This window comes from Euphorbia lathyris, chromosome 1 (genome assembly GCF_963576675.1).
Source record: "Euphorbia lathyris chromosome 1, ddEupLath1.1, whole genome shotgun sequence".
NCBI classification, from domain to species: Eukaryota; Viridiplantae; Streptophyta; class Magnoliopsida; order Malpighiales; family Euphorbiaceae; genus Euphorbia; species Euphorbia lathyris.
Genome location: NC_088910.1, coordinates 40,919,243 through 40,989,198, shown reverse-complemented (window position 1 = coordinate 40,989,198; position 69,956 = coordinate 40,919,243). Strand labels below are relative to the sequence as shown.

The 69,956-nt window shown below is 34.7% G+C and overlaps 7 protein-coding genes and 1 long non-coding RNA gene across 18 annotated transcripts in view; 5 read left to right on the top strand and 3 right to left on the bottom strand.

Moving 5' to 3' along the window:
* LOC136229539 (rhodanese-like domain-containing protein 11, chloroplastic) overlaps nt 1–1,226 on the top strand; it is a 4,058-nt gene extending 2,832 nt beyond the window's left edge. Inside the window, exons 7-10 of the mRNA XM_066018399.1 lie at nt 194–281; nt 416–483; nt 663–735; nt 827–1,226. Of these exons, the coding sequence (XP_065874471.1) occupies nt 194–281; nt 416–483; nt 663–735; nt 827–910 (313 nt within the window). The 3' untranslated portion in view covers nt 911–1,226. The remainder of the gene's footprint in view (nt 1–193; nt 282–415; nt 484–662; nt 736–826) is intronic.
* Nucleotides 1,227–1,623: 397 nt separating this feature from the next.
* On the bottom strand, nt 1,624–4,160 carry LOC136229528 (cytochrome P450 736A117-like). Its single transcript, XM_066018388.1, has 2 exons — nt 3,177–4,160; nt 1,624–2,297 (listed from the first exon to the last, which is right to left on the bottom strand). Exons 1-2 carry the CDS (start codon nt 4,110–4,112, stop codon nt 1,686–1,688), a joined length of 1,548 nt encoding a protein of 515 aa, XP_065874460.1. The 5' UTR covers nt 4,113–4,160; the 3' UTR covers nt 1,624–1,685.
* A 6,846-nt stretch (nt 4,161–11,006) lies between these two features.
* Nucleotides 11,007–13,854, bottom strand: LOC136229514 (uncharacterized). Of its 5 annotated transcripts, none has more exons than XR_010689155.1 (4): nt 13,536–13,854; nt 12,561–12,875; nt 11,711–12,057; nt 11,007–11,532 (listed from the first exon to the last, which is right to left on the bottom strand). It is a non-coding gene; the product is annotated as an uncharacterized lncRNA (long non-coding RNA). The 5 variants fall into 5 exon arrangements; XR_010689153.1 differs by having other exon boundaries at nt 12,561–12,845; nt 13,536–13,853; XR_010689151.1 differs by lacking the exon at nt 12,561–12,875 and having other exon boundaries at nt 11,007–11,351; nt 11,426–11,532; nt 13,536–13,843.
* A 3,697-nt stretch (nt 13,855–17,551) lies between these two features.
* On the top strand, nt 17,552–23,673 carry LOC136229500 (E3 ubiquitin-protein ligase RGLG2-like). Of its 3 annotated transcripts, XM_066018354.1 has the most exons (12): nt 17,565–17,698; nt 18,597–18,830; nt 20,083–20,167; nt 20,261–20,401; nt 20,493–20,606; nt 20,703–20,800; nt 22,380–22,459; nt 22,526–22,631; nt 22,712–22,839; nt 22,942–23,116; nt 23,229–23,285; nt 23,359–23,673. In XM_066018354.1, the coding sequence occupies exons 2-12, from the start codon at nt 18,609–18,611 to the stop codon at nt 23,437–23,439; spliced, it is 1,287 nt and encodes a 428-aa protein (XP_065874426.1). In that variant the 5' UTR covers nt 17,565–17,698; nt 18,597–18,608; the 3' UTR covers nt 23,440–23,673. The 3 variants fall into 3 exon arrangements, with proteins under 3 accessions (XP_065874418.1, XP_065874412.1, XP_065874426.1); XM_066018346.1 differs by having other exon boundaries at nt 17,552–17,698; nt 18,609–18,830; nt 20,493–20,800; XM_066018340.1 differs by having other exon boundaries at nt 17,564–17,698; nt 20,493–20,800.
* Nucleotides 23,674–29,190: 5,517 nt separating this feature from the next.
* LOC136229491 (probable galactinol--sucrose galactosyltransferase 2) lies at nt 29,191–32,897 on the top strand. The gene is made up of 14 exons (XM_066018329.1): nt 29,191–29,499; nt 29,579–29,841; nt 29,929–30,019; nt 30,112–30,160; nt 30,254–30,345; nt 30,430–30,537; nt 30,631–30,750; nt 30,859–31,269; nt 31,370–31,511; nt 31,664–31,731; nt 31,839–31,973; nt 32,069–32,292; nt 32,377–32,465; nt 32,549–32,897. The coding sequence occupies exons 1-14, from the start codon at nt 29,330–29,332 to the stop codon at nt 32,828–32,830; spliced, it is 2,244 nt and encodes a 747-aa protein (XP_065874401.1). The 5' UTR covers nt 29,191–29,329; the 3' UTR covers nt 32,831–32,897.
* Nucleotides 32,898–41,035: 8,138 nt separating this feature from the next.
* LOC136229486 (28 kDa ribonucleoprotein, chloroplastic-like) lies at nt 41,036–43,800 on the top strand. Its single transcript, XM_066018323.1, has 4 exons — nt 41,036–41,700; nt 41,801–41,902; nt 42,967–43,248; nt 43,464–43,800. The coding sequence occupies exons 1-4, from the start codon at nt 41,161–41,163 to the stop codon at nt 43,527–43,529; spliced, it is 990 nt and encodes a 329-aa protein (XP_065874395.1). The 5' UTR covers nt 41,036–41,160; the 3' UTR covers nt 43,530–43,800.
* Nucleotides 43,801–44,240: 440 nt separating this feature from the next.
* On the bottom strand, nt 44,241–46,716 carry LOC136229472 (protein-L-isoaspartate O-methyltransferase 1-like). Of its 2 annotated transcripts, none has more exons than XM_066018306.1 (4): nt 46,384–46,716; nt 45,512–45,782; nt 45,187–45,351; nt 44,241–44,796 (listed from the first exon to the last, which is right to left on the bottom strand). In XM_066018306.1, exons 1-4 carry the CDS (start codon nt 46,672–46,674, stop codon nt 44,546–44,548), a joined length of 978 nt encoding a protein of 325 aa, XP_065874378.1. In that variant the 5' UTR covers nt 46,675–46,716; the 3' UTR covers nt 44,241–44,545. The 2 variants fall into 2 exon arrangements, with proteins under 2 accessions (XP_065874378.1, XP_065874386.1); XM_066018314.1 differs by having other exon boundaries at nt 46,465–46,714.
* A 7,320-nt stretch (nt 46,717–54,036) lies between these two features.
* LOC136229458 (uncharacterized) lies at nt 54,037–62,866 on the top strand. 4 transcript variants are annotated; one of them, XM_066018267.1, is made up of 10 exons: nt 54,037–54,230; nt 54,382–54,430; nt 57,484–57,944; nt 58,013–58,219; nt 58,339–58,461; nt 58,686–58,723; nt 58,821–58,971; nt 59,047–62,040; nt 62,144–62,214; nt 62,363–62,866. In XM_066018267.1, exons 3-10 carry the CDS (start codon nt 57,858–57,860, stop codon nt 62,595–62,597), a joined length of 3,906 nt encoding a protein of 1,301 aa, XP_065874339.1. In that variant the 5' UTR covers nt 54,037–54,230; nt 54,382–54,430; nt 57,484–57,857; the 3' UTR covers nt 62,598–62,866. The 4 variants fall into 4 exon arrangements, with proteins under 4 accessions (XP_065874339.1, XP_065874355.1, XP_065874350.1 ...); XM_066018283.1 differs by having other exon boundaries at nt 54,037–54,430; nt 59,047–61,710; nt 61,834–62,040; XM_066018278.1 differs by having other exon boundaries at nt 54,037–54,430; nt 59,047–59,646; nt 59,737–62,040; nt 62,363–62,865.
* The last annotated feature ends 7,090 nt before the right edge of the window (nt 62,867–69,956 follow it).

The following is a 69,956-nucleotide window of genomic DNA, read 5'->3' as shown; positions in this document are numbered from 1 at the left end:
CAGTTTCGATATTAAATTATAGATTTGTAGATACAACTTAATAAGTGTTGTAGAAATTCATCATGCGTTGTAAAAACTTGAGGAAAACCTTGAGGCAGGTAGAAAAAGGAGTTATAGGTAGGAAATAAGACATTTCTGACAGATGCAAAATTTACATATAACATTATCTGATTGACTGATTGAATTTTCACAGATCGTTAGCTGCTTGTGAAATGCTTTACAATGCTGGTTATAGAAACCTTTTCTGGGTTCAAGGAGGTCTTGAGGCTGCTGAAGAAGAGGTGTGTAGATTTCGTAATTCAAGTTCAATATTTCCTTTGGTTCTAGTCATTCTTTTGTGCCCTTTTCTTTTTCTATGTTCCTCCACTAATCAAACAAAAGAAATTTAACCTATGTGGTGACATGAATGGTGTAGGATCTTGTTGCAGAAGGTCCTCAGCCTCTTAAGTTTGCTGGAATTGGAGGGGTTTCTGAATTCCTTGGGTATGAATCTCACTTTTGCTTCTTCTTTTTTCCATAATTTTATGATCCCTGAGAAAATGGTTGATCTCTTAGAATCTGCATGTCATAGTTGGCTTATTTTGCATAACTTAATAGCTGAATGAATACCAGTTCAAACCTCTTCAACATATTAATATTTGAAAATTCTGTTATAACTTCAGTTGGACAGATCAACAAAGAGTTGTGGCTGCCAAAGAAGGTTGGGGTTACCGGTTATTATTCTCAGCACGTCTGGTAATGACATCGTTTGGCATTCTGATAGAATATCATACAATGTGAAATCTTGTTGTGGGTATAGATATTTAATGTTCTGTTTCTGATACAGTTTGGAGTTGTTATTGCTGCTGATGCTTTGTTTCTCGGCGCCCAGCAATTAAGTCACTATTTTCAGGATATAAGGCCACACTGAGAAATGAAGGTAACTTCATTTATGATCTGAGAGGACACTGTTCCCAATAGTCCATGGATTCAGAGGGAATCGCAATTTTGGAGCCAATAGTAAAGTAATGTACAATCCTAAGCTTTTTAGTTAGTTATTACATGTGTTTAATTCTGTTAGCTACATTTTTTGTTGTGAAAATCACAAGCTAATTCCAATTTTGGAATAACTGGCGTGTCAGTGAAGTTGATTTCCAACATTGGAATATATTTCAGACTTCTTATCAAACAATTTTATAGTGGATCAAGAATTCAAAAAATCTAAGGTTCCTCGTTCCATTACAAAAGGTTTTACTAGGTTTTCAATAGCTATCAAAATGTCGGTATCAATTAGTTATGGCTGTTTGAAAAATTATTTTATCCATCAGTCATGTGCCGGCACTCTAGGACAGTCAACATAGATTTGGCTTGATGAACTGTTCATGTTCTCGTCCCCATGAAGTAGGATTCCTAATTAGATTGGAAAGATTCTTTGTTATCCGAAAAACCAGATCTCTTAGGCTTGTGTGATGCTGAAAACAGTAACCAATTTGTTTGTTTTCCATTCTTTTCTCCTTGAATACCTCTTTTTTGTTTTCTTTGATCTTCTCTAATAACTTGAGGAATTTTAGTCTAGAATATGCAATTTCTCTCATTATAGTGCTACTGGATTCGATTTTCAAGGACAATAGTTTGTGAAAAATCGATACAAAAGTACTAAAGATTTTATTGTCAAACAAACAAAAACAAAACAAAAAGGGCAAAAATTAGCAAGGAGGAGGAGTTGCAACAGCAAAGAGGGGGAATTTTCTATGGGTAGTAAGACCAACAGACTCAGTCATATCCAAATCCTCCTCTCCTACTCCACTAGGCAACGACCAATCAAACTTATACACAATATTAGCCAAAGCAAGTTCTTCAATACTAATTGCAAACTGTATTCCCGGACAAGCTCTTCTTCCAGCCCCAAATGGTAGTAATTGGAAATCATGGCCTTTGATATCTATCTTGCTATTCAAAAATCTGTCTGGCCAGAACTCCTCTGCTCGTTCCCAAAACGCAGGGTCTCTTCCGATCGCCCAAGCATTGATAATCACTTGAGTTCCTCGTGCAATGTCGTACCCGTTGATGTTAACATCTTGTGTTGATACTCGCGGAACTAGCAAGGGAAGTGGTGGATGTAATCGTAGAGTTTCTTTGATTACTGCTTTTAGGTAAGGCATTTTATCTATATCATCTGCTGTGATTTCCGACTTGTTTTCGGCGGTTTTTCTTACTTCATTTTGGAGTTGTTTCATGATGTTTGGCTTCTTTAGGAGTTCTGTCATTGCCCATTCTAGAGCTGTATATGTTGAGTCCGTTCCTGCTGAAAATACATCCTACCATATACATACATATATATCATATCAATTTATTATCAATGCATACATGAAAACAAGACAATTGAAGTTTTTACATTTTAATCATTCTGTTGCTTAAGTTTCATTCTGGTGTCACTATGGCTAGATCCGACGTGAAGTCCAACCAGAAAGATGACGTGGTGAGTTAATCATAAGTCAAACTTTTCATGTGGCAAGACTATTCTGGGTCAAACGCACCCGATGCTACTAAAATTTAGCATTTGTGCTTTGTTGATCAGTAAAGTTAGTCTTGGGCTCAGCCATGTGGATGATATATGACTGCCACGTACATCATATACAATTTAACTGAGATGTTATGCAGTGCTGATGTGAAAAGTTTGACTTCTGATTGACTCGTGGTGCCAACATTAAAAAGAGTTAAAATGATCCTTGAAGTTTAGAGTCATGATCAATTTAGTCCAAATTATAAATAAAAAATAGTCCAAATTGAATTTTAAGTATCCTCCCAACTTAAAAGTCGGCAATTTTTAATAAATTGACTCAAATATAATCAGTTCTAATATCTAAAATTTGGGGTTAATTTGTCAAAATTTACTAACTTAGGGGTAAAATTCTATTTAGGCTAAATTGATCATGACTCCAAGGCCATTTTAACCTTTAATTTCCTTGGATGCATTTGATCAAAATATCTCAGAAAAATATTATATTTTTAATTAAAGTTAATAAAAACCCTATTAACTATAATTAGACTATGACTTTAACTTCATCTAATCATTTGATTTCTTACAATAGAAGGTTATGTATGTAAACCAAACTCATTATTATGCAGCCTGAAACATTTGACAAAGTGGGTTTTGTATTTTCAAGTAAACAATAGAAAGAAAGAGCAGAATTTACCAAGATGAGAGCTTTAATGCTAGTTAGATCAATAGGAAAACCAGCAGTATCTTCTTTCTGAATCCAAAGCAAAACATCCACAAAATCTCTATGATTATCACCATTTTCATTCCTCCCCATGGCCATATGTTCTTCCACCACTTTATTAAGAAACCCATCAATCTCTCTAAAAACTCTCTCAGCTTTACCATTCAATCCATTAACATAATTCACCCAACTTAGCCACGGAATATAGTTACCGATATTGAATCCCAACAGTTCCACGAACTCCCCCAATAAATCCTTAAAATTTCTCCCTCCTGCGGTCGCCATATGTTTTCTCCCTAAAGCTACTCTACACACCACATCACTCGTCAGAGTAGCTAATTCCACGCTTAAATTAACAGCCTCCGACGATGAATAATTACTCTTAATCCTCTCGATCAAACAAGCTGTTTCTTCTTCCCTGACATGTTTGAATGATTGTACTCTTTTCGAATTGAGTAGATGAAGAACACTTATCCCTTTCATCTGCCTCCAGTACTCTCCGTATGGAGCTGCAGCTATGTCTCTCCGGTTGTAGAGAAGTTTGTCTGAGATTGTTGAAGCAGGCCTGTCAGCGAAGATTAAATCGTGAGTTTTCATTATCTGATGAGCAGTGTCTGGTGATGAAATAATTAGAACAGGGATGCTTCCTAATCCTAAATTTAGAGACATGATTGGGCCATGGATTTTAGCTAAGTTTCCGAGAGATTGGTGAGGGTGTAAGCCGAGCTGGTGTAAGTTTCCGATGATCGGAAGCGTTGGTGGAGAAGGTGGGAGCTTGGATTTCTTGCTGCTCCGGTGAGACCATTTCAGGAATAAGACTATCAAGGGTAAGGTTAACAGGGCTAAGGATAAGTTTAGCCACAAGGAGGATGTGGATGTTCCATCTTGCTGTAAATGGAAATTAGACATTTTCAGATAGATTGGGTTTATTATTATGTTTGTTTGTTTAACTTGTATATATAGCAAGGTAGATGAATTTTTTGGTTATTGTTTGAAAATGATTTCTTCCAAGTAGAAGTTTCTTTAATTTATTGTTTTAATTCAATTTGACTCAATTTTTCAAAAGAAAATATCACAAAGTCATGTCAAAAAAAAAAAAAAGCAAGACTTCAGAAATGTGTAATGAACCGGCACTACAATGAATCCACTTGCAGGTTTTCCCAAATCTATCTTTGGAAAATCAAAATATATGTAGTCATAAATTATAGGGTTAATTACAAAAAAAGTACTCTGTGGTTAGGCCGATTTGCGATGTGGTACATGTGGTATTTTTTTGCAAACACAATCCTATAGTTACAAATTTTACATGTTTTTTTTACTTTGTTAAATTTGACCAATAACGAGCTCAAAATGAAAATTTTCAAGAATTAAACTTATTTGGTATCATATTTACTATGGAACTATATTTTTAATTTTTTAAAATCATCCTTTTTGGAGTTTTCTCTTTTTAAACATTATGTTTCTCTTTCATAAAAAAACACCTAAATGACCTCAAACCTAAAAAGTTGAAGAATTAAAGTTGTTTAAAATATCATTTAACTCTTGAAAATTTTCATTTCGAAGTCGTTATCGATCAAATTCTGACAAAGTGAACTCAAGTGCAAAATTTTGCAAACCACATGATTGCGTTTGTAAAAAAAAATACCACAGGTACCATATCGCAAATCGGCTAAACCACCGGGTACTTTTTTTTTGTAATTAACCCTAAATTATATTTCCCCTCAGCATGTGCGTGCTGTGCAGATTGGGATGTCGGAGTGGATAAGGTGAATACGAGGCAAGCAAGGGTAATTCGGGTTGCCTTTGAACTTACTCTCACGTTGTTACGCATTTGGTAAATGAAAATTTCCACAATCACATCGATTCTCTTGGATTATTGAAAAGCTTTGGGAGTTGCTTTACAGAGACTGAGAGACTCTTATGGAGAATGCCTACCATGAAGGTAACAGAGCAATAGATAGGATGACAAACTTTGCATGATAATTATTCTTTGGTTATCATGAGTAATGTGCCTCCTGCAATACATCCAGAGTGTCATTTTTTCTGATATTAACTATTCTAGTTTTTTCATCAGTTAATTAAAATGTAGTTTTCTTGTGTCTTTGGGTTTTTACCCCTCCAGTGTAAAAAAAAAAATATTGTATTTATACATATAATACAAAAATGATAAAAAAGAATTTATTATTTTTCTATTAATATATCCTTACAGTAAATATTATTTCAAATTTAAATCTTTCAAACAATTGTACATAGGATACTAGATTTAATTCAAAAGAAAATTTATATAATATTATAAAAGGGTTAATTTATATACTTAGAACAATACACCAGTGTTGACATTAATTAAGAGCAGCAGCCGAAGCCCTGGTCAAGATTTTAACAAATTGTTTGACGTATAGTGTTGGGTTGGATACTTGCAGTTATTTTAAAGAGAAACAAATTGGCTCTTCTAATAAGAAATTCTAAAGTTGTAATTATCAAAATCATACTAATTTTAAAAAGTTATTAAAAAATAAAATAAATTTTGTACTATTTTAATGGAAATGTGAATGTGCCAGAGAATTATAGTATTTTGAGATGTAAAAAGTGAATAAGTGTGTTTACTAGTTTCTAAATCAAATGATTGCATGGAATAAAAAAAAGATCTAAAATTCCAATGGTTCTAAAGGATACCAGTCTTAAGAAATAATTGAAATACAGAATAAAATAAAATTGTACTGAATGAAAATGACAAAAAATTACAACTAAGAAAATAACTAAGAAATCTAAAGAATTTTTGCAGGAATCTAAATTGTTTGATAAGGTTGTCTTGATTTGAGTGTGTATAGGTTTTTCATCATGATCTTTCTCTTTTTATAGATGCTAGATGTAATTTTCTAGTTTCCACTAAGTCACGTTCTCCACTTTTAGATCACATTTTAAATAATTATTCCGCCCTTTGGTTCTCATTATCTCTGTGATGGATTGATTCTGGCATATTTGACTTCCTTTCTATGAAACATGTGTTAAAATTAAATAACCTCTATAAAAATGTTCCCCCTAAGTTTACTTTAGGTATCTTCTCGGTTTCCTTCAAGTCTCCTCATGGTTTCCCCAAAGGTGGTTTCCTTGAAGATGGTTTCTCTGGTTTCCATCAATAGAATCCATGGTTTTCCTCAAGATGGTTTCCTTGGATAGAGATTCCATGGTTTCTTTGATTTCCCTCAAGATGATTTCCCTAGTTTCTGTCAAGATGGTTTCCCTAGTTTCCCTCAAAATGGTTTTCCTAGTTTCCTTAAAAAAACTTTCATTAGATATCCCCATGGTTTCCGTTAGGGAAAGTGAGGTTCACTCCAAGAAATTCTAAGTGAACGGTGTACCAGTGAAGATAAATGTGGAGTGCATCGAGAAGGAAAGGTGGTGTACCAAAAAAACATAAAAAAAAAGTTCTCTTAAAAGGAAAAGTTTTCTAAAGATTCTTGGCTAGAAAATGTTTGTTAAAACATGAATCAGAATAATCACAAGCAACAGGAACAAGAGCAAATTACATATAAGTTAAACATTAGAAAATGGGCACAGAATACAGAATTAAGGGGTAAAAAGCCGGGTTTCTAAAGGATAGAATTTTATCCTAATCAACTGACTTTATCGAGAAAGATTACTTTTTTGGTGCATCAAGAAAACTTTATTTTTGGTGCAAACAAGTGCCCCGTAAACATAAATTTTAGGGACGTAATTTCATTCTTCATTCTTCAAAAGTCATGGTGTCAAATTTTACAAGTGTCACAAGATCTTTCTTTAACTCACAAAAAATATATATAAGTCGTGAAGTCAATCTTGTGACACTTTCGTGCTAATATTCCATTTCCTCAATTGGAGGAATGCTCACCAACCTGTGAGATGGCCTGATTATTAGATGTTGGAGTTGAATTCCTTTAACTCCTAAAAATATACTAAAATCTTCCGCTTTTACTTTGATATTCTCTTTTGACTCAAGTTTCCCTCTAAATTATCCTCATACTTGTCCCTTGACATGACATCTCATGGATGCTTTTTTATCCATTGCTTCCTTTTTTGTGTTATAGTAAGAGACTTCGAAAACTTTTTATGGCGTACTATATGTCATCGAGTACTAGGTCATTCTATATGAGGGACAACAAATGGAGACCTCCTTTAATGGGATGTTAAAGAAATTTTTCCTAGACTTCTGTGAACTTCAGATGTTGGAGGCTTTTGGTCCCTCATTACCTGAACTCCAATTTCACTACTATTTCTTCCAACGTTTGTTACCTCAATTGGGATGCTTGAATTCTTTCCCTCACACCTACCATTGTTTATTATGATGATATGGTATAGGAAACTCAAATCGGCCAAATGGATGGAAGCTAGATCTATATGGTTCTTGGACACTTTCCAGAGTGCATCTATAGTGAATGGGAGAATCTGTGTTGACGGATGCCATTTTCTTGGTGAACATACGACATATGAGTAATCACATTGTTGTTCACATTTCCTCTATCCCTCTGCCTCCTTAAGATATGAAGTTGTGTGGGAGGTAGGATTAATGTTTCAAAAATATTGAGGAATATGTGACTTACTAGAATTTTCTCAGCCTCCTGAACTAATAGCCTTCTACAAGATGATTGTTTCCTTCGAGAGCTGACTACTTCTTAGACATGTCACATACATCATTAGACTCTAGTGAGCCTTGGGAAGGGTTTCTTTCAGAGTTTGCAGCTTGGTTTCCTCCTATAGTAGAAGGATTACCTTTGATCACCCTTAGATCCGATAGCTTCTTGAGGATCTTTTTCACATTTTTTAGAGGTCGCTCCTCGAGGCTTCCTGATTCTTTTCAATAGAACCGAAGCATCTCTCCAAGAATTATAAATTTTCTATTTCTACAAAGAATCATAATTGTCTTTTAGGGCTACACTTCTCCACCCCTTCAATTTGTTTCACTAGATGTCGAACTTTTCATGTTGCCATTGTTTCTTCCTCTTCAAATTCACTGACCACTCGACCTTTGTTCTTATTATTCTTCTTCTTTGGCGGTATTGTGATGTTTGTTCGATCGAGCATGTCAATTTTGTTTGGGCTCTTTTGGTGACAATGTCAGTGTGCCAGAGAATTATAATATTCTCAGACTATAAAAATGAATTAAGCACGCCTACTAACTTTTAAATTAAATGATTGCACAGAATAAAGCATACCTAAAATTCCAAAGGTTGTGATTATTAAATAGGAAAAAGGTGCCAAAACAGTCCTATGATTTTTGGTGAAGTACCAATTTAGACTCCGCGTGCAAAAAAGTAATAATATAGGCTTAATGTTTAGAAAATGTATCATTTTAGGTCTCGAGAACGGATTGGACACGTCATTCCTATTACTCTGTTAAGTTCTGATTTATCCCTCCACGTACAATTGACATAACTTAACGAAGTAATATCAATTACGTGTCTCGTTCCGTTATCGAGACCTAAATTGGTACATTTTTTAAACGATAAGCTTATATTAGTGTTATTTTGTACATGGAGCCTAAATTGACACTTCTCCAAAAACCATAGACCTAATTTGGTACTTTATCCCTATTAAGTGTCATTTGTTTCCATTTTTCAGAACTACTTTTTGTCTTTCAATATTAAACAAGAGATAGAAAGTGTTTGGTAAAATTCCGAACCAACTGCTTTTTGCAGAAAAAACAACTAATACATACTGCCTATCAGTAACAGCAAATGTGAACATCTGAAACAAACGGACCCTAAATATGTACACATATATTTGGATAACTCGAGTTATTAAATATGATAATCCAAGTTCATATATTTTTGCAACATATTTATTTTCTATACAAGGTTTGTAAATATGTACATATATTTGTCAATCAAATTAGTTTTGCTAAATTAGTCAGTCAATCCCAATATAAGATTTTTACAAAAAAAAAAAATAATAAAGTGGGATTTGAAATTAGATTTTAAATTGAGCTTTTTTTTTTTTTTTTTTTTGAAAGAATTAACTTCATTAATGATCACTTGAAAGAATATTACATGCAAATGGAGGCAGATTGCGCATACATTCCCCTCGATCAGCCAAAGAACTTACAGCCCGAGCAAAACAATGAGCAGCTAAGTTCGCTGAACGACGAACATTCCTAACAGAACAAGATGATAGGTCTTTTAAGAGGTCTCTGCAATCTTCCACAACAAGCTCCATGGTCGAACTGCCGCCAATTTCTCGCTTCAAAGCATACACTAGCACCTGTGAGTCTGATTCAAGCTCGATGTTTCCCCAATCCTTTGATTTTAACCAACTCAATGCTTCTCTACACGACAAGGCTTCGATGAGCAAGGGATCCAGTGGGCACCGTAACTCTCCATTGGCAGCTGCTAAGAACTCTCCCCTTTCATTCCAGACCACAAACCCGTAGCCTCCACGTCCAAGCTCTCGGAACACAGCTCCATCCACGTTCACCTTGACACAGCCTCCCTTGGCGGACACCAACTCGACGAACCAGACTGACCACGCGGACAGCTCGTCTGGTACCAAACTTGCACTGATTTTCACTGGTCTAGTAAAGCAGTAGCTTTACAAAATGTTATTCTTGCATGGTCACTGCACTGGTTCCATATGAAGTCGTTCCTGGCAAGCCAGATTGCCCGGTAAACACACGCAATATGTTCTACCACCTGCTGAGGGTTAGACATGTTGGAGAAGGAGATGAAGAAAAGATGAATATTGAGATGGAGCAAACAGAGGGCTCGGTTGTAGAATTCTTAGGAGAGAAATGTTGCCGACCGGGAAGGTAATTATGCAGCGGATTGGATGATGAATTTCGCAAATTCTATTACTTTTGGTCATCATGAGTGTGATATACCTTTTGCAAGCCTCCAATATATTCTGTTTGCTGATTACTGTGGCCAATCTTAGAGGAAAGTTATTTAGTTTTCTTATTTTGTTTTCTCCTTGTTATATGGGCTTCTGAGCCTTCTTAACCGATAAAAAAAGTATTACACAACATAATGCTAATCTATAATTTAGCGTATATTTGATATACAAAATATATTAATTATTTTAACATTCACTATATATATATATATATATATATATATATATATATATATATATATATATATGCTATTAATTTTAATTTTAGAGGGTGTTTCACTACAAAAAAAAGGGTCTATTACGACGCTAAAATTTAAGGTTTAACGACGCTTTTCGGTGTCCCTAAATACTTACCCACGCTTTTCAAAGCGTCGTCACAAGCGTCATTAAATCGCGTGTCGTTAATTTTAACGACGCATAAAGCATTGTGTGGGTAAATTTAGACTGACGACATTCTACATACAAACGTCGTCATGTTTCCAACGCTTACATTTTTAATGTCGTGATTTTTTTGTATTATTTATTTTTAATTTCAGAAATTACCACTGCGTTTTAATAAAACGTCGCAAAATGAACGACATAATATTTGTCATGTCGTCATTTCGCTTCAGAAAATATTGATAACGTCTTGAATACCAAGACACTTTAATTTAACAGCGTCTCCAAATTGACGACATTTGATTAAAAAAGCATCTATATTTGGCTACATAAAAATCCATTATATCTCAAATGCAATGACATTTCGGAACTAAAATATTGTCTCTAAATTGTGACGTTTGCATATTATTATGTCCTTAGAATAAGGACATTTCATAAACAAACGTCTTAAAGAGACCTCAAGACCACAAGCTCGCGATGGAAAAAATTTCTGTCAGATTTTCTAACAGTTGTAAATTATTTAAAATTAAATTAGAAAAAATGAATGAGGCTCTTTAATCAGTATAAACCAAAATTGAAATACTATTAATAATTACAAATCCAAAAATATATCAATAATTACAAAAATAACTTAATTAGTATTTATCATGTAGCTCGTTACAGAATACAAAAATAATATGTGATTATCACCTTCTTTGCTTAACTGAATTGCAAGTGTCAGCTACTTGTTTCTCGTCCTTAGGTCCTTATTGATTCAGATTCTTGTTCCGTCGGTTCTCTTTCCTTCTCTTGCAAAGCTCATACCAATTCAGAGCCTTCGAGTTTAAAGCAGTTTATCAATTTCTGCTAAGGCATCAATTTTTGCTTAAAATCTGTCTCAATCGTTTCCCTGTCAAAAGGTCTCTTATCCTGAAGCACAAACGTCAACTAGGAAATTATCAAAATGACCATTCGGTCCAAACTAGAGGTTCAAATAATTTTACCTCTTCAATTATTTTCACAAGAACCCTATTTTACGCACCGATTACCACTGATCTCACTGTTGATATCATATCAGAAGGTTTTCCTATCTCGAAACCGATCGGACGAACTGCACATATATGTACACATTTAAGCAAAAGTTGCATACAAACAAACATAAATACTGTCATATGAATTAAACGAAGAACTTTAAATTCTATAAAAGAGGTTTCTGTAGACAATCAAATATAAATACTATATGGATTTGCATAAAAATATGACAGCTTTTGAAATGGAACTTTAGTTACCTCTCATGTCATAGGTAACAAAGACAACATTTCCAGATATTGTGTACACTTCCAAGTATGTCCATCAAATTCACCTGATTGAAAGAAAATTGAAATTAAAAGAATGGCATGTATAAGAACCTAAGAACCTATCTTAATTCACATACCTTTATATAATCAAATTCCTAAACTGAGTCTTGCAAATACTATATTAAAAAGCATCCACAAATAAGGGCTTTATTCATAACACCTCCAATCATGGGATCAATCACATTTAGCAAAAGGCATAGTTTCATCTCATCCTGTCCTACAATTGCAGCAAATGGGTACACTGGCCTCTGGTTTTCCTTTGCATCAGCTTGCTGGACCTATAAATATAACTAAGACTGTCATTCCACTAATTTGAGAAATAAGAACTACTCATTATTTCTTGCTTTGCACTGCTCGGAAACAAAGTTTGCAATTCATTGAATTTCTTTCTAATCAATCTAAGTAACATTAAGCTTTCAAGTTTTAACAGACATTGAGAATGCTTCTCCTTCAGAGCATAAAAAGCTAGAACAATCAAATAAACAGTGAATCAAAATGTTCATCAATGTAGTTACTAATGCAATTATCTTACTAAGAGCTCTTCCTCAACAAGAGAACTTCTCAAGAAAAAAATGCTAAACCTACTCGCGGTACACATTCGTATATGATAGGAACTTGCCAAAAACAGAGTAAATGATATAGCAAATAGAAGCAGTAACAGAGAAGATTTGATAATGCCATTATGAGATTGGTCTTTTTAAATAATCATAATAAAGAAAAATGGTAGAAAACTATCAAGACAGCATCTGATTATGATCATACTTTGATAAGAAACATTTACCTATTTCCTTTAAGCTTAAACCATGCCTTTGCACAGTAAGCATGTGTAGTGCCAAGTTCTTCTTTTGTTCTTTACACCCGCGATCCGGTTTGATCATGCCACTGCTTAACATCTTACTTTGAGATCTCTTTGCACGTGTGTATTATAAATCTGAATTCTAGAGTTGGCTTGTTCATGAAGAATTCTACTCAAAGGAGACAATATTACTCTGATGATGAACACATCTCCCTCTGATTTCTCTCTCTCTCCCTCACTCTTTCTCTCATCATTGATCATTCTGTTTTCCTAAGAATTACAGGGGCAACTGATGGTTATCTGGAAATCATATGCACTACTTTTTTTAGTGGCATGGAAGTGTAATTTGTAACTGTATTTGTATGAAGTGTTTACTATTGCGTCTAACAACATTAGTATATGATTTAAATTAGGCATAGAATTGGTAACACATGTTGGCGGGGTCACTTTATTAAATTGATATGTTTTAAGTGATAGCTAAGATGTTCTTAATTTACTTGTCAATGTAGAGTCAGCTCTCTCCTACATAATGGTAAGAGATATAAAAAGAAACATTTAATTCACAGGACAAAGTTTAAAGAGTTGCCAGCTTAAAATGAGGTGTATTGTTAATCAGAGCATGGTAGTGACAACCAAGGCATTATTCAGCATCAACTAAAGGTGAAGAAAAAAGACCATAACTATTTCAAGATCCAGAAGTAATATGATCACAAGAATAAATCAACAAATCAAGCTGCTGCAAGTATAATGATTGTATAAATAACTAATGGAATAACAAGTTTAATCAACATCAGTTTCAATGTAAAACAATGCATTACCTTATTGAAAATATATGTTCTGACAATTCATCAATTAACCCTAAAAGGCTAATTCAACATCGAAAATCAACAAATCCTAACAGCTACGCAATAATTTAACCCTAAAAATTGCACAATTGAACAAATCCTTAGAAAAGCCCACCTCTATTGCAACGTATCGCCGGTCACTGAAGGACGGAATAGAGGACCTACTGGCGACGTCACTAGCCTCCTTCAAGTCTTCTTAGTGTCATGGTCGAAGTTTGGGAGATTAGCGAAGAACAAAATGATCTGTTGCAAGAATAGCAGCCTTCGCCAATTGAAGCAAAAGATGAAGATGGAGATGGAATGAAGAGGAGAGGAGGAATAGGAAAGAAGAAAAATAGAGAAACAAGGAACAAAAGAGAGAGGGGCGGGTCATTGTGATGGTGGCGTGGGGGAAGGAAAATTAGAAGAGAGAATCGTGGTTGAACAAACAAAAATAGAGCATACACTTTTCACTTTTTAATTTTTTTTTTGGATAATCACTTTTTAATTTTTAAATACGTGGATAAACTTAAAATAAAAAAGTGTTTTCAAATAAAAGAAAAATTCCGGACACTTTTCTCTACACAAAGTCTAAAATATTGATGTTTTTTTTTAAATGTGAAGTTAAAATTCTAAATACTGAGGACAAAAGTGATTATAAAAGATGATATAAATAAACGTTGTTGAATATTTTAATATAGAGAGAAAAAATAAAAAAATACTTTTAAATGAAAAAATCGACATAAAATCTAAACTTTCTTTAATTTTTTTAACACTTTTTCCAAATGTAGTTTTAAAAATTCCAACAAAAAATTAAAAGCGTCATTACTGGTTGCAAAAGACGACATGAATAAAAAAGCGTTGTTGAATTTATAAATATAGGGATAAAATGGAAAAAATATCCTCAAATTAAAAAATACGGACACTTTTTATCTACGCAAAATCTAAAACGTCCTTAAATTTAAAAAAATATCGACGCTTTTTTCAAAAGCATAATTGATTATTTAAAAAAGGCAACAGATAATAAAAAATGTCGTTGAGTGGAAAAAAAAACCCGACACAAATATAAAAGTGTGGCTAAATTTAAAAATATAAAGACACATATCGAAAAATGTCACTAAAAAAGTGTCGTAATAGACTACTTTTTTTGTAGTGTTTGGTTGCACTTTTTCATGTTCATGTTTGCATTTTCACTTCAAAAATAAGAATTTTAGGTGTTTGATTAGTGACCTCATGTTTGCCTTTTACACCTAAAAAGTAGTCTTTTACAAAAACAGAAAATCCCTGCTTTTTGCCAAAACAACTTTTTCCAATAGCAAACAGTAGGTAAAACAAACGAGCCCTTAGATGGATTATAATAACAAACTAGTTTTTGGCCCGTGCGATGCACGGATTCATCTTGGTATATAAATATTAAAAAAATTACAATTTAATAATTAAAATTAATGACATAAAGATGTTATCTAAATTAACTTTTATTATTTTATTTTTGTATTTACTTTAAATAAGTATTTTATAGATAAATATAATAATCTAAATTATGTAGAACTCTTAGACATGATACTAATAAAATAATATTTTTATAGATAAACATAATAATATAATTAAAATTCATTTATTATATAATAGATTATATTTTTTTATTAATAAAAAAGAAGAAAGTGACACCTCAACTCCATTGTTCTTGTTTTATATTACATATAGAATATAAATATATATAGAGAGTTAGAGAAAATTTAAAAGAAAATTCATAGATTACTCTAAATTCCGTAGAACTCTTAGATATAATACAATAAAATAATATATTTTTAAAAAAAATTTGCGCACAATGCGCTTACATTAAAGAAGAAAGAAAAATATAATATGAATAAAATAATAAATATAATAATATAGTTAAAATTAATAAATTATATATTATAATTTTTATCGGTAAAAAATAAAATAAAAAAATGACATCCTAGCTCTATAATACTGCTTTATAGTACTGCTTTATATTACGTAAAAAGTTTAACAATTTTCCATAAAAAAAATAAAAAAAAAAAGATTTTAACATTTTAGATAGGGCTGGGCGCGGATCCTGGAGATACTGGACCGGACCGAATATCCGAGTAAAAAACTCCGGAATTGGACCGGACCGTTGACTTTTTTTGGAGAACCGAACTGGATTGGACCATTGACTTTCTGTCAAAGAACTGGACCGAACTGGACCGAAATTTATCCAGGATCGGACCGATAACCGGATTGGATTGGATTGGACCGAACTGAAATAACCGAAAGTTTAGCAATAATAAATTTATATTTCATGCATTAACTTTATATAAAGAGAAATATTATATAATATATAGTTATATATTTTGTAAGGTTTAGTAAACTAATTACAATAATATAAATTTATAATTTATTAATAAGGTATAACATTATTATATAGTCATAAAAATTATCCCGATTAATTCCCGTTTATAAAATGAAATAAAAAATATTTACCTAAAATGTAGACATGGAGAATCAAACACCTAACCAAATGGAACATTGTTAATCGCCTTAACCATCTGAACCAATTCTACTTCTTGTTAACCAATTCTACTTCTTGATGGCTAAGTACACTGAATTTTATAGTAAGAACGATGCTAATGAGTTGGTGGCACAAGTCACAAAGTTAATTATTGCATTGTTAGATGAGTATATAGTGCAAATGTGCAAGAAAATGTGAATCTTAGAGCACATTCTTCTAGTTTGGATGAAGCGGATGATGACATTGATGATGAGATTGATGATTATTTTTTGAATATTGATAAAGATATGTCAATTGATAGAGAATGGGAAAGATATGTCAATGAGGCACCTGAAAAATATGTAATTGAGTTTGACATTCTATTGTGGTGGAAGGTTAATGCTATGCGATATCCTACTTTATCCAAAGTTGTAAAAGATGTTTTTGCAATTCAATGCTCAACTGTGGTTTCTGAATTTACGTTTAGCACAAGTGGTAGAACTTTGGATCAATTTAGGAGTTCTTTAACTCCTGCTACAGCTGCGGTTTTGATTTGTTGTCAAGATTGATTAAAAACTTCAACTCAAGCTTTCAAGCATGAAGAAGAAGTTGAAGATCTTGAAGTTATTGAAGAAGGTAATATTTACTTAGCAATTATATTTCATAGTTTTATTTTAATTAAATGTTTATGAATACTAACTATATAAATGTTATTTAATTTGTAGATATTAGTTCTGATCCTGAAATTGCATCATCTCTTTTATCCATATTTCAATTGAATATCTAAGGTTTTTTTAACCGAATCAAATGCACTTTGGTAAGCATATTTTTTTCCTTTTACTTTTTACTAGTGTGTTGATTAATTTTATTGAAGTGGAAGCTAATTAATTTTACATTTGTTAATTCACTAATATGGTAAATTTTATATGTTTTGGTTGATGTTTGGCTTTTACTGCCTTTGTTTTGGAAAACAATGAGTTTGTTGTGTTAAGAAGATTCAATTACAAATTGGGATGATGATTAGAGAGATCTTGCTAATGAAATGTTGTCTCTTTTGAATTAAAAATTGTTTGTTGTTATGGATTTGTTATTTTGTAACTTTGATTTTGTGGTTTTTTTTAGTCTTGTTGTCTACCGTAACTTTTAATACTTTGATTTTATGGGTTTTTTTAGCCTTGTTGTTTACTGTAACTTTTAATGAATGTTGCTTACTTCCTAAAAAAATATCATTTATTTCAAGTTATGTAAGATAATAAAATTTTATATTTTATTATCTTGTAAATTAAATTTTTAATTTATTTTTTAGGACTTAAACTATTAGATATTTATCTGAATCACCGAAAAATTATATTGGATTGGACCGGAACCGAATCTCTGAATTCCCGAATTGGACTGGACTGAAATTTTGGGGCAATTCAATTCTGGAGATTTATTCTTTCAATTCAACATTCTGGAGATTTCCTTTTATTAATCTCTAAATTTCAATCCAATATTGGAGATTCATGAATCCCCAACTTGGACCGAAGTGTGCCCAGCCCTAATTTTAGATACCTCTCTCCTACCCAAAACCAAAATATATTGTTAGGTTGCATGGTAAAATTCTTCCCAAGGTTTTTAACTTTCCACGAGAGAAACTTCCCCGGGTTTTCCTAATTGCTATCGGACAAACTCCGGTCCCACCCCTCACTTATTTCGCTCGTAGTCATGGATTCCTTCCTCTTCCTCTTCCCATTCCACAGTCCACACTCCCTTTCCTTAGTTCTTCCTATTATCAGTCTGCATCCAAGAAATTCTCTTCTTTTTAGAGGGTAAGCTCACTTTCGACTCAGTTATCTTTCTTAGATCTCCCAATCTTTTACTTTACTGTTCTTCTTATTAATTTCTCATGTGCCTTCATTTCAAACTAGAATTACAAAAGTTGGATAATGTTTCCTTTATCCAACGATTAAATGCTTAATAGACTTAAAATACTCAAAATCTGATTATGACATTGAAAATTATTAGCTCAAGTTTTCAATTTTAGGGTTGGTGAAGAGCTCTAGTTCTAGATTCAAGCCTAATATGTAAAATTAAAATTTCCTGTGAAATTATTATCAATTAGTTTGAGCTGAGCTCTTTCCTATGATAATATTAACCACAAGGCCCCCATTTCCTATGCATATGAGGAATCAGAGAAATGTAAGTTTAATTTTTGAACTAATACCTTCAATGAAATCAATCGATTTAACCTTACTAAAAAGCTCAACAATGGGGGTAAGTTTTGAGATCATTTTCTCACAGTATCTCTGCTATATTCTATGACGTTGTTCAGAAAAGACAAAATCTTGACTTAATATGATTCAACTGTATTGATTCCTTTGCATACGTATTTGATGTTGAAGTTTAGACTGTAAATTGAATGAGACTTATTTTGAATTCTGCTCCTATTAACTTTCTTAGAACTTTCATAAACCTATGGCTTCTGCTCATTTTTTCTTTTTGACACTAAATTTTGTCTTTAGGTAATAAGATTGTAACTGCAAAGAAAAAACATTCTTCAGCTACTTGAGTAAATCACAAGTTTGTTAATATCTTTACCCTTCTATCAAATTTGTTAAGAACATAATTTCTTGTGATCAACTTGGGTTATCATTTAGAGGTGTATTTACTCCTTGTGGAACATTTAAGTTGTATTTATGATCAGTGGATCTAACAGATTATCTTTAGATTGTATAATAGATGGGTGGAATATTTTCTAGACAATCGAGTCCACGCCAAGTTTCCACTTCTTATTCATGGAGCTATCCACCGGAACCATATCCTCAGCCAAGTCAAGAATTTATGCCGTACCAACACCATGCACCTCCATCTCAAAGCTATGGTAATCAAGCCCCAAATACTGGAAGGAGGTTGGAGAGAAAGTACTCAAAGATAGATGACAATTACAATAGTCTGGAGCAGGTGAGATATTGATGTTGCAAGAGCTAATTTGCGTTTTCATCAAATCGAACACTCATTTCTGGAATTTCACAGTTTATTCTGTTATAGTTAGATAGGTGAGGACTTTATTTTTGGGGAAACAATTAAAATTTGACATCTAGTAGAAAACTATGAAGCACCGATACTTCCCGGAGGTCACCGTACGCGTATCCGATACTCCGGGTGAGGGGATTCGCCGGGGATTCGCGGGGATACGTACGGGATTCGCCTGGGAAGTATCCCCTTTTTTCTTTTTCATTTTAAATGAGGGGATACGCGGGGACACGCCGGGGATACTTCGGGGACACGTCGGGGATACTTCGGGGATACTTTAGGGGTTTTTTTAAAAAAACTTTGAAAGTATAAGGGTTTTTTTAAAAAAAACTCAGTAAATAGAAGGATTAAAATGAAATAATCCAAGATTACTGGTATTTGTGGTTTTATAATGACTTGAGAGTATTATTTGTGTTTTTATAATGACTTTATGAATATGATTTGTGATTTATATATTTATGTATCTTTTGAATTTTCATTATAAATGATATATATATTATTAATTATATATAAAATTTGCCGTATCCCCGCCGTACCCGTATCTCATATTTTTTAGAAATGCCGTTTGCCGTACCCGTACGCGTACCCGCACCCGTATGCGTACCCGTATCGGTGCTTCATAGGTAGAAAATCATTATGGATAAACCTAGCTTCATGTAGGAATCCTTAGGCATCCCAAGAAAGAAAGATGCACTATTCATACACTTCAGTTTGCATTGTTTCTGTCAATTTCACTTCAAAAGTAAAAATGCAACAATGTGTCTCAAACTGCTGCAATAGAACTAACATGCTTAAGAGCCTAATGCTCCGTATGAATGTACCGCCTAAAAAGAAAACTTATCCAACTAAAATCAATCTTCTGGTAGTCAGTCATTCAACTAAACTTCTTTAACAGAAAACAAACTATCCATTTCCCTTCTTGCTTCTGCATCAGATCTCCACTGTTATTACTCTGCAGCACAGAACCAAAAGGGAGTCAATTTGTATTCAATAAATGCTTAAGGTTTGATTCAATTCAAAGAATTTTTACAAGGTCTAGGATTTAGAGTTTTTTTAATCATTTCTTATATGCATCATAGAGGGAAGGGGTAACTCCATGAAATAATCAAATATCAGGTTAGTTATGCAGAGCAGTTAAAGTTATCATTCTTTTAAGCCTTACACCTATATGCTCTCACAGGTTACTGATGCCTTGGCGAGGTCAGGTTTGGAGTCCTCAAATCTCATTGTTGGTATTGATTTCACAAAGAGCAATGAATGGACAGGTTGGCCTTATATAGTTACATAATGTAATTTGTTATATATTTATTTTATTTATCAAGATATGGTGAATCTTGTGTAACCTGCTTCAAAATTAGGTGCAAGGTCTTATAGCCGAAGAAGTCTACATCATATTGGAGATGATCCAAATCCCTATGAACAAGCAATATCTATCATTGGAAAAACACTGTCATCTTTTGATGAGGATAACTTAATTCCCTGTTTTGGATTTGGAGATGGTAATTTTCGGAAGAGGTGTTGTTGCATTGCCATTTTTAGAATCTTACTTTTTCCTAAATCATGTTCAATCTAATGTCGTGAAATTGGCAGCATCAACTCATGATCAAGAAGTTTTCAGCTTTTATCCGGATGAGAGATTTTGTAATGGTTTTGAGGAAGTCTTAAGACGATACAGAGAACTGGGTCCTCATCTACGACTTGCAGGTTACAAAAATTACTCTTCTTGGCTTTTTGGTTTACTTATTAGTCCTTTCCTTACTTGCTTATATACTTCGATTTCACTTCCGTCTTTCTTTGCAGGGCCAACATCATTTGCACCTGTCATTGAAATGGCCATTACTATTGTTGAGCAGAGTGGTGGGCAGTACCATGTTTTGGTTATAATAGCTGATGGACAGGTGCTTTGTCTCTTATTCTCTTTTTTATCATAATAAATGGAATTGTTCTGATGTACATGCAATACTTGCAACTGATACGGATACATCTTGATAGAGAATCAGATAATAGGAATGAAGGATGTTATAGACCATGAAATCCATGGGATACCATGTAGATTAAGAGCCTACATGAATATTTTATTTAGGAGCAATACACATATTTATATACAAGTCGCCCCTGATATTACTCCTACAATCAAGGAGACATACTGACCCTACCAGCACCCTTTCGGAAGCCTCAGGCATGCTATTGAGTAATTAAATTGACTTATTCTCTAACAAAGGATAATTTAGGGAATGAAGGGACATGTTGTCTGGCCTTTAAAGTCCATTACAGAAGGCATTTGGTGTGAGTTTGCGAAGTTTCTATCATTGGTTCAACCTGCCTGATCCGAAAGACGAGCAAGATGACTGTTGAACTGAGGGTGCAAGGCCGATTGGATGTTCACGATGAACAGATTAAAAAGTTGGAAGAAGTCAAGGAGTCCATTCAATCTATAAATGAAAACTAAGATCAGACACAGGCTTTGGTCCTTCAGATCCTGAAAAACTTGGCAACGGCCTGAAGACAATGATTTGCCTGGTCTTCCTGAAGTCATCCAGCTTACAACAGGTCAAATTCCAGAGGGTTACATCACTGAAACTCCTGAGGGAGGCAGGCACCAAACAGGAAGGCGCTGCTAGTTTCCTCTGCTTCCACCACATGATCAAGCCATTCCCGTATATCACTCCAGGAAAGATATCTCTTCTGGTTTTCTCAGGTGAAGACTCGGGGCTACTTAATCAGAGAAGATCCCCACAATCTCTAGAAAAGAGAGGCAAACAAAAAATGATATTCCACAACTGCCTCTCCCGGTCCATAACCTCCCCATATACAACTACTACTCCCAAAACTCATGCCAAACTCCTGCTGTAACTGAGTCCAACTAAAGCCAGGGAGTGTGTTCCTTCATTCCCGGAACTATCCTTTATTCCTATTAATCTATTCGTTTGATAGCCGTTGTTCTTCAGTACAGTCAAAATCAAAATGCTCCTGAATGATGAATGCATGATTATCTTAAAATATTCTGTAGACTTTGTTTGAATGTCACTGCATTTTGATATAGTTTTGACTGGCAGTATTTGGTTCTATCTATGCAGTGCTCAAGTTAAACGGGAACTAAATTTAGAATTATTCTCCATTGTAGCACATATTTTAAAATTCCTTTTCTGCAGTGTATAATTAATTTCATGACAGTCTCTAGGTCTTATGCATTAATCCGCCTGAAGTAAATTAATGCATGGAAATTTGAATGAAAATAGTGAAAGAATTTTTTTGTCTACTTGAGTTCTGTTTATTTGTTGGTTTGCACCTCAGTGGCTAGTGTGCATATATATATATATGACTAACAAAGTAGAAAGATAATGGGAATCTCATATAATTGCTAACCTTAGATCCCAAAAGGCTTGAACTACTATATTCATTGATGAAAATTTAAATGCAACAATAAGATTCTTTAAAATTTGAATTTAACTTTGAAATGGTTTTGGTATGTAATAGGTGACTAGAAGTGTTGATACTCAGCATGGCCAACTGAGCATACAGGAAAAGAGGACTGTTGATGCAATAGTGAAAGCAAGGTAAAAACGTCTGCTTGGATAATAATACTTTTTGATATAACATCTTATGCGGAGTTTGTTCTACAGTGAGTACCCGCTCTCAATTATATTAGTTGGGGTTGGAGATGGACCATGGGACATGATGAAGGAATTTGACGACAACATCCCAGCTCGTGCATTTGACAATTTCCAGGCAAGTAGATTTCTTCTTCACTTTACATGCAAGTATGTACTTTTTCAGGATAAATACTAAGTTGAGAATGTACTTTTCAGTTTGTGAATTTTACTGAAATAATGTCAAAGAATGTGGATCGGTCCAGAAAAGAAACAGCATTTGCACTTGCAGCCTTGATGGAAATACCGTCTCAGTATAAAGCAACAATAGAGCTCAACATATTGGGGTAATGATGATTCTCCACGATACAGATCAGCAGATTTTTCCATTGGCAGCAATTTACATTTTTTAAGTTATGGGTTCATTCTTCTTCTTATTTTTTTCCCAGTTCTAGTAGAGGGAAAGCAATAGATAGGGTGCCCCTTCCCCCGCCTCAGTATGGTGTGGCTTCATATGGCAACTCAAAACCTTCTCACTTAAGCAGTCATCATTCAAGTACACCTTCTCGTAGATACGAACCAGCTCGTGTGGAGCCTCCTGCAAGCTCTGATTCTGATAGTCATGTACTTAACTGTTCCCTTCTTGCCGTTTAATTGTATTTACTTGTTTCAGAACCTTTGGCTTTCACCATCTGACCCTAACATAATGAACTTCCCTTGGTACTTTTTCTTGCAGCTATGTGCAATTTGCATCACCAATGCCAAGGATATGGCCTTTGGTTGTGGACATCAGGTAACGCAGTCGAACCTGAACCTCTCTTCTGTACATTAGCAATTTATGTATGCTAAATGTTATTGATTTCCAGACATGCTGTGAATGTGGGCAAGATCTTCAGTTATGCCCCATTTGCCGGAGCGCCATCGATACCAGGATAAAGCTCTACTGAAGCCAATCTCTTTTGTTTATATTGGAATGAAAGAAAGAGCATTGATCAGAAGACAATGCTGCCCATTTCAATTTAAGCATTAATCTGCAATCTCTTCCTATAAAAGTTGAACCTTTATCACTGTTGCTGTTACCGACTGTTTCGTATATTCTCCCCAATTAAGTCTGTATTGTATATAAATTAGGATTAACATTGAGTTATACTTATCTATTGTCTAATGAAATTTCTTGTTAATTCTATGGAATTAAGATTAATCCGGGGAAAGCATAGCCACACCCTTGCTGAAGTAGCTGTGATATGCTTGTCATTATTGTCAAATTTAGGACCATAAAACCAAGTACACCTGTAAATTCCAGCTCTCTTAATTAGACTCAACTAATTTGTTCTGCCTTTTATTGCATTAATGAAAGAGGGGGAATGGAATTGACAAGACTACAAAAACTCCATAGAAAATGAATCTTCCCCTCATTGATCCCTTTGCAAACTGAATTGATGTATCATCATCTGTTCAGAGCCATAAGCATTTGTCTTCGGGATGGCTTCTGGGAAAAAATTTCCTTATCACAGACTGCAACATGGAGAAAGGTCTGATGAAGAAGCAAGAAGTTATGGAAGGATAATGAATTTTTCCAGGTTTAGAGGGTTCAAGATTAAGAGAAGGAGAGTGAAACTTGGTATTACAGGGTTGAAAAAGTTGTTGAGGAAAAAAGGAAGATTGTTATCTAGGATGAGAGTTTATTGGAGCAAAGCATTGAAGAAGCTGAAGAATGGAGAAGGTCATATGAATGATCTTTTTGGTGGAAATTATCTAGTTATGCAGATGAGTTCTGCTCCTAAAAGCTGACACAAACCTCCTTATCGCTTGCCTAATTATAGCTACTCTTGAGGAAGAAATGCCTCAATTTTCAGTCAAATTCAAATGTCAATTGTATATATAGCAAAAGGTTTGGTTTAATACCAAGGTTTTTCTCTATAAAGCCTTCAAATAATCTTATTTAACTTTATAAATCTTTCTCTATTTCAAATTTATTTGATAGTAGTTAGTCATTCCTTGAATGGATATACTAAATATAATTGCTTTTGGCAAATTTTATAGTTTTATAGAAGGTAAATTACATATTAAGTGTAAAATTTTTATTACTTTTTATATTTTGGTGTACAACTTTCATTTTTATATAAAAAAAAACTTTGTAATGTCACCCATTTTAAACTAATCATTATGAAAAAGCGGGGCATTGTGACTGAAATTACTTTCTTACCCTTAACCCGTTTCCCTCCAAAATAACATTGGAAACCGGTTTCTCTTTTCCCACAAACATTAGAGTTCTCATCTCTCTTTCATCATCTTTATCCCCTAGAACCCATTTACAAAGAAAATCCAAAGGGAAGTTTAAAAATGAAGTGTTGTTGCTCATGCTTATTTCCGCTATAAAGAAATTCAGTCGAATCTTCATACATGTAAGTTTTGTCTTCATTATTTGTGAAGATTTATCTTTTTTATGATTTCTTCGTCTCTCTCCCCCTCTAATTTGTATTGGATGTTTATATCTGCTTTTTCCTTCTCTTTTCTTTATATACAACCATTATTACAGATTTAAAAAAAAAAATAGTTAAAATAATCCATGATAATAGAAAAATGAACAAGTGTGACAATTTTAGGGGTGATCGGTATATATAGCCAGGGGCGGAGCCACCTCAGGATCCGGGGGCTTTGGCCACCGGCTCCACCCTTGAGTACTGGTCGTTTTGCCCCTTGTAACCCTCTTAATATTAATGTATATAAACTTTATATACTATTATTACAATGTTTAAAGGTAGATGAGATGATTAAAAATGTATGTTCCTATTCAAATATATTTAATTTCTAATTTTAATTTTAATTTATGAAAAATATAAAAAATTTAAAACCAAACATAAAAAATGTAAAAATGTTATAATTTCTTAAAAACTATCATTGAACTAGTAGAAAATTAAATATGTTTAATCTTTTTACGTTTGACACTTTTAATGTTTTAGTGAACACCAAAACGGTTTTAACGGGTTGAAGGCTACAAAAAAATTTGCCCAATAACAGGTTAGACTTTAAAAAATTACCCTTAACCGCAAAGCTAAAATTAGACCCATACAACTTAATATTATCTCACGATAAAACCATACAGTAAATTGGAAGAATTGACACAGAATCGAGTTCAGCCGATGTACATGTGAAATAGATTATTATATTAAGACAGTATCCTTGGTGATCTAGCATTATATATAACTAGAATTCATAAATATATTTCTTGAAAATTGATCTTTTAGTTAAGTATTCTTGGATTTCTTTTTAGGAAATTATTGGATATTATTCAAAACACATCATTAGGAAAATTTGATTCGAATTATGTTATTAATTTTAAATGAGAAATTACGTCACTTTGGAACCAGAATTTAATTAATATGAAAGGAGATGCAGAAAATTGATGAATCCATATACATATATAAAGGCATATTTATTTGATATATAATATATGGGGTTGTTTAATAATAAAATTCACTCATTAGAATTACAGTAAAACCTCTATATAGGAATACACTATATTAGAATAACCTCTCAATTGTTATACAAAAGTTTGGTCCCAAGTGCTGAGAGTCTTTGTTATACCAACCTCTATATAGGAATAACCTTCCAATTGTTATACAAATAGTCCGGTCCCAAGTGTATTCCTATATAGAGGTTTTACTGTACAACATAATACTAATTCAAAGAATACGATAATAACATAATTAAAAAATAATAAGAAAGATTACAAAATTAATATAATTTCGTAGAATTAACTAAATAATAACATATATCCAGTAGATCGGTATTCAACTAGTTTTATATATAAAATGGAAAAAAGGAAATATGATATTAGAATACCAAATAGAAATCCGATTAATAAAATGACACAAGATGCTATGAATATTACAACCAAATGATGATTCGATTGTAATCGGAGTTAGTATGAAAGGAAGCACACATGTTTGCGAGAGAGTGAATGATACCAGCATGCAACCTACATTGATTGTGCTTGGTACTATTCACCTTCTTGCAAACATGTGCTTGCTCTTATAATTCATTCTAAGAGACACAACTTCATCATCCAAACAAAAGAAAGAAAAAGAAAATCAGAAACTTTACATAAAGAAGGCATCAAAATGAGAAATTAAAACACTCGAAGCCAATTAATTCAAAGAAAAAGAGAAGAAGTTCGAATCAAATAAAAATCGCAACTTTGAAATGCTAAATAATAAAAAATCAAAACAAAAACAACAGTTGCGCTACTGATTTTAAGGAATGATTTTGATTTTGATCGACAGCAGAAAATCAATGAACTGGGTTTTTGCGGAATGAATGAAAAGAAAATATTTGTGGAAAAAATGAGAGAATCTTGGGTTGGGTACCTCTATAATCTTCGGCGGCTTCATTGGGTTTTGATTTTCAAGTATTAAAACTTAAACTAGTACTGTATTTTATAAGCAAAAAGCATACGTCACGTGATGTAGCACTGAACTCCTACACGTTCCATTATAAGCCACGTGACCACGTTATCCTAACTTTGATCTTAATGTGCTATTATAATCTATAAATGCTCTAAATATAAATATAGTTTCCTCTGATTTTATAATAGGCTTAATACCACATTTGCTCTGAACTTGTTTAAAAAGTTTGATTGGTTTTTTAAACTTTTAAAATGTTTTAATAGTCTTTTCAACTTACATAAAATATTTAGTTAACCTTCTGAACTTGCGTAAAATATAATCAATTAACCAATCGGTTAAAAAGAAAAAATAAGTTAAATGCGAAAAATGTATTGCACGCGTCTTAAAAAAAGTAAGACGGTCAAGATCGGAGGTATACGGTTATAATATTAGAGAAAACAAGTTTTATAGTTGAACAATTAATAACTTTCTTTTTAATCTATTTTTGAATCATGTAATAACATTCTAAGATGCGTGGAATAAATCCTCCACATTTAACTTACTTTTTTACAACGAAAAATTAATTAATTACATTTTATGAAAAGTTCAGGGGTTAACTGAATATTTTATCAAATTAAGAGGTCTATCAGAATACTTTAAAAGTTCAGGGCGCAATCAAGTTTTTTGGACAAGAGCGCAAAGATGTTGTAAGCCTTTATACTATCAATATACTTCATCATGCAGTGAAATGTTTAATACATTATTTAGCGCTGAAATTTGTCCAAAAAGTTTGATTGGTCCTTTAAATTTCTAAGTGTTTTGATAATCCATTGAACTTGCATAAAATGACCAGTTAGCTCTCCGACCTTACCTAAAATGTAATTAATTAATCGCTGCACTGTAAAAAAGTAAGTTAAATGCAGAAGATGTGTTGAACGCATCTTAAAAAAATAAAAAGACAAATTTCAGAGTATGCAAAGAAAATTTTTATAGTTAAGTAAGAATTTCCTTTTTAATATGTTTTAATCTATTTTATGAATTGTGTAATAATATTTTAAGGCACGTGCAACAGTATGCAATTTACTTTTTTTACAAATAAGTAATTAATTGATTACATTTTATGGAAGTTTAAGGGGTTAACTGAATATTTTATTCAAGTTCAGAGAGCTATTAAAACAGTTTGAAAGTTTTGAGAGTCAATCAAGCTTTTTGGACAAATTCAGAGGGCAAATGATATACTAAGCCAATAAAATTTTTGATCTACTATTACTATTGTGATAGATTTGATAATTACTTTTTATTTAATTTTTTTTCCTTTTTTGTATTTCTCTCAGTATTTTGTGATGATTGACTTTCTCCTTATATGGATGGTTGTGGTTTATCTTCCTGTATAGGTGTTATTATGTTTTCCTTCATGAAAAAACTTTGTCTATCATCACATAGATGTGACTTATCGAAAGATTATGAAATCATTCCAGAAGAAAAAGATTAAAGTCTCGATTCTGAGTGGAGTTTATTTCTCGTCATTATGTCAAAAACAGTTTCAAATAATATTTATCATTACTTTATCACGATCTGCGACATTGAAGATGCAGATTCAAATTCCTCTGATGTATTTCTGGATTCAAGTGGATCCAGTCTAGAAATCATTTCGACCGCCGGCTCCACCCTTAAATAGAATATGTGCGATATCTAATAGTGTCCCCTAAATTTATATTAACATGTATATGGTATCTAATATTTCAATATAGTTAAGTTTGCTAAGAATAAGTTCAAACCCCGTAAACCTTAAGGGCTTGATTGGATGAAGGGTAGGGAAGGGTTAATAAAGGAAGGGTAGAGAAGGGTAGGGAAAGGTAAGGAAAGGGAAGGAATGGGAATGAAGGCTAATTTCTAACCCTTCCAAACCCACCAAATTGGAGAGTTCAAAATTGGATGCAATTTGTTAAAAAGAAACCCTTCAAAACCCCCCTAAACCCTTACCCTCCTAATTTTTTTTGTGTTCCAAACATAGTTTTGTAGAAACCCTTACTAACCCTTCCTCCTCCCAAACAATGGTTTCTATCAACCCTTATTAACTCTTCCCTTACTAACCCCTCTAAACCCTCCATCCAATCAAACCCTAACTTTTTATACCTCGTCTCAAAATAATTACCTTTTTTTTTTTTTTTTCTGAAAAAACATAACGCCTTCCGCAACTGGAAGCAACTGCAAAGCAAAAGTCAAGTTGCTTCGGTTTTCCATAAAACAATGAATGTCAAATCATATGAAAAAAGAAAAAAGCAGTCCAACTCATGGCCACGTCATTTTGGTCTCACATCTTCATCTCTTCGGAACTCTCTAGTTCTTCATTTCTCTCTTCTTCAAATCCCAATTTCATCAATTTATTACATGATTTGTTTCTTCATTCTTTCTAATTCACTTTACAGAAACATCAGCTCAAATCCAAATGGCTGCCCCTACCATCGACAACGGCTGCCTCACGGTCAGAGGCAACATTGTGTTCACCGGAGTTCCCGATAACGTCGTTGTTTCTCCAGTAAACGACGACTCTGCTTTCCTCGGTGCTACTGCTACAACTCCTAGTTCCCGTCATGTATTTACCATTGGAATTCTCGAGTAACTTCAATTTCTCCGGCTTTGTCAAGTTTCAGTCTTCTTTACTATGATTATTAAAATTTGAGTCTACGTTTTGCAGGGTATACCGGTTCTTGTGCCTTTTTAGATGCAAAATCTGGTGGATGATACCTCGTGTGGGGAAATCAGGCAGCGAGATTCCTATGGAAACTCAAATGCTATTGCTAGAAGTAACTCACGACTCTACCCTGAATTGTGAGGTTTTTCCTCAGAAATCAGCTACTAACCCCGTCTATGTTCTCTTATTGCCCGTGTTGGATGGACCATTTCGCACCAGTTTGCAGGGGACTCTTGCAAATGAGCTCCAATTCTGTGTTGAAAGTGGTCAGTAGCTCAACTTTTGTCTTAAACTCTCATGAATTTGTATTGCCCGCCATGTGTTTGTTTGTTTTCTTATGTGTATTTCTATAGGAGATGTTAATGTCCAGACCTCTCGAGCGTTTCAATCAGTATTTATAAATTCAGGGGATAATCCTTTTAACCTCATCAGTGATTCTGTCAAGTATGTTTAGTCAATGTATCAGAATTATGTGCTTTTCCTGCATATTTTCTTTAAATCTTTGTTGCTCACTTGGTCCATCTTAATTGATGCAGAATATTAGAGAAGCACATGGGAACTTTTTGCCATATTAGTAACAAGAAGGTGAAATGCATCAACTTTTGAAATTTTAGACGATTGCTAAATGCCAATTTATGCTGCCAATATTCTTCTAACTATCTGTGGTCCAATCTGCAGCTTCCTGCACATTTAGACTGGTTTGGATGGTGCACTTGGGATGCTTTTTATTCTCAAGTTAATCCACAAGGGATTGAAGAGGGTCTTCAAAGGTACTATTGCATTTACTTATGCTTAATTCTTGAGGATAAAAAACAATAAAAGAAATGTGTATATCTAATAAAAATGCATCGCAGATTCTCTGAAGGTGGGTGCTCACCAAAATTTCTTATAATTGATGATGGATGGCAAGAGACTATAAATGAATTTCGCAAAGAAGGTGAACCCCCTATTGAAGGGACACAGTGAGTAGTATGCTATATTCTTTTATGATTTATGTTATTTTTCTCTCTTAAAAGATTCAGAGCTTGTTAATATAGGATTACTGCTTGATACAGGTTTGCATCAAGACTGGTTGACATCAGAGAAAATGTTAAGTTCAGGAGTTCAAGCTCAGATTATACCGGCACTAATCTGCATGAGTTTATTGATAAAATCAAAGAGAAATATGGACTAAAGTGAGTTTCCAAATATGGACAGTGAATCTGAATATCACTGTTTAAAGAAGTTTAAGTTGATAATATAGGAAAACTAACAGTGGGATTCATAAATTTCAATTAATGCAGACTTGTTTATATGTGGCATGCTTTAGCTGGATACTGGGGAGGTGTCCTCCCATCTGCTGAAAATATGAAAAAGTACAACCCAAAGCTTGTCTATCCGATTCAATCCCCTGGTAATGTAGGAAATCAGAGAGACATTGTGGCTGACAGCTTGGAGAAATTTGGAGTTGGAGTGATTGATCCTAGCAAAATTTTTGACTTCTACAATGATCTCCACAGCTATTTAGCAAGCAGCAATGTAGATGGAGTGAAGGTGGATGTTCAGAATTTGACTGAAACATTAGGTTCTGGGTATGGAGGACGTGTTACATTGACCAGACAGTATCAGCAAGCACTAGAGCAATCTGTCACAAGAAACTTCAGAGGCAACAACCTAATCTGCTGCATGAGTCACAACACAGACTCAATTTATAGGTTTGTCTGCTCATTTCATTTCTCAGAAAATTTTAGCCATTATATGTGCAGCATTGGTTGTAAATATTAAATGAACTATTGTTTTACTTTTTGCTACCAGTTCAAGGAAGAGCGCAGTCGCAAGAGCTTCTGAGGATTTCATGCCAAGCGAGCCAACGCTTCAGACTCTACATGTCGCCTCTGTAACTTTTAACAGCCTTCTTCTTGGGGAGATTGTAGTTCCGGATTGGGACATGTTTCATGTAAGAAAATTAAAAAATTATATATCATACTGCTTATCATTATTGAAAACTACATGATATCATTTTCTGATCTTTGAAATCATCCAAGTTGATCTTATGTAGATGAAGCTTAAGACTGCAGAAATTTTAAGTATTTCTTTCCTTTTTGTCAGAGCAAGCATGATACCGCTGATTTCCATGGCGCAGCAAGAGCATTGGGTGGCTGTGCAGTATATGTGAGGTTAGCTAAAGTAACTAAATTTAACATGTTTCTCTTCTTTGTTGCATCTCTTGATGAATTATGCATTCCCCCCAAGTAAAGGACCAGTCGTTTTGGTATATATACAGTGACAAGCCAGGAGATCATGATTTCGAAATCCTGAAGAAGCTTGTACTTCCTGATGGGTCTATCTTGAGAGCTAAATGTGCAGGCCGTCCTACAAGAGATTGTTTATTCGTGGATCCTGTCATGGATGGGAAAAGGTGAACATACAACCCCTTTAATTGTCCGCGAACTACAAATATAATAAACCGAAACAATATTGTTCCACTAATTGCTACATTTTGACATTTCGTAGTCTGCTGAAAATATGGAACTTGAACAAGTTAACAGGGGTGATCGGCCTTTTCAATTGCCAAGGAGCAGGAAGTTGGCCTCTGAAGCAAAAGGCAGAAGAAATCCCAAGTTCACAATCTACACCATCTCTTTCAGGGCATGTAACGGCAATTGATGTTGAATTCCTCGAAGAGGTTGCGGGTGAAAATTGGAATGGGGATTTTGCATTCTATGCTTTTAATTCAGGTGAGCTCTTTACTTCCATTTTTCTCACTTCATTGGATGATTTAGATCATAAATCTGAATTCTCTGCAATATTCCATGTTGCAGGATCTCTCTCGGTGCTACCGAAGAATGAGAGCATTGAAGTGTCCTTAGGCACCCTTCAATGTGAAATATATACCATTTCTCCAATTAGGGTCAGTAAACTGAAATACTTCTCAATATCTTTAGAATTTTCTGTATCTGATTCGAAACTCAAACTCAATGCTGTGTGTGTCAGGTTTGTGGTAAGAACATAGGTTTCGCCCCCATAGGATTGGTGGATATGTACAACTCAGGAGGAGCAGTAGAAGATGTAAATTGCAAAATGGAGTCTGAAGAATGCATAATCACAATAAAGGGAAGAGGATGTGGGCGTTTTGGAGCGTATTCAAGCAGTAAACCAAAAGGTTGTATGGTAGACAATGAGAAAAAGGAGTTCAGTTACAATGCAGTAGATGGATTATTGGTTGTTAAAGCAGAAGGCGAATGCAACTTAAGAGATATTGAATTTGTATATTGAAAAATTTGTACTTATATATCTACAAAAGAAAAATTCAATCAATTAGTAGAAGAATACTTTTTTTTTTATTATTGACTTGAAGTTCAGAGAAAATTAGCCTTAAGAAGCCAATCGTTAAGATAATCTTAAACTTTGATTTTGATTACCTTTAGAAATGGACTGCATTTCATAGTCATAGTAATATTAAAAAAGAGGAAAAAAGAAAAAACTGTATTTGGCCCCGAACTGGAAATCAAAAAATTATAATGGAAAAAGCGTCGTGAACCGGAAATCAAAAAATTGGACTTGAAAAAAGCAGTTAATCAAACTTATGGTTAAGATTTATAATACAGAAATCGAAAGCAGTTAATCAAACTAATGGTTAAGATTTATAATATAATGTGATAGTTATAATCGTACACTAATAAATGTTGATACTTTTTTTTTAGTTTAACTTGAAAGAAATAGTTTTAATTTCCTTATACTTTCATTAAGCTCTTGATTTTTATTTGGATACATTAAGCATTTGATTATTTATTTTTGGTCTCAATAAGCCTTTTATGACCAAATTAGTAAGTTATGAGCATCTAATTCTGTTAAAAATACTTTATTAACTTCAGTTGTATTTGAAATTATTAAAAAATATATTTTTTTACCGTTTGAATTAAGGTTTTTACAGTTTTTCTATAATCACATTATACATTCAAACTGCTTTAAGACAGTGGAAAATACAAATTTCGAATGCAAGTACACTGAATAATAGTATGTTAACTAAATTTTATGTTCAAAATTACTTTTTTTGGTCATCAATTACTTAATGAGACCAAAAATAAATGATCAACGACTTAATGCATCCAAATAAAAAATCAAGGGTTTAATAAACCGAAAAATGAAAAATCGGGAACCTAATGATGCTTTTTGTCATTTTGTATTGATCAAAGATCTATCTATTACAAAAAAAAAAAAACAAAGGTTTATATACTATTTAAGTCCTAAACTAGAAAAAGACTTGAAAACCCAAGACACAACTAACATAATCTAAAGCATGCATTAGGACTAAAAAGGTTACAAAGTAAATTAATGGAAAATTAATAAATAGAATAATAATAAGAAAGATAAATAAGTAGTGGCAGACTAATAATTTAGACAAAAACAGAAATGGAAAAAACTTGTTGATTAAGTCAGCCACACGGCGTGGTGTGTTCGACACGCCGTGTGGTTTGAAAAATCGATAAACCACATGACGTGTTGAAATATTTACACGTCGTGTGAATTAATTAAAAAGTAGAACCTCCCTTTTTCCAATCACATATCGTATGAGTACTTTTCTCTCTTCTCGACGACTACTCTTTGAACCACATGACATGTTGCTGTCTGACACGCAGTGTGAATCCTGTTCCATTTAATTCTTATTCTCCTTCATTGAGGTGGTACCCTCATCATTCTCTCCTTCCCGGAAAAAATTGGACCCCAAGCTTTGAGTAGGATAACCAAGAGATGCATCCTAATTGAAATGACTCAAATCTCGCACATTAAATGATGTAGATTTCTTTCCCACTAATTCGGGAGTGCTAAATGATAAACATTTGCATTGACTTTCTTGACCTTGTACGAGCGATATCTCTTAGATCGAAGCTTGCTATTCGGGACACTAGGTAGGCGCTCTTTGTTCAAATATATCATTACTTCATGCCTAACTTCAAATTGTACATCTATTCGGTGCTCATCGACATTAGCTTTCAACTTGACATTCCACTCCTCAACCTTCTTTAACTTCCTCATGCATTTGTTTAATTTCATGAGCTAGTCTCTGTACGAGAACACTAACCTTCTCTCATCTCGGGGGGCTCACGATGTAGCATATACCATCTCAAAAGGCCACTTCCCGGTTCCCGAATGAATTGTCTCATTGTAAGTGAATTCTACTTGAGCTACTATGAAGTATCGCGTCTTCGGTTTACCGTTGCACTTTCTTTTCAAAATATATCCTAAGGTTTGGTTCACAACTTCTTTTTGACCGTCGCTTTGAGGATAGGCGGTAGTACTAAACTTCAATGAGGTGTCGAACAACGCCCAACTGGTCCTCTAAAAATGACTAAGGAACTTGGTATCTCGGTCGAATATAATGCTCTTGGGTACCCTCATATAATCTCACGACCTCCCAGAAGAAGAGCTTAGCAATGGACAATGCCTCATTGGTCTTTCGATATGGAAGAAAATGTGCCATCTTTGAAAATCGGTCAACTACCACAAATATAGAATCTATTTCTCTTTGAGTCCTCGCAATCCCAACACGAAATCCATAGAGAGGTTCTCCCAAACGGTATTCGGAACTGGTAACAACATACAAAGTCTCGAGTTAATGACAATGCCCTCTGGCGGTTTAGCAAACTTAACACTACTCCACTAAGTATGTCACATCTCTCCTCATCTTCAACTAAAAGTAATATAAGGTCGCCATATCATTGATTGCTACAAATTATAATCACTCTCTTGGATTAAATATTATCAAGCTTCATGAAGATTGCTTACTGTACTACTGATTGTAGAGGATAAAAGCCATTGGCGGGAAAAACAGTTTCACCAAAAAGAAAATCTGGCACTCACACCAAAAGTGTTGTGACTCTAATTGTTTAGTCATTTTTTGTATATAAATACTGTAATCTTCTTTATCATATTCAATAAGAATCAATTAGATTTTTCCAGAATTCTCTCTTCACTTTATGGTATCAGAGCATTGGTTGTGTGAAATCCTTATTCATTTTCTCAAAAACCCTAACAGTCATGCCGAAATACAGCTATCTTCATGCAGCACTTAGTACTCATGATGATAACGGTGAAGACGGAGATGGAAATTCATCCAAAACAAAATCGCATGATGAATCTGGAATCAAACGTCCCACACTCGATCGAAACAAAAATGAAGAGGAGAATTCTGATCATTCCGATTCTCGTTCTCACAATCACAGTGAGAAAAACGATACAAATTCAAAGGTGAACAACAACAACTCAAATTCTCTCGCTGCTTTACATTCAATCGACAATCTTGGCTTGATTCTTGTAAGCAGTTTGCTCACTGGCAGTAACAACTACATTCCATGGTGTCATTCTATGACTCATGCATTACGAGCCAAATGCAAACTTAATTTCATTTTACAAGATCTGGAACCGGCGGAGACTTCACCGGAGTATGAGAGATGGTCGGAGATGGATAGTCTGGTATTTTCCTAGTTAATTAACTCCATGTCCAAAGAGATTGCAGAAGCTTTCTTATATGCCGCATCAGCACGAGCCTTATGGAAGGAGCTTCAACAACGTTTTGGAGAAAACAATGGTTTGCAACTTTTTCATCTGAAGCAAGAACTCAGTAAGGTTACACAGGGCAGTTTATCTATCTCTTCTTATTTTATGAAATTAAAGAAGCTTTGGGATGAAATGCATGTTTTACAACCTTTATTGAACTGTACTTGCGGAGAATCTCGTCGATTAATCCAGGATTTAGAAGAGAAAGACAGAGTTATGAAATTTTTATCTGGATTAAATGCTGATTATGAGCATGTGTGTAGCCAAATTTTGTTGATAGAACCAATTCCTCATATTAATAATGCATACTCTATGGTTCAGAGAGTTGAGAAACAAAGAGGTTATACCGCCGAATCCTTGATTGAATTTGCTAATGCTGTGTCTAAACCTACTGATTCTAGAACAGATCCAAAGAAAAAACGATTCACAAAAGAGAAAGATAAATCTGATAAGTATTGCACTCATTGCAAAAAAAACAGACACACTAAGGAAGAGTGCTTTCTTTTGAGAGGATATCCCGAGTGGTTCAAGGGAAAACAAACTTTGAACTCTACTCCCACAACATCTGCTTTCTGTAGCAGAGAATCCGATTCTCCTTTTGACACAGGCGATAGTGATGAGGAGAAAATGTCTCAAAATGCACGAAGTGCTAAGGTTATAGACAAGGATATTCTGAAGCTGGTCAATCAAGAAGTTCAACGATTGATGAAGGGCAAAGGCACTGCAGAGGGCAATTACAATTCTGGATCAGATTTTACTGCATTCCCAGCTTGTGGTAATCAATCTCTTCCTCATTCTTCTTCTGTTACGTTTGATTGGATAATAGACTCCGGAGCCTCTACTCATATGTGCAAAGATTTACATCTTTTTAACTGTATGATGAATGTAACTGCTCCAAGATTGGTCTATATGCCTGATGGTTCAACTCAAAGAGTTACAAAAATTGGAATTATCAGTCTTAGCCCTACATTACAACTCAAAGAAGTCCTTTATGTTCCTGAGTTTCAATTCAATCTACTCTCAGTAGGAAAGCTTTTGAAGGATAATCCACATGTTGCTATCAAATTTCAACTAACACATTGCTTATTGCAGGACCTGGTTACTGATCAACCTCTAGCTGCAAGAATTTTTCATGCAGGCCTTTATCTGCTCACTAATTCTTCTTTTCAGCCAGAGGTTCTAAAGAAACATACACATGATGGAGATCTTTCAGTCTATACCGGTTCAACTATTAATGCAGCCTATGAATCAGATTGTTCTCTTTGGCACCAACGATTGGGTCATGCATCTTATACAATTCTATCCAAGCTTTTTTCCTTTCCAAAAACTATAGCGGATGCTTGTGACATATGTCATAAAGCTAAACAGACAAGATTATCCTTTCCTATTAGTTCAATTAAAACAATTCAAGCTTTTGACTTACTTCATATTGATGTATGGGGACCGTATAAGCAAATGACTTGTAATGGTGATCGTTTTATGTTGACGATTTTACTAGAGTTTCATGGATATTTTTGTTCTCATCTAAAACTCAAGTTGGTCAATTGTTAGATAATTTTATCCGGATGGTTAAGGTTCAATTTGAGTTTTCCGTCAAGAGGATCCGAACAGATAATGGTTCAGAATTTTTGAACCATGAGACACAACATGTTTTTAACAGTCATGGGGTTCTTCATGAAAGATCTTGCGTTTACACGCCCCAACAGAACGGTGTGGTGGAGAGGAAACACCGACATCTTACACAAACAGCTAGAGCTTTGATGAAACAAGCAAATATGCCTATTCGATTTTGGGGAGACGCAATGATGTATGCTGTTGCTATTATCAATAGTTTACCTATAAGAGTTCTTAATTGGAAGAGTCCTCACTCTTTGTTATACAACAAAGATCCTACTTATACCCATTTCAAGATCTTTGGCTGTTTGTGCTACATAAGCAACACAAAACCCCACAAAACCAAATTTGCTGATCGTTCCTTTAAGGCTGCTTATCTCGGTCCTGCCACTGGATAAAAAGGGTTCCGAGTTTACAATTTTGACACTCAGTCCATTTGTGTATCCAGAGATGTCATATTTTATGAACATCAATTTCCTTTCCGCTCAAATAATACCCCTGCACAACCTTCATGTTTACCAATCCCAACTTATCAATCAGCTGATCTACTTGAACCTCATTCTCTTAAACCTACATCCCCATCTATAACAAACTCACCAATACAAAATTCTGATATTTTTCGAGTTTCAAACACACCTAATACCACCTCTAAGGTTGATACCCCAACATTTTTTGATCAAACTGATCCCAACATTAATCTCTCACCAATAATTCCCCAACACCAGTTATCTTCAACTGACCCTGCTTCAATATTTGAACCTGAGTCTGTTTCAAATTCAACTTCTCCCTCTCTCACAAATATGCCTATTCAACCTTCAAGGCAGTCCTCTAGAGTTAAGAAAACACCCACTTGGTTACAAGATTTTGTAATCAATAATGTCACTTCTTCTCTTATCAATACAGCTGATCACACAAATATTACTTTCTCCCGAAAACATCATGCTTTCCTTGCTAAAATTACTAAAGTTTCTGAACCTAAGTCTTACATTGCTGCAAGTAAAGATCCAGCTTGGATTGCTGCAATGCAAGCTGAACTTACAGCTCTTGAAGATAATCAAACTTGGTATCTAACTTCTCTGCCACCTGGAAAGAAACCAATATCAACTCGATGGGGTTTTCGAGTAAAATACAATGCTGATGGATCAGTTGAGCGATTCAAAGCGCGTTTGGTGGCCCGTGGTTACAAGCAGCAATTTGGCATTGATTACACTGAGAGTTTCTCCCCTGTAACCAAAACAACAACTGTTAGAACTTTTCTCGCCATTGCAGCTGCCCATCGATGGCCAATACACCAAGTAGATATCAACAACGCATATCTACATGGGTATGTGGATGAAGAGATTTATCTCGAACCTCCTGATGGTTATAAAAAGGCAAAGTCAGGGTAGGTTTGCAGATTGACAAAGTCGCTTTACGGACTTAAACAAGCAGGACGTCAATGGTATAAAGAGTTCACTGGGAAGCTTCTTCAACTGGGCTTTCACAAATCCTATCACGATTACTGCATGTTCACTAAACAAACCTCTACTGATTTCATTGCAATTGTTATATATGTTGATGATGCTTTGATTACAGGCACATCCGAGGAACTTATTGTTGAGGTTAAGCAGTCACTTGATGAGGCGTTTACTATCAAAGATTTGGGACATGCCAAATTTTTCTTAGGTGTTGAAATCGCACGATCTGATGCTGGATTGATTTTATCACAACATAAATACATCTCAGAGATGATTACTGATGCAGGGTTACTTCAGGCTAAACCAATTAGCAGCCCACTACCCAGCGGCATTCAATTTGATTCCCCTTCGCCTCTTTGTGATAATCCGGAGCAATATCGAAGAATTATTGGCCGTATGCTATATTTGGGATTTACTAGACCCGATATCTCATTTATCACTCAACAATTGAGTCAATTTCTCAATTCTCCTACTCAATTGCATATGGACGCTGCTATTCACGTACTTAAATATCTAAAAGGTACTGCTCAGCTTGGTTTATTTTATGCATCACAGAGTAATTTGAAACTCACCGGTTACTGTGATGCGGACTGGGGAAGGTGCAAGGAAACGCGAAGGTCAATTACAGGATATTGCGTGTTGTTGGGAAACTCTTTGATCTCTTGGAAATCAAAAAAACAGAACACTGTCAGTCGCTCTTCTGCTGAAGCGGAATATCGAGCAATGGTGACCACTGTATGTGAGTTGAAGTGGTTAAGCTACTTGCTTAAAGAATTCAAAATTACAGTGCCTCTGCCAATACCAATGCATTGTGATAATCAGGCCGCAATTTATATTGCAGCCAACCCCGTATTTCACGAGAAGACTAAACATATCGACATAGACTGTCATGTAGTTCGTGATCAATATTTGGAAGGATTTATTGAGACACCTTATATTCATACACAAGAGCAATTGGCAGATTTTTTGACTAAGGCACTGCCTGGTTCTCAGCTGCAATCTGTGATGATGCAATTGGGATTTCTCAATTTACAATCTTCAGCTTGAGGGAGGTGTCTTGGATTAAATATTATCAAGCTTCATGAAGATTGCTTACTGTACTACTGATTGTGAGGATAAAAGCCATTGGCGGGAAAAACAGTTTCACCAAAAAGCAAATCTGGCACTCACACCAAAAGTGTTGTGACTCTAATTGTTTAGTCATTTTTTGTATATAAATACTGTAATCTTCTTTATCATATTCAATAAGCAAACTTAACACTACTCCACTAAGTATGTCACATCTCTCCTCATCTTCAACTAAAAGTAATATAAAGTCACCATATCATTGATTGCTACAAATTATAATCACTCTCCTCATTTTAACTAGTGTACTTTTCTCAAATAATGCACTTTTCTCAAATAATTCTTCGGATCCTCCTTGTAATCACCCCTCACGTGCTCAAACAAACCTACCTCAAGTGATATAGTCTTTAGTAAAATCCGTAACTTGATTTTATTGTCCACCTTTATGGATAAACTTATATTCAAGATTGCCGGGCGCTATATCTTTTGGAGGCTGTTCATGCTATTTCTGGTCAAGTCTTTTCTAATGCTAGCTTGTTTATTTCAAATTTTTTAGCTGGTTGGAGATTTTTGTTTTTTCTTTTTTTCGAAGGATTCTTAATAAACCTCGTATTGGTTTTTCCCTCGATAAAACAACAAGTAAAATATTTATTGTTATTTTGCTATAAAAATCGTGAGGTGGATAGAAGAATGGGCCCAGACGAAGCCCATTATCCATGAAGGCCGAATATGGACCATCCAGGTAATTTTATCTGAAATATCCCAACCAATCCATACCCTTTCTCTTTCTTTGTATTCCCCTCTTTTCTCTCCTCTTCTCGTTGCGCCTGCTCTCTCTTATCCTCTTCTTCCCTCAACCCTCTTCTAAACCCCTCTCTTCTCTTCTCTTCTTCTCTTCTCTTCTTCCTCGGAATGTCTGTCACTGCTACTTCTTCCCTCTTACCTCTACAAACGGCAGATTCATGCCTTCTTTCCCTTCCTTCACTCTTCTCTTCCAAAAATTCCTATCAATGCCTTTCAATTCCATCCAAACCTATTAAGCTCCACCTCTCTCGCTCTCTTTCCTTCTCAACATTCTACCGCAAGCCTAACTTGCATTTCTCTTCTCTTATCCCCTCAGTAGCCCAGACTTCTGACTGGGCGCAGCAGGGAGAAGAAAACGACACCACTATTACTACCGTAACCGAATCTGAAGAAGAGGAGGAATCCTGGGAAAATCAACCAGAAGCTGAACTCTCTGGTTGGGAGGCTGAGGGAGAAGGAGAAGGAGAGGATTCTGCAATTGAAGCAGTCGATGCTGAAGAAGCGGGTTCTGAGGATATTGAAACAGACGAGGGATTTGAAGACCCACCTGAGGATGCCAAGATTTTTGTCGGAAATTTGCCTTATGATGTTGATAGTGAGAAGCTGGCTGGGTTATTTGAGCAGGCTGGAACTGTTGAAATTGCTGAGGTGAAACATTGCTGTGTTCGATTTTGATTTTTCTCTATGTTTTCACTGGCGCTGATATGTGGGTTTCACCGGCTGTTTTGGATTTTTTTTTTCTTTGTAGGTTATTTACAACAGGGAAACTGATACAAGTCGCGGATTCGGCTTCGTGACAATGAGTTCAGTCGAAGAGGCAGAGAGGGCTGTTGATAGGTTTCACCGTTATGTAAGTGTTTTTGTTTGCTTTTCCTTTCATCATTGTAGAACTTGCTTTTACAGAAACATGAAATTGAAAATCAGGGAAATTTGGTGGTCTTGTCATCTGGTAAAGAATGTCAGTAGCACTGCAGATGTCCTTCTGTTTAGTATAGAATCAAGAAGTAAAGACTCATGGATATGTCATATTGGACGAAATTATTCTCCAATTAACCTTACTTTTTCGGTAAAAAATGTCTAAATGTGTGCACTAAACCTTTCAGTAAAGGAATTAAAGTCGATGTATTTATCTGGTTATATTGCTTAGTTTCACATAAAGATATCATATTTTTTAACTTATTAGTTCAAAGCTATGTTGGAAATTTTCATCATTCACCTACAATGTGTTGTAATCTCTCCCAAGTTAATGAGCTTTACTGTGGTGGTACCATATATGTGGATGTATGTATGAACCCTAAGTGGAGCCCTACAAAACATGCAGCATCTCTGATCAGCTTGTCTGTAGCTTTTTGGTTTGGCTGCAATAACGGTGGTATTTTTGTATCATGTGAATTAAGCTGTTTCATTTCAATTCCTAATTGCTTAGAATTTCTTTGCCATGTCTATTATCGAGATATATACCGTAGCTTATAGTAGTCAGAGGAAGTCAATAATTGTTAATATCGTAAGCGGTTAGTACCTAGAATTTACATGATAATTGGTCAAGACTTGTTTGATTTTGTATGTTATTATCTATTTGCATCTACTTGTAGATCTCCGTCATTGTTCCAGCAATTGGCTGTGTTAAGCCCTATATGTTTAATTGCTGACTGCTTATGTTCTCCTAACGAGTGCTTGTTCATAAGTCCTTTCACTTATTTGGCATAATAGAATTTCTTGCCATTCTATCCCACCTTATTGGAATGACTAAAATACATGATACGCTTCTGGGATTTCTTCACTTAATAGGCATAGAAAGTAAGAGTTTAGCTTTTTCAATCATTTCATAATACATGCTCTATTGTACTCGTCTCCGATTTACTTTTGACTTTCCTTCACATTAGTTCTGTTTTATATTGGTTTGTGTTTGAACAGGACTTAAATGGAAGGTTCTTGACTGTAAACAAGGCATCTCCTAGAGGATCAAGGCCAGAACGCCCCCCTCGTGCATTTGAAGCTGCTCACAGGATCTATGTGGGTAACCTTCCATGGGATATAGACAATGCTCGATTGGAGCAGGTGTTTAGTGAACATGGTAAGGTGGTGGATGCTCGGGTAGTTTTTGACAGGGACAGTGGCCGATCACGTGGATTTGGTTTTGTGACTATGTCCACTGAAACAGAGTTGAATGATGCTATAGCTGCACTTGATGGACGGGTAAGTGACGATGTGATTTTCATTTTCCAAAGCTATGTGGGGTGTTATTCATTTACATGTGGAAAGTAACCGATGAGCTGCAGTTTATAACTTCAGCATGGAAATTGACATAGATAGAAAAATAAATGATTGAAAATACTGTTAGAGATTATCTTTGATCTGGAAGAAATTATTGTGTGAAATGCTTTTTGTTTAATAGTGTGTGTGTTTTGCAGACTCTGGATGGGAGGGCAATCAGAGTGAATGTTGCTGAGGAAAGACCAAGGCGCAACGCCTTTTAATGTGATATGATTTAGATACAAGTTCTCTGTTAGTTTTTCCTTTTTTTTCCCTTATATTATTAATTTTTTGTTAGCTAGCTGCTCAGAATATTGCTTCAGATGCTCCTAAAATTTGTTGCTGAAGTTGACAAGTCCATTATAAATTATGAGATAACTATTGTAATTTCCTTGGTGTTGAGATTTCCATTTGGTGGAACTCTGGAATTGAAGTTGTTAATCACATCTACTTCTCCATACAGCTATTAATTTGAACTGCAATTGTTTTCTCGTCCCTCCTGCATCGATCTTTTTTTTTTTTTAGTTTTATGTCTGCATGAAGACTGTAAGGAGAATAACATGGATTCAGGTTCAAATTGGATTGCATCAGCATCACTTGCTCTTCTTTTTACTTATTTCGCTTGTTGAACATTTACAGATTATGAATGGATTTGATATCTAATCAGTGCACTTATAATTGTCGAGATAACTAAAATGATGGATAAATATCAAGTTAATTTCTATTGTGGTCCTTATTCTTTGATTACTAATACCATTTTTTCTAGTACCTGTGCATGTAGGCTCATACATTCTCTTGATTTTCCACTGCCATATACATCTTGATGAATTTTCTGTTAGTGTATGTTCAATATACGTTAGAACAAATGAAGAGGATCGACCCATGGTATTACGTTATAGTGGTGTGTATCAATCGCTTTGTGTAGCTATACCATGTCAGGAATTACCACCTCTAATATATTAAAATCGAGGTATAATTAGCCACAAGTTATTTCCTTTGTTTTTTTTTTTTGGTAACAAAATGCCCAAACAGAAGAAACAGAGAAGAGAAGAACTCCGAACTGAACAACTCTGTGGTAATTATTTCCTATACAGACTGTACAAGGACTTCAAAGGTACATATGAGCCCCATATAAGTTGCTAATTCCCTTATCTTTGGTTTGATGGTGGTTGCTAATTCCCTTCTCTACCATACCATAAACTTGATGTGAGAATAGCACATATATCAGGAATCACCAAACTTAATCACCTCGTAGTTGGGCATCCCGACTAGTCAAAGGAACATATCGAACAGAAGTCTCACTGGAGATAATAATGGAACCATCCTCATTCTTGTCGACAACCTTCAGATCCTGGAATACATTACCAACTGGAATCACCATTCTGCCACCAGGTTTCAACTGCTCTATAAGTGCCGGTGGGATTTCTGGTGCTGCAGCTCCAACATGGATGGCATCATAAGGCGCAAATTCTGCCCAACCTTGTCTTCCATCTACCATCATTAACAAATGTGGCTTTCTTAATAAAATATGATTGAAATTTTTAACAAGCTATAGGTCAATTACATAACCAAAAGACCGCAAACAAGCTAAAAAAAATATGAATGTGGAAGCCAAGTAAAGAAACTATGATTGCATGTGATTTGTGCAGGGGGTTTGTTAAGGTATAATGAAAATGATACTTTATTTTTCATGTTTAACGGAGAATATACTCAAAGAGTACCATAGAACTTCTCTATTGTATATGTATATGCAAAGAACCCACGTGGTGGGGACTGTAACTGTATTTATGAATGTATTCATATGAATTTTGAGACTGAAAACCGGCAAAGCAGGGAAGGAAGCTATGTTCTATTCACATTCTGCAAGTGTCAAAAGCATACCACCAACATGCACCGAGAGGGAACCTTCTTTCAGTAATGGAGCTGCTGCACTTCTTTCAATATTCTTGATTGAAGAAGTAACCAGCTCTGGAATATGTTCCACTCCAATAACACGACCTTCACGCCCAACCATTACAGCAAAGCATGCTGTCAAATACCCAGTCCCTACAAAAGAAAAACGCAGAAGAAGCTATGAGTTGTTGTTGACCGCATATAGTATTGCAGCTTCACATAGAACTAAAGAACACCAAAATTGCTATATTCCTCGGATGAACATGGATTGCACAGTCAAACAATGTATAATAATGATGAAAAGGAAATGCACCTGAACCAACATCCAAAGCATGCATTCCAGGTTTTAGATGCTCCTCCAACAATTGGAGACATGTTGCATGCATATGAGGTGCAGAGATGGTGGCATTGTAACCTATTGCCATTGGGCTGTCAACGTAAGCTGGAGCCCCATCTGGTACAAAAACACCCCTATCAATAGTTTCCATTACTTCTTCCACCTTTTTGGAGCTGATCACTCCGTACTGCTTCAAATGATTTACCATTGCTTTGTTCTTGTTGATGCCACTTCCAGCCCAGAATTTCTGTAAAATGCCAAAAGAATATTGAAGTGTAGATTTAGTCCGAATGAAGCTCAATCTAGGTTTAAAAACACGATGCAACTAAAAGAAAGTGCCAACAATGTTAAAGAAGCACCATCTTCCTGAAATAAACAATTGCTATGATAATACTATAATATAACACAATGCATCTCCATAACCACAACAATTTACAGCCCAAATCACAAACTGCATAGAATCTATCTTCTGAAACATGGAGCCTAAATGAGAGCTTTCCGATGCATAACATCTATATTACAAGCGATTGATTATCTTCAAAGGTCCAAGGTGCTCTCGGAGATTAAGCAAATTTGGGCACCATCAGTGAAGTAGCCAGCCCCACTAAAACCATATTATGCATAGACAACTTTACATAAGTTTCCCTGAGCAATACACGCACAACAGAATCCAAATAGGCCGAAGAAGTTGTTTCATAACTCTATTTAAACATTCCGGAAATTATTCGATCCATTTGTAAAACAAGTGTTAAATTTGAAATCTAACTCCAATTCCATTAATATGCTGAAAATGATTACGAAATTAGACAGATAACCCTCAAGATTCGTAGAGAACACACATAAATTACCTTGGCATCAATTCCGTCTAATTTTCGAGGCAAACAATCAAGATCAAAGCAAGTAGAGGAGAGAAGGAAAAAGAGGCATACCTCCATCCTGAACAAAAGCGAGTTACCCGTGAAGAGAGAGCGGAGTTGGTAGGGGAAATGGAAAGAAGAGAAATTAGTAGAGCGGCGAAGAAGAAGAAGGAAATGGTGATGATGGGAAGGAGAAGGGAGAGATGAGTAAAAAAAGCGTTTAAGAGGTGGAACACATACACAGTTGCGGCAACTGTACGCTATAAGTGGAGGAAGAGGCATCTTTAATCTTCTACTTTTCTGGTTTATCCCACCCAGCCAGCCTCCGCTTGCTTTGCTCACTTCCTTCTCTCACTCTCACAGCCTCTCAGCCCATTGGGCTTCTTTCTCGATCTTTCCCGGCCTTTTTATACCTTTTCCAAGCCATATTTTTCTAACACTTTCCACGATTCAAACTAATTCAGATTCGAACTTGATAGATCTCTCGAAAGACAAAATCCTTATTTAATCACAATTGCATTTTTATCTCTAAAATTCAAACTTTAATTGAATAATTAAGCTGATTTAATACTTGAGAATTTCATCTTACAAAAAAGTATAGGTAAGGGTAGGCATACCCACTCCGAATGATTTAAAGTGGAATTTACAAATCACCTAGCAATAAAAACCAAATTTTGACAAGCAGAGATTCAACTCCTTACTACTCGGACTAATCCTCATTAACTACATTTGCGAGATTTGCATTATATTATGTAATAATATTAAGTATATAAAGATTATTAAACACCAGAAAATGATTAATTTTGTTGTACCCTAAAACAATAGTAGATTGTTAGGGGAGAAATCAATCGTAGAGAGCTTGATGATTTTGAGATGATGAATATATTAATAATGAGATTAATAATCTTGAGGTGATGTCTGCTTATGATGAAAGTGTTATTTATAATATTACTGACGTTAAGGTGACCATTGATATCCATATAATGGAAGTATTAATTGTGAGATTAATAACTTTAAGTTGACTATTAATGTTTTTTTTGTTGTGATTAAGATGCAGAGAATCTATTATTGCAAGGAAGATCTTCCCACAAACACTCTACTATTAAAATCAGACAATGTAATACCTATATATCCAAATTAAAATTCATAAATTTATAATTTTTCATCGATGACATACATTTGAATGTAAAGATCAATCATTTCTTTTTCATTTCATCATATCTTGTTGCAATATTATTATTTTGTAATATTAAAAATCCTCAAGCCATTAAAACATGGGCAAAAGTTGAAAGAGAAGTGGTGGAGAGTGCATATGGGTTTCATTTTAATACGACCGCATACTTTCATTTTGCTTTTAGTGTGGCATCATCAACATGTGGATAAGTTTTGCAATCTTCTTTATGATAATCCGGATTATTGGACAGAATCGCCAATGGGACAATTACTTGTGTGCTCAACTGATGAAGCAAACCCCACAAATTGGTACAGGTTGGCTCCGGGAGCCGGCGAAGGAAGGAGGAGGGGTGAATTCGAAAGTTTTGCATTAGGGGAAAGAGTAAAAATCAACCATAATGGTAGACAAGTTTCCATATCAGTTATTCCAAATGAATAATTAGAGAGTAGTTCCCTTAATAGTGCATGAAATAATTTAAGAAGTTTGAAAGCAAAGAGAAATGTGTTATTTTGGATAACTCTAATGGTGTGTTAAAGGAACCAATTTACAATTTAAAATATTGTTCAAGACCCTCCAACCACTAGAAGCCATTTCAAAGAAGTCTCTACGTTTAAGCAAGTCGCTCAAACTGGCGACTCGCTGGAGATAAAATACTGGATCCAAGTTAGATTATTTTAATGATTTTTTGTTTGAAAAATTATTTTAATGATTTGTAATTTTATTTGCGGATAAACATCAATTGAGTTAAATTAGATATTTTTAATGTTTTGTCTCATTGAATTAATTTAATTTTCTCAGATATTCCTCAAAAGGTAATTTTTTTACACAATCCATCTACTTTTTATTTTTTATATGAACACAAACCATCAATTTATTTGCTATATATACACATTTAACAAATATCGTTTCAACTGAATAACCGTATAGATAACAAATATTATTTCTATCAGGTAATAACTTTTATTCCATTAATAGTTTTTATTCAATTAAGAATTATTCAATCAATTATTTTGTTAATACATTATATTAGTTTTACGTTGTAAATTCTCAAAACACCAAAAATACGAACTCCCAAATCTCGATCGCAAATAATTTTCAAAGTTCTATGATTCAACATATTTCATGTAATTTTCAATATAATCCTCATGTTATATTCTCCAATTAAAATTAGGATAAAAAAATTATATTACGGTTTTTTTTAATCTAATTAGTAATAATTCATTATCAATTTTATTATTATTACAAAATAATACTTGATTAAAAGTGAAGAAAATCAAATAATATATGACGTGTGGGACCCATTAAACAAAGTAATTGTGACAAACCATTAGAGAAGATTTTTAGAAGAGTTGTTTTGATGAGAGATTTGTTAGAAATGGGTGAGGTGGAATGGTTGGAGGGTGTGCAACCTTCCAACCATTAGAGTTGCTCTAAATGGGTCGTAACAAAAATGAAAGTGGATACCGTGTCCATGTCCAAAAAAAAAAAAGAATGAATTGAAGGTGGGGATTGGGCTCCAGTAAACCTAATGAGTGCATTTAGTCAAAACTGTCATGGACTGGACAATTCATGTAAATTTTATATTCTTTTGGACCTAGTTAAAGTTCAAAAGGCCTGTGATTGTATTGAAACTATGAACAGAGTAGAGGTGGTAAAAGTACACACGACATGAAATCGAGACGGAATTTTAGTGTTTGAGTTTAGCTTAGTAGGTAATATGTTATTTTTGGATTGACACGAAACTAACATGTAAATTTTTGGGTCGAGTTAAGGTTAATATAGACACAAAATGACACGAATATTTAAAATTATTGTTCGTTTATATTTTTTATGTCACTTTATTAATAAAGATAAAAAAAAGATATTACGTGTAAATATGAATCGAACCTCCTAAATTGTTATAAGCATATTACATGACTTTTCGATAATTAGTGTTAACATGCTAATCTAAAAATGACATAAAGTACTTAAAAATAGTATTATATCTTCTTATATTTTTGTAAGTTATTATTAATATATATGCATAATAAAATTACATGTAACTCGAAAACACGACATCAAATCGACACTAACCCGAACAGATTAATACAATGAAGTTTTTGGATTGGGTTTGGATTTACTCTTTTAACACGAACATGAAATGACACGACACGAACACAATAATTGCCAACTCTAAATAGGAAACATGTGACCCATCTTCCTCTATAATTCATAACAACTCGATAACAATATAAATAGAATAAACTCAGTTCAAGATACACATGCGAATTCATTTTATTACGTTTACACTCCATCTTTTGTTTATGGAATATTTTTCTCTTTATTTTATTCATTCAACATCGTAATTAAATAAAAAGTGACTTCTATTAAAATTAAATTGAGATTCTCCCTATTTTTTGGGGATTAACCCTTTGTTTGGGGTAATTTTTATAAAAAATTACCCCATTGGCCCCATATAGAAAAATTTTCCCTGAAAGGGGCTGTTTCCCAACTAGGGTTACTAATAAATATATATTTTTTTAAATTAATTGCTCATTACGGCGCCAAATTGACAGGAATCTTTAGTGTGGGCAGTGCCTTCACGCCACTGCCACACAAATATAAAAAAAAAAATTTGAAATAAAAAAAATTTAATTTATTATCTAATAAAAATGATAAAAAATTTACAAAATAAATATAAAAAAGTTTTAATTTATTATTTCATAATTGTTAGTAATGCATTAAATATTTAACCTTAACGTTTCAAGCGAAGTGCAGATTTAGCCATAACGTATGAAATTATGTAAATTTAACACTAATGTTTCCACGCAAGATCAATTTTAGCCATACGTTACCGAAAATTTGAAAAGACTTGTTTGACTGTTATTTAGCCACATCAGACCTTTTAAATCAGTTTGTCAAATTTAACACTAACGTTTCCACGCAAGATCAATTTTAACCATACGCTACCGAAAATTTGAAAAGACTTTTTTGACTGTTATTTAGCCACATCAGACCTTTTAAACCAGTTTGTCGGTAAACTGAAGCAGTTTCATACATTTTTTTTGTAACTATATTAATAACATAGTAAAATATTTTAGCCAGTTTAAAAAACTAAACCTGCTATATATATATAAATTAATCACATTTTTTTTAAATTGTCTAAATTTAACACTAATGTTTTCCAGTAATATCAATTTTAACTATACGCTACCGAAATTTTGAAAAGACTTCTTTGAACTTATTTAGCCACATCAGACATTCTAAACCAGTTTGTTGGTAAACTGAAGCAGTTTCATACATTTTTTTGTAACTATATTAATAACATAGTAAAATATTTTAGTCAATTTAAAAAACTAACCCTGCTATATATATCAATTAATCACATTTTTTTTAAATTGTCTAAATTTAACACTAACGTTTCCCAGCAATATCAATTTTAACTATACGCTATCAAAAATTTAAAAAGACTTGTTTGACTGTTATTTAGCCACATCGGACCTTCTAAACCAATTTGTCGATAAATTGAAGCAGTTTCATATATTTTTTTTGTAACTATAAACACAGTAAAATATTTTAGACAAGTTTTTTGAAACTGTCTAAAATATTTTACTATATTATTAATATAGTTAAAAAAATATATGAAAGCGTTTCAATTTATCGACAAACTAGTTTAGAATGTCCGATATAGTTAATTAACAGTCAAAGAAGTCTTTTTAAATTTTCGGTAGTGTGTGTTTAAAATTGATATTACTTGCAAATTGTACAAATTCAATCAATATTAGTATGATTTATATATAATTTTATTTTTATAAAATAATAAATTAAATTTTCGATAGCGTCTGGTTAAAATTAACTTCCTTGAAAACGTTAGTGTTGAATTTGCACAATTTCATACGTTATGACTAAATTTACACTTCACTTGAAACGTATACGTTAAATATTTAGTACATGAAAATATTTAGTGCATTAATAATATTATTATATAATATATAATTTTATTTTTATAAAGTAATAAATTAAATTCATTTTTTATTTTTTATTTTTTGGTAGAAAAGGAAAGGAAAGCAAAGCAAAACAAGCAACTACACCGGGATTAGCCTAGGAAAGCTAACCTCAATCCTATCCTCTAAAAGAAGATGAGAAAGAGCGATAGGGAGAACGGTAAGGGTAGAAACAATTCATTTTTTATAATTGTTTTATCAATTTTATTTTTATTTTTAATTTTATAAAATATTTTTTTTTATATTTGTTGGGGTAATGGCAAGCCACTGCCCCACTTGTGGACAGGAAGATTCCTGTCCACAAGCCCATTACGGTGTCAATGGGGTAAAAAAATTTAAAAAAAAAATGAATAATTAATCCTGGTTGGGAAACAGTCCCTTTTGGGGAAAATTTTCTCAACCAAGTGGAGTAATTTTTTATAAAAATTACTCCAAATAAGAGTTTAATCCATTTTTTGGAACCTAGTGCAATGGGGGTTAATCCCTTAGTTGGGACAATTTAAAAAAAAAATTATCCTTATAGACCTGGTTGGAAAATATTCCCCTAAAAGGGACTATTCCAACCATGATAAAGAAAAACTATTTTTTTTAATATAATTTTAACCGCCTACAGCGCCGTAATGATATGTTGACAGGAATCCCATAAAGGATTCCTGTCAACAACTGGGCAGTGGATGCCACTGCCCAAAATTTATATTATAATTTTTTTTTATATAATAATTTTTTTAAAACTAATATAATAAAATCTTTTGATTCAAAAAAAATATAATAAAATTTTTAAAATTTATTATATTATAAAAAATAAAAACTGTAATATTAGGGATAAATTTGTATAATTCATACCTTAGAATTAAATTTATATTTCATTTGAAACGTTACGGTTAAATATTGGGTGCATTACTAACGTATGAATTGTGTAAATTTAATCCTAACGTTTCAAGAGAATTGCAGATTAGCCCTAACGTATGAAATTGTATAAATTTAACCTTAACGTTTTAAGCGAAGTGCAGATTTAACCTTAACGTATGAAATTGTGCAAATTTAACCTTAACGTTTTCAAGCAAAATCAATTTTAGTCACGCGCTACCGTAAATTTGAATAGACCTGTTTGACTGTTATTTAGCTACATCGGACATTCTAAACCAGTTTGTCGATAAATTGAAGCACTTTCATACATTTTTTTTAACTTATTAATAACACAGTAAAATATTTTAGACAGTTTAAAAAAACTAAACCTGCTACATATAAATGAATCACAAATTTTTTTGAAATTGTCGAAAATATTTTACCGTGTTATTAATGCACTAAATATGTTTTTTAATAATGCACTAAATATTTAACTTTAACGTTTCAAACGAAGTGCAAATTTAGCCGCAACGTATGAAATTGTACAAATTTATAGGGTTAATCCATTGTTTAACTGTCATTTAGCCACATCGGATCTTCTAAACCAGTTTTTCTATAAATAACAGTTAAACAAATCTTTTCAAATTTTCGTTAGCATATGGTTAAAATTGATCTTGCTTGTAAACGTTAAGGTTAAATATTTAGTGCATTACTAATAAAAAAAAATATTTAATGAATTACTAACACAGTAAAATATTTTAGACAATTTTTTTTTAAAAAAAGCGATTAATTTATATGTAGCAGGTTTAGTTTTTTTAAACGGTCTAAAATATTTTACTGTGTTATTAATATAGTTAAAAAAACTGCTTCAATTTATCGACAAACTGGTTTAGAAGGTCTGATGTAGCTAAATAACAGTCAAACAAGTCTTTTCAAATTTTCGGTAGCACGTGGTTTAAATTGATTTTGCTTGAAAATGTTAGGGTTAAATTTGCACAATTTTATACGTTATAGCTAAATCTGCTATTCGCTTAAAACGTTAGGGTTAAATTTATATAATTTCATACGTTAACGCTAAATCTGCACTTCCCTTGAGATGTTAGGATTAAATTTATATAATTTCATACATTAATAATGCACTAAATATTTAACCGTAACGTTTCAAACAAAATACAGATTTAGTTCTAACGTATTAAATTACACAAATTTAACCTAATGTTAGACATAATTTTATTTTTATAATATAATATAATAAAATAAAATTTAAACATTTTATTATATAAATTATTATATAAATAATTTTTTAAAATTTATTTAGCCACTGTCCAGTTGTTGATAGGAATCATAAGGATTCCTGTCAACATACCCATTACGGCGTCAATGGCACCATAATGGATAATTTTATAATAAAAAAAATTCTTTTACATGACCATGGTTGGGAATAGCTCGTCGTAGGGGAATATTTTCCAACCAGGTCTATTAAAGTAATTTTTTTTTTAAAATGGTCCCAAATAAGGGATTAACCCGTGCAATGGGGTCTTGCACACTCCGGACCCACCCAGCAAGTGCCAACATCATCAGGTGTTATGTTTATATAATACCTTATCCTAAAAATAACTCGCGGCGTCTGTTTCATTTTTAGCATAGAAAAAGTAGGAGAGGAGAACGGACGACGAGGACTACTATTATTTGTTATCGGCGATTCTGTCATGGGAAAATACTAATACAATCTTTCTTTCCCGATTTACTTGTTCCTGTTCTGTTTGGAGTCCAAGTCCACCATTGCCGTCGATTTAGCTACTGTTACTGCTACTCTTCAATTAATTCTTTACTCTGTAAATGCTTTCACTCATCAATTTATTTGTTATAAAACTAGGATTTCTCCTGCCTCCATTCGAATCTTCATTAATCCCTTTCATGCCTCTCTGCTTAGATCTTCTCCAAACGTTACTCTTTTATGTTCTAACTTCGGCATCTACATTGCAGCTATTTCCATTGGAAAGTTTTTTCCCCAATGCCTCTTCTAAACCAACAGGTATGGTCTTATAGTGTAACTTGTTTAATTGGTTTGGTTTTCAATTAATATTCAAATGTCTGTTAACATCAGTTTTTTCTATGTGGTAAATGTATGTTGGTTGCTTGAAGTTTGGTCTTTTGCTTTTCGGTTTGTTAGATATATCAATTTTTGGGAACGTTCAATTTGAGAATTAATGATTTTCGTAACTCTTTCTAACAATGTTACAGAACATTTTCAATGGAGTATAATGAAAAGTTTAATATACGGAGCACTTATCAACCATCTTGCTTAATTCATTAAGCTTTTGACTATTTGTATGTATATATTTTTAATAAAATAATATGATAGGTTTAATTAATTGGTGTATACGTTAGGATCGAGTGGTTATAGAGTTTAACCATTGAATTTAGATAATTTAATAGAATGAAGTTTATTAAATGAATGATGTGTCATGTATATTGAATGGTTGATATTGAATGGTTGTAAGTATGAGCCATTACAGATGCTCTTGGTCATTCTCTTATCAGAATTAAACTCTTTGTTTCTCAATTTGTTTCTCTTTCTCATTTGGATATATTGATGATAAGAAGAACTCTCTCCATCGACTGACTGAAGTTGCTCCCGTTTATTTTGGTTGAGGCGTAGATAACGGCTTGCTTTCCAACAGAATTTCTGTCTGACTCTGATATTGTATAGTGGGATCAATTGCAGGGATATGTGACTTCCCTTCTAAAACTTTCTCTTGATCCTGTCTCAATTCAAATTGCATGTGAAGACCATAATAAAATTGAGCCTTTGACATTTTCGTGGAAAAATGTTCTTCATGTAGTTTAGTCTAGAAAGCATCATGCAAGCAACACAACAACCTATCTGCAGAATTTTTGGTTGTTAATTCAAGAAGTTTTAATAAGCAATCCTGACCTTCCATCAATGATGAGAAAAATTTCATGGGTATTATTAACTCAGCTGCCTCCTTTTGATATTTTGGCCTGTATGCTTTTACGGGCAGGCTGTAACGATATTTTGTTATTCTTTTTATAATATAGTGATACGGATTCGTAACGATAATGATGATTTTGATCTTAAATCAAGAAAGAATCATCTAGGATATAAATGGGACGGGGTTTCCCCATCCCCATAGGTCACCCATCCCATGGGGACGTGAATTCCTGATAAGGATCTCCATGGGATGGGGATGGGGATAATTTTGTCCCCCATGACGGTGATGGTGAAAGGTATCCTCGCCCCCGTGGGAATCCCCGTCCCAACGCTGTTAATCCCCAATGGGGATCCCTAATTATTCCCCGTAATAATTGGTTTTTTTTTTAATGATTTAAGTACATTTAGTTAGATATTTGGTAATAATTGGTTTTTTTTTATGATTTAAGTACATTTTAGTTAGATATTTGGTTGTTTTCAGTTTTTAGTTTTTTTTATGATTCGGAAAATTTGAGAATGATTGTTAATACTTGGTATTATTAGCCATTGTTTCTTAAACGTTTTCTTCTTTACTGTTTTTTTTTAACATAAACAGTGATTTCTCATGGAGAATAGGGATAGCGTTTTTAGAACATCTATAAATGGGGATCCCTGTGGTGACGGAGATTCCCCGCAGGACGGGGATGGGGATAAGTTTGTCCCCGTTTAGCTCGCGGGGACGGGAATCCCTGTCTAGTTGGGGAACGGGGATGGGAAATGCATTCCCTGCCCCGCCCCGTCCCGTCCCGTTTACATCCCTAACCATCTCTTCACTAGCTAATACTAGTAGGAATTAATCTCAAAAGTTGAAAACCGTGCTTCCAAGAGGAAATTTGAGTTTGATAGATTAAAGTTGTTTATCCTTACAAAGAGGATGCTTAAATTTCTCTCTAAACTAGGTAAGAAAAGACTCAAAAACCGTTACTAGAGTTACAAGTTTGAACTACACTAATAGGGGTAAAATATGAGGAATTAAGCTAATGGCAAAACAGCAAATAGGTCTAAATGGCAAAACAGCAAATAGACCTAAATGACAAAACAGTAAATAAGCTGAAACAGATTGATGACAGTTTGTGGCAGACTTGTCTTCTTTGGCCACGAAGTTGGGCCACACGGCGTGTGGCTTAGACTTGGGATAGTCACACGGGTTTGGGGGGCTTCAACTCGGCGTGTGGGAGAAGTCCTCTTGCGCCGCAATTGTTATGTGTTGCACCACGTGTGAAGAAAGCTACACCTCGTGTAAATTACTTCAAAATTCATAAGACTCCACACGCCGTGTGAATTACTTCAAAATTCCCGAGACTCCAACAAGCAGTCCACACGGCATGTGAAGGTCTGACACGCGGTGTGGTTCCTTCCCTGTGAAATCCTACTGCAGTTATTGGGTCACACAACGTGTGACTAACATGCCGTGTGAGCTCCCCTACATGCTTGGCTTGGTTTGTATGGTCATCACATAGTTATTCAATTCTCTTTCAGGTGGCATTCAAAAGCTTTTTGTTCGGTTTTATGCACGCAAAGGTTATAGATAACTCTCATTTGGTAGAGGTTTGCATGTCCTTAGGATTGCAAATGACATGTATGCTTTTACTAGAAACTTCTATCTTCCCTTTTATCATTTACCTTGACACTAGTTAGAATACAAGTGAGGCAATAAAGAATGTGAAAGTCTTGAAGAGAACTGAAATTCTTGAAGTCATATTGGATGATGATTTTAGTCACTATATTGAAGAGAAATCATTGAAGATTAAAGTTCTTGGGCAATGAAAGTTTAAATGGGAGAGGCTGATTCAAAGTGAACTTATTGGAAACCTAGTTTATATTATAAACTTCATTTGGGAAGTTAAAAAGAAAAATATAATGACTCAATTCAATTTAAAATTATCGGAAGCCTATTATTGACAGTACAAACTCGCTGCTTCGATATAAAACTACAATTTTTGTTGTTGATGTAGTTGGACTTGACTCTATGTCATTTGATTCAAACTTCAAACTTGTTTTCATCTCTTGGATTGGAGTTCGAGTTCTTCTGTTGCGAAGGTTTTAATTTAATCTACAATAACCAGTAATTTATTTAATCTTGCACTTAACAGAGTAAAGAAATTACTTGAAGAGTACGAGTGGTGAATTCGAGGATTTGGACTCCAAACAGAACAGCAACGAGTAAATCGGGAAATAAGATTGGATTTTCCCATGCCAGAATAGCCGATTGATATCACCTTGAACAAATAATCACAGTCCTCGTCTGATCTCCTTGCCGTCATCCTTCTCTACGATGACAAGCTAGCTAATCTTGTCTCCTTTAATTAATTAATCAATCTCTTCTTTGATTAATTAATTAATTATGTCCACTTTCCACCTTTCTTCTTTCTTACTTCACTATCTTTCAGCTTCTCATTACCCTCTTTGAACAAGAACAAGAAAAAGAAAAAGAAAAAGAAAAAGAAGAGAAGTTCCAGAGAGGGAAATGTTCAGATTGCACAAGACTAAGCATTCCCCTGTTAAATCAGGGGAAAGAATTAATTTCAAGTTTTCTCACTTTGAAGCACTTCAGGTACATATACACGTTAATTAACACCTTTTTTTAATTAGTTAGAAGGAAATTATTTAATGAATTTACAGGTTCCAAAAGGATGGGACAAGCTGCTTGTGTCAATAATCTCAATGGAGACTGGAAAAACTGTAGCAAAATCTAGTAAAGCAGCTGTCAGAAATGACAATTGTCAGTGGAAAGATTTTGTGTCGGATTCTATTTGGATTCCAAAAGATGATCAGTCTCAATCTTCAAAGGAGGTTGAAGGTTTCCCTTATAAGCTTGTGATTTCCATGGTATTTATATTCTAATTATAATTTTTTTCTCTAAAATATTTTGTGGGTACAGAATAATTTTCTATTTTAATGGGCAAAAATCTAGCCTTTCAATTATATTTTTGGTTTTCATATATAAGGGATCAGCTAAATCCGGCATCCTCGGAGAGGCAGAAATGAATATGGCAACATATATGAGTTCAAGTGATTCCTTCCCAGTTTCATTCCCATTGAATAAATGCAGCCATGGGACCATTTTACAAGTGAGTTTTTAGTTGAATTAATTAGAGTTTATCATGGTAAATTAAAGCTTAATTAATTATATAATTAGCTTTAATCATATCTGATTATAGAAGTAATTACTAATTGCCACAATGTTCAATTAGAGTTCTGGAAATCATTAAGTAATAGGTGTTGGTCATGATAATTTAAGGCTTAATTAATTAATTAATTAGCTTTAATCCTGTTGTGATTATCTAATTTGCAGCTTAAGATTCAATGCTTGAATCCAAGAATAAACCTTAGGTTAGTTCATACCATTGAATTTGTCTAATCTTCTAATTTTCTTCTCTTTTGAGCATTCAAGATTGCGTTCAATGTGTGAATGATTTTTCTTTTCCAGGGATGATGGTTCAAAATCAGCGAAGGAAGGTCGTGATGTAAGCTCTGGTGATCCAGAAATTAAGTCTGGAGATTCTGAAAATACACTTGTTAAGAGTGCAAGTTCTTACTCTAGTAAAGATTTGAGCTCACATCAACAAGATGATGAAAAGGTTTTTTCTGTCTTCTTATTGACTTAATGTCATGTTCCGGATTTCTGACTGATTCCATTCGAATGTTTCAATCAGGGAGGAGGGAAAAGAGCACCGGAGGAAGCTAGTTTCAACTCTTCAAGTTCACATCACAGCTATAACTCAGCCGAAAGTTCCATGGAAAAGGAAAAAATTTCCCCTCCAAGCAACTTGAATGGTGTCAAGGACAAACTAATGGCAACACAAGACTCAACTACCTCTCGAAACGGTGTGCCTCGGGGAAGTCCGGATGTTGGCAATGCTTCTCAATCGGATGATTCATCACATTCTGAAAACATTTCGCAGGATGATCCTCAGGAATTCGCTGCAGCTTCCTTGAAAATTTCAGGTTCTTCTAAGAACTTACTTGAAGCTGCAGAAGACACAATCGAAGACCTTCGAAGTGAAGCAAAGCACTGGGAGAGGAATGCCATGAAGTTGATGCTTGATTCGGAGATATTGAGCAGACAATACTCTGAACAGTCCAAAATCCAGGTAAATTTAGATATGGAACTCTCAGCTGCCTGCGCAGAACGTGATTGTTTGCAAAAGGAAGTCGAACATTTGAAGCAGTTGTTGGAAAAAGCATCAGCATCTGAGGATCGGGCAGTTCAGGAAAATGGTCTTGCCAATGTTGTAAAGGAAATGGAAAATGAGGTCAGGTTTTTGAAAGAAACTAATGATAATCTTACTCTGCAGTTGCATAGGAGTCAAGAGTCAAATGTTGAGCTTGTTTCTGTGCTTCAGGACTTGGAAGAAACCGCCGAAAAGCAAAAAGCCGAAATAGACAGTGTCCAGGGAAATGTAGACAAGAACCAGGACTTAATCCTGCAGGTTCAACAGCTGCAGGAATCAGAGAAGAATTTGTGCGCGAAAGTACAAGAACTCGAAAATGCACTGGAAGGGCGAAATCAGTGCTTACAGAATGGGAGTTTGAATCATCAATCTGTTTCAGAAAGCCGAAATTCCGTAGGAATGGAATCAACTGAAGGAGTCAATGAAAATCTGATTAACGAAATCGAATTGCTAAAAGCTAAACTGCAGGAGCTAGAAAGTGACTGCCAGGAGCTGACAGAGGAAAACCTTGAGGTCTTGCTCAAACTCAACAAAATTAAGAAGAGTTCCGCCGAAAATGGATCTTTGACCAGTTCCGTTTTGGAAGGGAACAATCATGAATCCCAAATTCATGAGGTTGAAGAGAAAATGAGTAAGATTGAAGCTGATCGCCATCATGAAATTCAAGAACTACGGAGTCAGAAATCTGAGCTGGAAGGTAAAGTTACAGAACTGAACCAAAAATTGAGTGGAGAAAGAAAGGAGGTAGAAAGACTCGAGGTTGATCTGGTATCGAAACAAAAGGAGATTGGCAATCTTAAAACTTGTCTGACTGAATTAGAAGAAAAGCTTTGTGCTCTTGGGAACAAAAAGGGAAAACTAGAGTACAATGTGGAAGTTGTTACAAAAGAAAGTGATACTGCCACGAAATGCCTGACTGACTTACAGAATGATATGATGGTGCTTAACGGCAGCGTGAGTACTCATGTTTCTGCCAATAAAGTTCTTGAGAGGAAATCTTCAGAGCTGAAAGACGGTAAACGAGAACTGGAGGTTCGGTTATCAGAACTTGAGCAGGAAAATGAAGAATTATCGGCTTGTATGTCTATGCTGGAAGCTCAAATTCAGAATTTGACAGATGATAGGAAGTCCATAGCATTGGAACTACACGATTCCAGATCCAGTTCTGTTACTCTTCAAGATGAGATTGCAAGATTGAGGCATGAGATGCGGACTCAAGAGACAGGCGCGAGGCAAAAGCTAGAAGAGATCAATAGTAGGTGGTCAGAAGATCAAGAAGAGCTCAAAAATCTCAGGAATACAAATCCAAATCTACAAGCTTCTGCTGATACTCTCATGAAAAACTGTTCTTCACTTCAGAACTCGGTTCGACAGTTGAGAATGCACAACCTGGAGCTGCAAGAGCATTGCGACAACTTGGAGGCGAGACTGAGCGCAACACGAAGAAACTTTGCTGATTGCTCGAAACGAGTTAATGTTCTACAAGAAAATATTTGTTCTTTGGTGGAAGAAAGTACATTGAAAGAAAGAAGCCTAACTTCAGAACTCGACACACTTGTCAAGGAAAATGACACACAAAACAACAAAATTATTGTGCTGGATCAGATGCATACAGAAAAGACTGTTGAAGTCGAGAATCTTCAACAAGAACTCGAAGACCATAACAGGAAACTTTCTGCAACTCGAGACGAGAAAGAGAGACTAGTTTCAGCTTCCATGAAAGAAGCATCTGATTTACGGAAGAATATAGCTAAGCTGGAAACAGAGCTCAAAACCGCACAGATCGAATCCAAGGTGAACATTGAAGACCTGATGGATGAACTTGCTTCTTCCAAACAGAATCAGGAAATGCTGAAATCTGAAATGGCGAAAATGTCCAATTTATTGGAGAATTACAGATCATGTGAAGAAAAGTTCAAGACTACCCTTAATAGTCTTGAACGCAAGCTTACAGTTTTGGAGTGCGAACACCAACAACTCACAGAAGAAACTACGAAACTGAATGCTCAGTTGCTGAAAATGGTGGCTTTGGAGAATGAAGTTCTGACTTTAAGGAATGAGAAACAGAAATTAGAAACTTCACTGAATCTAAAGTCTAAAGAAGGCGAAGAGCTAAAGATAGAGAAGAGTTCATGCATCAAAAAGGTAAGCGAACTGCAGAAGTCTTTTACTGAATTAGAAGATTGCAGACATGATAAATTCATTTTGGAAGAAAGAATTGAAAAGCTGGAATGCAGTCTAATTGAGAACGATCCTTTATGCAAACAGGACACAGAACTCAGAAAAGAGCTCAGCTGGATCAAGAGATCAAACAAGCAACTTCAACAGCAGATACTACAACACGAGGAAGAGAAACAAAAGTTCAAAACAAGAACTCAATCCCTTGAAGAAGAGTTGATCTTGATGAAAGAAACGCAAAGAAATCTTAAGGACTCAAATAGCTTAAACTCGCCTAATTATCAACACCGAAGAGAAGTATGCAACTACATTCTAATTCTTCATTTTCGATCTCAAAGAGCCTGATACCATTTTCAATCTCTTACACATCTGATCTGATGCATTTTCGTTTTAATAACAGGGTGATAAGCTGCTGGATGATGAACATTCCAAGTCAAAGGAATCAAACGCATTTAAAGTTCAGCTTAAAAGGTAAGTAAAACAAACAATTCTTGTCCAATTATGCATTTTGCAGTCATGAAATTGAAGAAACTGATAATAGTTCTGTAACATTCAAAATCTCTATTTCCATTCGAAGAGAACAACTTTGTTTGACAACTGCAACTGGGTTTTGTTTCAGGCTGACATCTGAGAACAGGAAAAGTAGAACAGGATCTCCAAGAAAATCGAAAGGAGAAGTCGAATTCATGGCAAAAGAAAAATTCGAACGAACAAAATCGTCATTAGAGACCGAGTTAAGAGAACTTCAAGAAAGATATTTGGATATGAGCCTCAAATATGCTCAAGTAGAAGCTCAAAGAGAGGAGCTTGTGATGAAGCTCAAGGATAACAATAATGGAAGGAGATGGTTCTAATCTAATTAGTTCTTAATCAGTTTTTAGATATGAAATTAAAAAAAGAAAACAATAATAATGATACTTTTTCCATTGTTGGTTGGTAGATTTTCAGTTAGATGAATCAATGAGAAGGGCTGATTCAATAAAAGCAGATTACAGGAATGTTTCAGACACCATGCTTGTGTTAGTGCTGGAATTAAGGATCAAAATGGCATCCAAACTTACATGTTAATTTATCCTAAATTGAGTTTAATCAGTTTTCGAGTTGGTAAATTTTGAAAAATTTGTCCAAATTTTATAAATTTTTAGTGTTAAAATTAATTGTATTTGGATCAAATTGTAAAGTGCATTAAAATTAATTGTATTTGGGTCAAATTATAAAGTGCACCGACAGTCATTAAATTTTGAATCTATTTTACTAATTCATTTTCTTTTAATGAAATCATTAAACCTTACATTTCAAATGAACTCATTCTTATCAATTTATAGGGAAAAACTCAATAGAGCGTTGACATAGAACAAAAACGATTGGATATAAGTCGACTAAGCATCATATTACACATATTTGAATTTAATGGTTGATGTGGTGGAAATGTGATAGTTAGGTGACACACCCTAAGCCACACAAAAAGAAAATTTAATTGACATTATTAACTGTTTTATTTATTTTTTTGTCGTATCAATATTCTGTTGAATATTTCTATACAAATTGGTTATAATAATCTTATGTAAAGGCTATGCTTACTTTGTTTTTGACAAAGTAAGCCTTACTTTGTGTGTTTTCACCATTGGATTAATTTTACACTCCATCATCCAACGATAAAAACACACCAAGTAATGGTACTTTGTCAAAAACAAAGTAACCCTAGAAGGCACCCAAAGTTAGATATTAGATTTGGTAATTTCATCGAAAGAAGTTTAAAATTTTATTAAACAGATCTCAAATTTAAGTGCAACTTGTATAATTAAATTGATTAAGGATTTAATAAAAGATTATAGATCTAATGTGTAAAAATTTGAAAAGATTACTTCGAAAAATTGCTCCCTTCAAATTTTGTCAAAATTGCTTCTATCATAAATTTCTATAATACTCTCCCTTCATCTATATAATACCGTTAGTCAATTTGAATTGTGTTTGCTAACAGAATCAATATCAAAATACATTTTTATCAACTTTTAAACCACATATATAATTTTTGAAAATAACTCAAATCACAATATTTGTTTTTATACTTTTTCCTATAAAAAGAACGAATTAATTATGTCCCACTATTCACTTATAACTTGCAAAAAGAGTAGTTGTAGTTTAAAAGTTTTCATGCTTTATGAAATTTGTAATTAAATAATTCGTAAGTTAATTTTTCGGTCAAATAATACTTACAGTTTAGTTTATTTACAAAGTCAGACTTTGTATTTTCGATAATTTGTAAAATCAGTTTTTTTAATTCTTCTAAATTGCTTCCTTTAAGGTAAATATTTATGGCAATAATTTTTGAGGGAATAACTGAGTTTGTAAACGGCACAAATTATTTTTTATACTTTTTCCTAATAAATATTTATGAGATAAAAGATCTGGTACCATTTACGGGAAAATATAAAAATGAACCATGCGATTTGACTGATTTCCAAACACGGTCTCATATTTTAAAAGTTGAGAAAGGGATATCTTTAGTTGATTCCATTGGTAACTCCAAATTTGCCTCTAGCGACCGAAGAGTTTGGTGTCATGTTTCTCTAATGTAGTCGGGAAAGAAGAGGATGTATCTAGTGAAGAAGAGGATGTAGTTGGGGAAGAAGAAGAAGTTGATCTAGGATTCTTTTCCTGATTTATAATTCTCTGAACAACGGAATATATACTATGATTACCAAAAGAAAATGGCCTTCCTTCGGGAGAGAAAGAAACGATGGTGATTCGTGCAGCGCATAAGGTTGCTAACTCATTGCAATTGAATTCTTGGGCTTTCTCGGTTTGCTATTGAATGATATCAATGGGTTCTTTTAGATTTGTAGTATTGTGTTCGTATGTTGAATTTATCAAACCTTCGAGATTTTGGTTACTTATTTGTATGTTTGATTGCTGGATTTTATAGAGTTCCAATCAATAAATAGAAATTTATTTTTTTTTGGTAGGAAAAGGAAATAAAAACAAACAAATAGCCCCACAAACTAACCCGGGATTAGCCTATGAAAGCTAATCCCCACCAGATCATCCGAAAGCAATGAAAAAAGGAAGTCCGGAAGAGACGAAAAAGTTGAGACTTCCAACATCCTCACTACTTACCTCAAACTCAATTCTTCTACTTTTACCCAAAATCTACTTCTATATGCTCTTTTGGGTTAAGCTGCTCTTTTGGGTTAAGCTCCTAACATGTTAATTGAGAAAATAATTCCCCTTTCTAAATGGTTAAGAATTATTTCTTATGCTCCTTTTTAACCTATGATTAAAATGATCCCATAAAAACTATTACAATTTTTTAATATATAAAAACATTAGTATATTAAATAAACTAAAAAATATTTATGTATATATTTTTTTGATAGATATTATCCATATTTCGTAAATATGGTTATTTAGATTAATTAGAACTCTCTAGAGCCTATCTCATCAGTTGTATATATATCCTATTCAGTGATTAATGTGATGAGGCAATTACGTATCTTTCATGGTATCAGAGCCTAATTTCTTCTCCTAATTTTGTGCCCTAGCCGACCTCTCTTCTCCTTCCTCTCGACTTCTATTTTGCCCTAGACTGACCTCTTTTCCTTCTCCCTCTCCAATGGCCGAACCAACGAAATTCCATCCTGCACTAGCTGTTAATAACATCCGTAACTTCATTCCAATTGTTCTTGACACAGAATCTGGCCAATATAACTCATGGTCCACCCTTTTCAAAGTCCATGCCCGTGCCTATCAAGTGCTTGATCATGTTATTACTCCCTCCACCGAATCCCCACCAGCGAAGGAGAAAGATACTGCTCTTTGGTCTCGGCTAGATGCTATTGTTCTTCAATGGATATACGGCACCATATCCAATGATCTTCTTCACACCATCCTTGAGCAAGACGACACCGCCATGGCTGCCTGGGATCGCCTCGCCGACCTTTTTCAGGATAACAAAAGCACACGCGTAGTCCATCTTGAAAATCAATTCACCTCTACCCATCTCTCTGACTTTCCTAATGTTGGTGCATATTGCCAACGGTTAAAGATGTTAGCTGATCAATTGGCTAATGTTGGTGCTAAAGTCTCGGATCAACGGATGGTGTTACGTCTTGTGGCTGGTCTGACTGAGGCTTATAGTGGTTTTGCTACTTTAATTCAACAACGCGATCCCCTGCCGTCCTTTGCTAAGGCTCGTTCAATGTTATCCCTCGAAGAAACGACTATGGCCAAACGACTAGCCCATAAGAATGGGAATCCTGCTGCCCTCATAATGAATTCAAACTCCCCTGACCAGCAGTTGTCATCTGCCTCTCCCACACCGTCCATTGATCGTGGAAATAACAACAGAGGCCGACGACAGCCAGGGCACTGCGGTAGCAGGCAGGGACCATCTCGCGGACGTGGTGGTTTTCGCGGGGGTGCGCGCGGCAACAGCAACAATTTCCATCCTGGAAATTACGGGTACAGATCTCCGCCGCCTCCGTCAACTTGGGGTGCTATTCCTCCATGGCATTATTGGCAGCCTCCTTCTTGGTCTATGCCGCCCTGCCCGTATCCTACAGCTCCATGGCAGCAGCGCCCTCCATCCTCTCCCAGCCAGCAAAGCATTCTTGGTCCTCGTCCCCATGCACTTACAGTGGATACGACCCCTAGTGCATCTGATTATGCTCCTACTGATATTGAAGAAGCTATGCATACTTTATCTCTCACTCAACCGCCCGTGAACTGGCTCATGGACACCGGTGCTTCTTCTCATATGACTGCAGATTCAGGTACCCTCTCGTCCTACTTTCATTTGAGCAAACATAATGGCATTGTTGTTGGTGATGGTAGTATTATTCCAATTTGTGGTTATGGTAGCACTTCACTTCCTAGCACTACTTACCCCTTTAAACTTAACAATGTCTTGCATGCTCCCAAATTGGTCAAGAATCTTATCTCTGTTCGAAAATTTACAACCGATAACATGGTTTCTATTGAATTTGATCCCTTTGGATTTTCTGTGAAGGATTTTCGGACGGGGGACAAACTAATGAGATGTAATAGTTCTGACGACCTGTATCCTCTCACCAAATCTGCATCTGTTTTTGTGCCTTCAGTCTTTACTGCTTTTTCTCCAAATGTATGGCACTCCCGTTTAGGTCATCCGGGTGATGTTGTTTTAAATTCCCTTAGAAGTAATCATTTAATAAGTTGTGATAAAGAACAACGTGTGTTTTGCAATTCATGTCCTCTTGGAAAACATATTAAATTGCCGTTTTATGACTCTTTATCAGTTACGTCTATGCCATTTGATATTATTCATAGTGATTTATGGACATCACCAATTTTAAGTAGTGGTGGCCATCGTTATTATGTGTTATTCCTTGATAATTTCAGTAATTTTCTATGGACATTTCCTATTTCTCACAAATCCAGAGTCACTGCTCTTTTTAAATTATTTCACTCACATATAAATACCCAATTTGATCGTCGTATCAAACAATTCCAATGTGATAATGGACGTGAATTCGATAATAATATATTCCGTAAATTTTGTGAAGATAATGGCTTACATCTTCGTTTCTCCTGTCCCCACACTTCTCCTCAAAATGGCAAAGCTGAACGCAAAATTAAATCCATTAATAACATTATACGCACACTTCTCTCTCACTCATCTATGCCTCCGTCTTTTTGGCATCATGCGTTAGCTATGGCTACTTATCTCCTTAACATTCTTCCTTGTAAAATCTTAAAATTCCACTCCCCGACACAAATTCTGTTCGGTACAAATCCGATATTTTCTCACCTCCGGATTTTTGGTTGCCTATGTTTTCCTCTCCTCCCATCAACGACTATACATAAATTACAACCTCGCTCCACCCCGTGTGTTTTCTTAGGGTATCCCCCAAATCACCGTGGTTATAAATGTTACGACTTGTCCACTAGAAAAATATTTATTTCTCGCCATGTCATTTTCAATGAACACGTTTTTCCCTTCTCTTCACTTAACACGGTTGATCGGTCTATTTACAGTTTTCTTGATTGTTCCCCGTCTCCCTATCTCCTAAATCAGTTCTTCAATTCTCCTTTATCCAACAGCCCTGCTCCTCGCCTAACCCCTACACAACCAGCCACACCTTCTGCTGACCAAATCGAACCTACAAGCCCAAACACCTCACCGTCATTCCGCTCCCCTCTATTACAGACCACCGAACCACTCTCAACCTGTTCGAACCCATCACCCAGCCCGTCCCAAACAACAAGCCTCCTTACCGTCCACCTCACCTACGGGTTTCTGCTGCCCCGTCTTCATCAGCAACCGCTTCTTCCCCCTTCTCCAACCATCCTATGAATACTCGGGCCAAGTCTGGCATCATTAAACCCAATCCCAAATATGCCCTTCTCACCCCTTCCTCTGTTTCACCCTTACCTAACAATCCAATTAGTGCTCTTCATGACCCAAATTGGAAAAATGCTATGCTTGATGAATATAATGCTCTTATTGAAAATAGGACTTGGGTTTTGGTACCTAAGCCACCCGGTGTTAATGTTATTCGCTCTATGTGGATTTTTCATATTAAAAAGAACTCTGATGGTTCCTTTGAGAGGCATAAAGCCCGTCTTGTAGGTGATGGTAGGTCTCAACAACCCGGTGTTGATTGTGATGAGACTTTCAGTCCTGTGGTCAAGCCCGCCACTATCCGCACGGTTCTGAGCATTGCCTTATCAAAATCCTGGTCTATTCATCAGTTGGATGTCAAAAATGCATTTCTCCATGGTAATCTGAATGAGACTGTTTATATGTATCAACCCTTGGGATTCAAAGATTCATCTCATCCAGATCATGTGTGTCTTCTCAAGAAGTCTCTATATGGCCTCAAACAGGCTCCGAGGGCTTGGTACCAACGTTTTGCTGATTACGTTGCTACTCTCGGCTTCATTCACAGCAAAACAGATCACTCATTATTTATATACTCTTGTGGTACTGACATAGCTTATCTTATCTTATATGTCGATGATATCATTCTAACTTATTCTTCAGATGCTCTTCGCACTTCTATCATGTCCAGACTCAGCAGCGAGTTTGCAATGAAAGATTTGGGCACTCTTAGTTATTTTCTGGGCATCTCTGTCACTACATGTTCTACTGGACTTTTTCTAAACCAAAAGCAGTATGCCGGGGAGATCCTTGAACGTGCTGGTATGTCACAATGTAAGCCCAGTGCCACTCCGGTTAATACCAACAGCAAGCTCAGTTCAGACGGGATTCTCTATGCTGATCCTACTCATTATCGGCGCCTGGCCGGTGCTCTTCAGTACCTTACATTTACTCGACCGGATATTTCTTATGCGGTTCAGCAATTGTGCTTATTTATGCATGCTCCGATGGTCTCTCACATGGAAGCTCTCAAGCGTGTACTACGCTATATCAAAGGCACAATAGATTTCGGTCTTCATCTGTACAAATCTTCTACTTCTTCTCTGCTCTCTTACACAGACGCTGACTGGGGTGGCTGTCCTACCACTCGCCGCTCCACTTCTGGCTATTGCATTTTCCTTAGTGACAACCTGATATCCTGGTCTTCCAAACGCCAACCTACTCTCTCACGGTCCAGTGCTGAAGCTGAATACAAGGGTGTTGCAAATGTCGTCTCTGAGTCCTGTTGGCTTCGTAACTTGTTACTTGAGCTTCGTTGTCCCATCCCTAAGGCCACTCTTGTCTACTGTGATAATATCAGTGCTATATATCTGTCTGTCAATCCCGTTCAGCATCAGCGTACTAAGCACATAGAACTTGATATTCACTTTGTCCGAGAAAAGGTTCAGAAAGGTGAAGTCCGTGTTCATCACGTTCCTTCCCGCTATCAGATTGCCGACATCTTCACCAAAGGCTTGCCTCGTGTTCTATTTGATGACTTCCGTACCAGTCTAAGCGTTCGGCAACCTCCCGCTTCAACTGCGGGGGTGTGATAGATATTATCCATATTTCGTAAATATGGTTATTTAGATTAATTAGAACTCTCTAGAGCCTATCTCATCAGTTGTATATATATCCTATTCAGTGATTAATGTGATGAGGCAATTACGTATCTTTCATTTTTTATTATAAGTATTTATCTTTATTTTTTTATGATGAAATATTTACCGTGTTATTAATATAATTACAAAAATATATACAAAATTGCTTCAAAATTTGTTTGGAAAGTCCAGTGTGACAATTAAATAACAAT

What these genes read in the sequence shown, in the direction of transcription:
- LOC136229472 (XM_066018306.1), bottom strand. Translation starts at nt 46,674, where the DNA reads ATGCCTCTTCCTCCACTTATAGCGTACAGTTGCCGCAACTGTGTATGT. An exon ending in TAGACGGAATTGATGCCAAG is followed by an intron (nt 45,783 to 46,383) that starts GTAATTTATGTG and finishes GGCATTTTACAG; the next exon opens with AAATTCTGGGCTGGAAGTGG. An exon ending in TGCTTTGGATGTTGGTTCAG is followed by an intron (nt 45,352 to 45,511) that starts GTGCATTTCCTT and finishes TTTCTTTTGTAG; the next exon opens with GGACTGGGTATTTGACAGCA.
- LOC136229458 (XM_066018267.1), top strand. Translation starts at nt 57,858, where the DNA reads ATGTTCAGATTGCACAAGACTAAGCATTCCCCTGTTAAATCAGGGGAA. An exon ending in GCCATGGGACCATTTTACAA is followed by an intron (nt 58,462 to 58,685) that starts GTGAGTTTTTAG and finishes TCTAATTTGCAG; the next exon opens with CTTAAGATTCAATGCTTGAA. An exon ending in TTTAAAGTTCAGCTTAAAAG is followed by an intron (nt 62,215 to 62,362) that starts GTAAGTAAAACA and finishes GTTTTGTTTCAG; the next exon opens with GCTGACATCTGAGAACAGGA.
- LOC136229528 (XM_066018388.1), bottom strand. Translation starts at nt 4,112, where the DNA reads ATGTCTAATTTCCATTTACAGCAAGATGGAACATCCACATCCTCCTTG. An exon ending in GCATTAAAGCTCTCATCTTG is followed by an intron (nt 2,298 to 3,176) that starts GTAAATTCTGCT and finishes TGTATATGGTAG; the next exon opens with GATGTATTTTCAGCAGGAAC.
- LOC136229491 (XM_066018329.1), top strand. Translation starts at nt 29,330, where the DNA reads ATGGCTGCCCCTACCATCGACAACGGCTGCCTCACGGTCAGAGGCAAC. An exon ending in CTCATCAGTGATTCTGTCAA is followed by an intron (nt 30,020 to 30,111) that starts GTATGTTTAGTC and finishes TAATTGATGCAG; the next exon opens with AATATTAGAGAAGCACATGG. An exon ending in ATTGAAGAGGGTCTTCAAAG is followed by an intron (nt 30,346 to 30,429) that starts GTACTATTGCAT and finishes AATGCATCGCAG; the next exon opens with ATTCTCTGAAGGTGGGTGCT.
- LOC136229486 (XM_066018323.1), top strand. Translation starts at nt 41,161, where the DNA reads ATGTCTGTCACTGCTACTTCTTCCCTCTTACCTCTACAAACGGCAGAT. An exon ending in GAACTGTTGAAATTGCTGAG is followed by an intron (nt 41,701 to 41,800) that starts GTGAAACATTGC and finishes TTTTCTTTGTAG; the next exon opens with GTTATTTACAACAGGGAAAC. An exon ending in TTGATAGGTTTCACCGTTAT is followed by an intron (nt 41,903 to 42,966) that starts GTAAGTGTTTTT and finishes GTGTTTGAACAG; the next exon opens with GACTTAAATGGAAGGTTCTT.
- LOC136229500 (XM_066018346.1), top strand. Translation starts at nt 18,609, where the DNA reads ATGGGTGGAATATTTTCTAGACAATCGAGTCCACGCCAAGTTTCCACT. An exon ending in TTATAATAGCTGATGGACAG is followed by an intron (nt 20,801 to 22,379) that starts GTGCTTTGTCTC and finishes GGTATGTAATAG; the next exon opens with GTGACTAGAAGTGTTGATAC. An exon ending in CCTTTGGTTGTGGACATCAG is followed by an intron (nt 23,286 to 23,358) that starts GTAACGCAGTCG and finishes ATTGATTTCCAG; the next exon opens with ACATGCTGTGAATGTGGGCA.